The 60,948-nt window shown below is 36.8% G+C and overlaps 1 protein-coding gene across 1 annotated transcript; it reads left to right on the forward strand.

Moving 5' to 3' along the window:
- The first annotated feature begins 27,837 nt into the window (after nucleotides 1-27,837).
- On the forward strand, nucleotides 27,838-54,856 carry LOC140138105 (uncharacterized). Its single transcript, XM_072160000.1, is given in 10 exon segments — nucleotides 27,838-27,980; nucleotides 40,593-40,844; nucleotides 44,694-44,978; nucleotides 46,557-46,777; nucleotides 48,804-48,929; nucleotides 49,939-50,113; nucleotides 50,940-51,102; nucleotides 51,927-52,374; nucleotides 54,276-54,431; nucleotides 54,434-54,856. Coding segments are annotated over 10 exon segments (2,091 nt in total). The 3' UTR covers nucleotides 54,556-54,856.
- Nucleotides 54,857-60,948: the final 6,092 nt, after the last annotated feature.

Here is a 60,948-nt window from a genome sequence, read left to right on the forward strand (position 1 = left end):
ACTCATCTTATACGAACAATAAGATTCAAAGGTGGCGGTTTAAGTCTCATTACAGTACTCTACCAAGTGAGATGTATGAAATGTTCGAGTACTTTTCCATAGATAACAAAGATATGGAAAGATTAACTCGCTGCAAATCATGCTGCATTTTATTATGAAGAAGATAGAAGGAGAAAAAGAATAGGAAAATAATAAGATAGGATTCACTCGTATGTATTGTTTTAGATAATATGAGAAAAAAAGAAGACGATGATGAAGACGACGTCGAAATACAGCAAGGAGAAAGTCGAAACGAGTAGAGTAATCCAATTCACCCAACAGTAACCAGTCAAAACCCTTACTGCTGATGCAGAAACCAGCTAAACTAGTTACTGTTTTAGAATTACTATATTGGCGCCCTCTGTTGGTCAACCTTACATTAAGGTTACGCATGGTTTTAACATTCAAATACCAATTCCGTTAGAAACAGCCCTGCGGTGCTATTATATATTGGAACTCCATTAGTTGCAAGTACTCAATATTGAAGTCTCCGGAAACACCATTGCCGGGCTTAATAAAGTCGAAACGAGCCCCGCAGGATAAAAATAGCCCCGCAGGATAAAAAAAAAAGTCAGCTGAATGCGCAGGGATGCAAATTGTGTGGGAAGAAAAAGGAAAATGAGGGAGAGAGAAGAAAAGAAAAGAGGTGAGGAAGGGGGAAAAGAGGAAAGAAAAGAAGAGGTGTGAGGTACAAGATAATTATAGGGAGGGCTGTGAGGCAGTGAAGCTACTGAATGGACACTTTCAAGACACTGGTTGTGCAAAATTTGGAGGAATCCACATTATTGTTCAAAAAATAAAAACAAAAAAGAGGAAGGTGTTGGTGTTAAAATATGGAAATGGGATATGAGGCTTTTTTGGACTTAACTTATAGAGTCGCTCTAAAATTACACGCTATGTTAATATTCTCATCTTTTGAATTGCAGAATAAAGCTATTTTATGCATGGTACGATTGAGGAAATCTTGAGCCTAAAAAACTTGCTCCTGAGGAAGAAATCACAATTTGCACCCCTGTGAATGCGTAACCTTAACGGAATTCCATTTCCTTATTGACAGCCCTTCAGTCATTGTATACTTTTATTTTTACCCTTAATTGCCGTCATTAATCAAGCCCTGCCCTCTATCTGGGGCTAAAGAAGAAGTGAAGTGAAGTGAAGAGAAGAAGAAGAAGACGAAGATGAAAAGAAGAAGAAGAAGAAGAAGAAGAAGAAGAAGAAGAAGAAGAAGAAGAAGAAGAAGAAGAAGAAGAAGAAGAAGAAGAAGAAGAAGAAGAAGAAGAAGAAGAAGAAGAAGAAGAAGAAGAAGAAGAAGAAGAAGAAGAAGAAGAAGAAGAAGAAGAAGAAGAAGAAGAAGAAGAAGAAGAAGAAGAAGAAGAAGAAGAAGAAGAAGAAGAAGAAGAAGAAGAAGAAGAAGAAGAAGAAGAAGAAGAAGAAGAAATAAACGGAGCAAGTAAGCAAGTATGTGAAATGTTTATTATACAACTGTTCATTTTAAAAGCATTTAGTAACGGGCAAATATGGCTTTTAAGCACTCGTATAAAAGATCAAGTAGAATGTCACTTATTTACATTTTTATTGTTCCATTTTGTAAAAGCAGGGTTTAGTTAAGATATCTAGCAGAAATAGGATACCCGTATCAGAGTGAGCGGAATAGTTTGCGGGCATTTTTCAATGTCACGTATACATCGATGTAAGATGGGAATCCCGAGGCATCAAGGAGTAAAAAACCAGTCAGTAATACTCTACGGTTTCCATGTTAATGATGAAAATTATGTAACATGTAAGTGGCTTTTTAGGTGATATATTACTAGCTTCAGGTCACGTATAAACTAGCTATTGGGTATAGTAAACCATGGATATGCTCAACTTTATGTCGGTATGGGATACGTGATCAGATCATTCTAAAACAGGGAGTTTTTGAGAGCTGGGATTTCCAAGCTTTTACAGATGGAAGTATGAAATTACGATGCTATAGAAAACAATAGAGAAATAAAGAATAGAGTCTTCTGTTAAAATTATTCCCTATAATTTATGTTCATTTTGGTTGTCTATAAACACTCCTGTATTAGAAACTCGCACAGGGAAACGGAAAAGAAATACTGTTGTGTCATTATGGTATTGTTCATTAACTTTTAGTGGGAATTATAAAAGTCCAATAATGCTGATTGATTTTGAAAGACTATGCGTTGATAACAATAAAACATATTAAATATTTTTATCAACTTTTATTTATTATTATTATTATTATTATTATTATTATTATTATTATTATTCTAAACTTTTAGGGAGTTTATATTGCGGATTTTATACAAAAAAATATGATAAATCGACTGAGGCGTATTCAATGCAATGAAACTATCTGAAATTATCCGGCGACTTCCAAACGGACCAACATCAATAGAACTTGTGTACTTATGACTACGCATGGTTTGGAAAATAGCTTGATTAAATATTTTGTCTGCTTTCTGAAGCGCTTTTAGAACTGCAAAGTTGTTTTAAATCGGACTTCAAGTTGATCAATATTTGCTATTGCACTCACGGAATAGCCTCTACTCATTTGAGATGCGTCTCTACTTGTTTAGAATGAAGTTAGGCCTATCCGTTGCATAGCAATAAACTATAAATGGTGGTGTTTTTTGTTTTCAAGTTGGTGTTATTGGTCAACATCCTTCAATTACAAGATGCCTTTACGCATTCAAAGATTTCACAAAAGATTACTTTAAAATGCCAAACATTATCTCTTCAAGTATCAATTCATTTTCTGTTCTACAACTACAGAGACGGGGTAGAAACTTTTGATTATTTTTACACAATAGTGAGGGGTATGGTAAACGGCGTGATTAAAATTGACAGATAGTGGTATGAAGGAATTATTATGGCTGTTGTAAAATATATATATGTAGTTTTATTGCTGATATCCAGAAAGAAATTAACTTAAGGGTTGTGGTATGAACGTTTGGACAGTATTTATTGTGAGACATTATAGCACATCAGACATATTAAATTGCATTCTGAATACGAAGAATGACATTCCGATATCAAATAATTTTGATTTTTTGAAATTCGCAATGTAATACACATTTTATGGCAAATCATTAAAATTGATATTTTGATATTTAACAGTACTCGAAGTTAACTTTATAAATCTGATGATTGATACTTAAAGTGTATGTAGGTGGGATGAAAAGCCGACGATCAATTGAAAATTTTGACATTTCGTATTGAAGATATGGATTTTTTTTCCCAAAACAAAAAAAAAAATTAGGTCTTTTTAGTAAAAAAATCCATATCTACAATTTGAAAGGTCACAATTTTCAATTGATCATCGGCTTTTCCTCCCAGCTACATACACTTTAAGAATATATCATTAGATTTATAAAATTTACTTCGATGACTGTTATATATCAAAAATATCAAATTTTAATAATTTGTCATAAAATTTGTATTATATCGTGAATTTCAAAAATGAAAATTATTTGATATCAGAAAGACATTCTTCGTATTCAGAATGCAATTCGATAGGTCTGATGTGCTCTCATGTCCCACAAAAAATACTGTCGAAACGCTCAAAACGCTCAATCCAGATCCCTTAACCTGTTCGATCGTCTTGTAAAGTTGTGTGGTAATACAATGATTAACTGCAATTTAAGTTGGTAGATCCTTGTTTGTTTTGAATTTCTTGTTGAAAGGAATTGAATCCCCGGGATTGAATCATGTTACACAGTGGCTCACCCGCAATTTAACAACTCTGCCTACGACGCATCCGCGTTTTTTGACACCACTCCGGCAATATGATATATCGAAGCTAATTGTTTGTGTATTTGGAGGAAAATGTAGCCAAAAGGCTCTAGAAACTTCAAATGGGGTCTCCGGAACGGTCAATCTTGCTTCTGGAATCCAAATGCCTGGAGCAATTTTACTAAAAAACTGTGATTATAATTATTGGAGATGGGCCTCAACGAATGGTAGAAAACCATGCATGTCTTGCAGTCAGCCCATCCACTTTTAATGAAAGTGAGATCTTTCAATAAAACCTGTAATAAGCAAGAACAACAAACAAAAAACAACAACAAATAATACTTTCATACTTTCCTGCCTCTTGCCGCTATGCCGCTCAGGCGGTGATTTTTCTTCACTGCGCAGTCGCACCAGAAACGCTAGCGGTGATCAACGGCAAGCTGATATATCGATCACTCCACCGCTTTGTCCATGCGACAGCATCGCTACGAGTTGAATTCAAGTCAACACGGAGCGATGCCACTCTCACGTATGGGAACAAAATACGATTTTGGAGCGGTGCAGAGTGGCAACATTGGCTTTCAGAGTCATACCGCTGCCGCTCGGCGGTGTGCCGCTCCGCTTGCAGAAAAATACAAGCGGAATGATGAAGCGTCACGCCGCTCAGCAAGCAGCATAAATGTGAACACTGGTGGCGCTATATTGATCTTTAACCTTTAAAGCTACAAGCAAATAATTCTGAGAAATATTTAGACATGTTTCGCTGAAGGGCACCGGACCAAATTTTTAGTTCCGGAGACCCCATTGTATGTTCTCAAACTACGGTCCGGAGCCCCATTCTTGAAATTTGGAAAGCATTTTAAAACTACTTAAGAATTTGTTCACTTTAGTTTTTTTAAATCTGCATTTTGACAAGTCAAACAGCGGGATGGGACTGTAAATCGGGCCATGCACCTTTGAAAGAACGCAATAAAAATACTGGAATAGAGGGCCAAGTGTAAAGTGCGTATCTATTTCAATACCAGGATAACATTCACTCTTTAGTAAGACGCCATATTGTAATGACATAAATGTAATAATACCGTAAACGTTCGCCTAATGGCGCTATTGGATTCTCAGCAAAGTGAGAGCGCCCTCCTTGTAAAATCTCAACAGCATTAAGGATACGTGTATATTTTGGTAAATCTTTATATAACATTGTAATTTCTTCATATTTTTTTTTAAATATTCTTCAATTCAAAATTACACCCTTCTGCTGTCTGACCCGTTAGCTCAGTCGGCAGAGGCTGCGCCTTGAATGACGAAGGGAACTGGTTCGATTCTTGCTTACTGCCCACACTTTTATGTGAAGAAGGGTCAAGAAATGTTTTTGGATTTTGTCCCCATTTTACGAACGAATATTGTGATTTTTTTTTTAAATTAATTTAAATTTTCTAATTTTTTAAAGATAAATAGGCACTGCGAACAAACCGCAACAAAAACGGCAACAAAATTTGCTCCACCTGCTACCTATCAAAGCGTGATATATTCCACTACATTTAACAGTTAAATGACCTTTGAAAAATAGTTTAAAATTGTGTAACTAAATTACTAGGATCGAACCCAAGAAGATCAGACCCATGGAGCTATTAAGAATGGAGAGGCAATAGATTATGTAACGCATTGTACACTTGTGCCGATTTGAAATCTGACAAGCTATTCATCGAAAGGTACCTTTTGTTTGGGACAAAGGGCTTCCACCATTAAATCGGTAAGCTGACCCGACAGTGTATTAACGCTTTACCTAGCAGACTACTGTCAATAAGTGATCAAACGAAAGTCGCGTGAAAGCGCTTACTATAACGAAAAGTACCTTTTGTTGTCATACCACTCAAGGGTGTAATTGAGTAGCCGTAAGCTCAAAAGGTACACATTAGCCGCTGATGCAGTTCGTTGTGACCCCACTGACTGTAGGTGCTTCATTTAAATAAATTGAATGCGCTTGCTGAATGATTCAGATCAAGGCTGCCGTGTCTGCATGTCTATTACTGTATAATGGTAATAGCTACGTATACATGTAACATATAATAAGTATAGCCGGTATAGGCCTATATAAAAGTTGTTTCACAAATTGACATTTTATTTTATTTTAAGAAGGAGAATGTCATAAACAGTGGCGTACTGAAGGGGGGGGCAGCTCTTTTGTGAGAGGTCTTGGGAGGGGATGAGGGAGGAAGAGGTGGAGGAGGGGACATGAAGAATGAGAGGGGGCTGGAGGAAGAGAGAAAGAGGGACAAAAAGTATGAGGGGATGGAGAAGGGAAGGGAGATAAGAAGAGGGAGTGATACTTTAGCAAGGAAAGAATAAGTACAGAGAAAGGAAAAGAAACTGACAAATAAATGTAGGCCTTATAATAATTATTATAGAAACTAAACACAGCCCCCCCCCCACACAGACACATAGGCCTAACACTAACAGCACTATAGGCAGCCATTCGATGATGTCAATGCCTTTATGCGTTACGTATTTAAAACGCCCAGTCAGATGTATTTTACACCTGCCAAGCACAAGTCACCCAATTCCGAAAATTGGACGTTGAATGTACACTCTCATGAATATTGATTGGCAACATTTTCCAATATGTCAGCGCTCAAATCGGACACAATAGAACAATAGACCATTCAGTGCGCTGATCAGACCATTGATCATATAACAATCAGACCACGAAGTAGTTACGTAACTCCGTGGTATCGGAACCAATCACTGTTTGTATGGCGATCATTACGATCACGCTATTTTGGTATGCCTTTTTTGTGTACTGATTGTTTCGATCGTGGTTCATTACTTAAGCGCGTGATCCCGTTGACATAGTAACATTACGTAACTTCGATACTGAATAGTTGTTGAGTGCACATAATATGGAAAGCCATTGGGGTATTGTGTGCCTTCCAAAGGCACTGCGAACAAACCGCAACAAAAACGGCAACAAAATTTGCTCCACCTGCTACCTATCAATGCGTGATATATTCCACTACATTTAACAGTTAAATGACCTTTGAAAAATAGAACGGCCTCAATGTTTAAAATTGTGTAACTAAATTACTAGGATCGAACCCAAGAAGATCAGACCATTGATCATATAACAATCAGACCACGAAGTAGTTACGTAACTCCGTGGTATCGGAACCAAGCACTGTTTGTATGGCGATCATTACGATCACGCTATTGGGGTATTGTGTGCCTTCCAAAGCGCCTTATATCATGTTCTCATTGTGTTGTGGAATCCTAGCCAGTATTCAATGATTGTCAGTCATTTATCCCCGGGCATTTATCTATAGTGGCCTTGCATGCGTTTATCGATTGGCTCCAAACAAAGGATTTGAACCGGTTTCTTCCCCGTAATCATGGCGCAGTGCAGTCCATTCAATCAAATGTTGTCATCAACCTATTTGATCGTAGTACATTTTGTTATGTGTGTGAGACGAAATGTCGCGGTAGATGAAATCATGCTTTTGTTGAATGCATTTGAGTAGTCCGCCATATTTACGGGATGATACGTCATATGCACAACCACTATTGGTCGCTGTATGATTTTGTTCGTTCACTCATTCAAATTTTATTTATATCATTTGAAGACTGAGCCTATTATGATACATCCTCCGTGGAACAGTTTCTAACAAATATAGCTAGGGAGAATTGGGGCAGAGGTTATCTTTTGAATCCTCTTCGGGGGCTATCATTTTTTTTTCGGAAGTGGGGTCCCAAATTTAGAAAAAGTCTGCGTCAATAACATTGCGCACCCCCTATTTCGGCAACAAAAATTTTATGATCCCCAACCCCAAAATTGTATTGAAATCAGTCTTTTTTGAATAAAATAAACACACTTTCTGTAGTCGTCGTGTGACTCCTACATTTTGGTCATGAAACATTTTTTGACACCTCCTATTTTTCTTTCCAAGAATTTATGACTCCTGTATATTTGGGACCCCCCCCTTCGAATAAAATAATACACCTCTTATGACACCTTTTTTTTTTGCACTGGGGTGACACTAAATTCACGGTTATTCTATTAAGCACCCAAACCTATGACAAATCCCGCTGGTTTGCTTGGTAGAAAATGAGTCCAGTTATCGATCGGTTATGAATATTTGTGTTCGTCCCCTTGATCATGTTAATTACGGTTGACAAATAAAGCCGTCATTCAGTTTTGCGAACTTTGTCTGTTCAATGCGAGTACCAAGCTTGAAAGTGCGCCCGCTTTAAGAACTGAGACCACTGACCTCCACTGACCTCGTTTGTTTTTGTTTCCTCGTGTGATGATAAATATCATTCAATCTATAGTTATCGGACGTACACGTTGTATTACCGCCCTAAGCAGTTTGTTTTTAAAAACATGTAAATAATCATTACTCGCCGTTCTATTTGATCTTGTGCATTTCCCAAATCACGTAATAAATTGAAACGCCCTCAATTGAGCTGAGGCCACTGATTATATAATCACCCGAGTGTTTTGAATTTGGATTTATACACTACAGCGTGTGAGCCGGTTAGTAATATTAATGAAGTGACACACTGATGCACGGCGTTTATAGCACTTGTACATTGTACTGATATGTCACTTGCTGAATTACGTGTAGGCCTACTCATAGTATTTAAAATCTATGGCCTACTAGAAGAGGTTAAGTCTATCAAAAGAATGATTGAATTATTTTGGAGATTATCCCGTAGATTATCAAGGGCTGTGTAATAATTCTGAGCCGGGGGGAGGGAGGGGTTTTTTTTTGCACAGGCCCTATTCATGGTAGGCCTACGCCTATTAAATAAAACGCTCTAAAAAGGCTTAGGATAACAGTACGCGTCCGGAAACGCATAAATATGCAAATTGCCTATCCACCAATCTGATGAATCTATTTAATTTAAGGTTTGCGGGATCGGATCCCAATAATTTGGATGTGCAACGAGGGGTAGGGGTGTCACAATTTTACTTGCAGATAAGCGGTTTTTGGCAGGCCGGTGGGGGGGCATTTTTTGACACGCCGTTTGGACGAACGGCCCGCCAAAAATCGCTCCCCCTCTCAGCCTGCCAAAAATCGCTTGCACCCCCTCTCGGTGCGCCAAAATTCTTAGCCCCCCCTTGCACATGCCAACTTTTTGGGATCCCAATTTGCGGGTATCATGCGGTATGGCTTATTATGTTGCGAGCGCAGCGAGCAGGAAAATTTGCATATTAAAGCGTTTCCGTACTGTTTTCCGAAGCCTTTTTAGAGCGTTTTATTTAAAACGCACCCCATGGATGTGTGCCAAAAATCGCTTCCCACCCCCTCTCGGCTGGCCAAAATTGCTTGTCCCCCCCTTGCGGCTCGCCAAAAAATTCTTGCCCCCCCAATTTTACCCTCCCCCAGGGCTCATAATTATTGCACAGCCCCTAATGATTTCAAAAGAGAAATAGGCCTACAACAATTTTATGAAAACAAAACAAATATACAGATAGAATCAGCCCTAAACGAAATGGGACATCTATTGCATTGATTTATCTTGCGCAACTTTTATTTATTTATCTAATAATTAATTAGTTAATTAATGAATGAATGTATGAATTAATTACTTAACTATTTTTTTTTTTTTTTTTATTTATTTATTTATTTATTTATTTATTTATTTTTTTATTTTTTTTTTTTTTTATTTATTTATTTATTTATTTATTTATTTGCTTGTTTATTTATTTATTTAATTTAGGCCTATTGAAATAACTCAGCTCTTAAACATTTCACGTACTCACTTGAAACTGCTCAACGAATTAATCAATAAATCAATTCTTCAAGTTATCAATCAATCAAACAATAACAATATTAATAATTATATAATAGTCAATTTCGATCAATAGACTTATCAAACCATCAAACAATGAAACAATGAACTGATCGACCAATCAAGTTGTCGATCAATTTTAATTTTATGACTTGTGATGACGTGAGACTAAGGGTCGGTTCATCGAATATTCGGCTTCGAATACTTTTTGTGACGTCAAAATATATACGGCAACGAATAAAATATGAGTTGGATCGGATTAAATATCGCTCAACTGATAGCGAGATACTATTGATTTATATGAAAGGCTCGAGGTCACCTGAATATCGTTCGATCATGGAAGAAAGAGATGAGAAGGAACCACAACGACTTCGATCGGCCAAGTTTTAATCCGCTTATCTATTGACGCATGAAAAGAAAAGCTATCAATGGTACTTACTTTCATGTATGATCCATTTACCGCGATCGATGCTTGGCAAAATCATTACTGGAAAAAATTTATAACAAACCCATCCACGAACAAACAAACGCTACCCAGAAGTAAGATTATGGAATTTCACTGATGCTCTGAACATGTATAGTAGCTTTGTTTTGGGATCTACAGTCAAACTGTTTTCTTGATCGTGTTGTGTAGAAAATGTCCTATAAAATACCGAAAAGGTAATCAAAATCGGCCGTTTTTTTGCTGAGTTTCATCTTTAGCAAATAAGGTAAGATTTTGGTGACTTTTTCGATGAAAAATAGATGTAAAATGTTCTTAAATAATGCACAATGTTCCGGTTGAGTCCGGTACATAAAACCTGTTTAATTTAATAGTTTATATGTGTATAATCGTAACTAGCTAACTCGTTTCAGTGCCAAAGACTGCCAACTCTGAGAAAAAAGTCATCAAAGTTCGGAAAAATTGGGCAAAATGGAAGAAAAAGATGTAGGCCATCAATGACCGATGATCACGTCACCAAAGAAAATCCTATAGTGTGCTTGCACGGAAGGTCATTAGTTCAAATCATCCTTCACACACGCTCCAGAAGACATGCAAATACATGGAATACAATACCAATCACCTATTTAACACGGGGTATTGATCAAAGTAAATCCTCATGAATAACAATGTCAACTAAATGTCGGTAAAGGGAGTGTACAAAGTGAATGCGTTCGTTGTGGTTCCTTCTTATCTCTTTCTTCCATGGTTCGATGAACGATGATTTCAAAAATCCCCAATGATTTTGACATGCTCTCAAGACTGCAAACCCGATTCTGCCATTTTTTAATTCGCGGACCTATTTTCTCAAAAATTATAAAAATGCGACTTTTTTTTGTAAAAATGCGACGAATTTATGTATAGGCTTTCCACTTTTATTTAAGCTATAATTCGCCACTCATTCTGATTAATAAGTCTAAAGACCAGCCCAAAATACCTCAAATAGTTTCTGTATTTTACCGGAACTCATTAGGGTTACACAAATGGCGCATTGATTTAGTGGTGTGCCCCTTATTAGTGCGGTACAAGCGTACCCATTTTATATGATATGAAAGTAAGACGTCCAGGAAAATGCCTGGCAGGCAATAGCATTCCAATGCTGTAGTGATGGTATAAAGTAATGTTTTATGCAAAATTATGATATTTAGGCTTACAAACATAACCTAAATGTACAAGTGAATGTTTCCATATATAACGTAGCTCTATTTCAATCGACTGATGCAGGAAAAAAGTCTAACTCCAAATTCAGATTTATGCCTCCACCCCGGTTCAGAGGATGATTTAAGCACTTCCCACCGCGCCACTGTGTTGACTTGCGGTTAGCACAGCTGTGTGAGTGAACATGCTCGCACATTGCATTGACGGGCATGGTTAAATTTGAATTTGGACTGATATATTTACAATAAAAACGCATTCAAAATGCTAGCCGATTTCACATTTTATGTTACCTACAGAAGGTGTGAATTATCCTTTATGCATACATCACTTTTGTTCTGAAATCGACCAAGTAATAATGACACACGCACAATATTCTTAAACAACATCTTTTGCACAGAATTCAATGGGATTTGAAAAGTAAAGTGGCAGTTGAAACTCTAGTGATAACACGTTTGCAGTGCATGATGGGGCTTCCTTAAATCATCCTCTGACCCCGGTTTTACATACATAAATAATGTTTGGCCCCAGTTCTAGGTCCCCATATGCATCTGCCCCTAGCAGAGGATGTGTGAGGGTCTGGGGGTGGTAAATCATTGGTTATTGATATAAAAATGCGTTTGCCACGGAGGTTCACCCATTTTTGTCATCTTTTCCGCACTAGCGGAATTCTTGACGTTTTTGGGCACCTATAAACGATGTTATTTTGGGCGGAATAAAGATGTAATGCGTTCAGTCAAATTCATAATTATAATTAATAATTAAGAGGGCAAAATAAGTAACATGTAGGAATGGATATATAGCGCTTTGCAATGAATATCTTCATAAACTATGCAGAACAACCAAAACCACTAGCGTTGGTACCCTATCATTGCGTGTTCTTTAAAAAAAATCTTGTTTATTTCTATAATTTGTGAATCAGGCATTAAAACACACTTAGGCCCTAGATATGTAGGCCTACACAAGTTCGGAACGAGACTTTTTATCTTTTGACGCGTATTTCGGTCGAATGCCAAAATTGATTGCTCAATGAATCCTGAAATGAGAGCAATACTACTTTGATGATACCGATCTCAAGTGGATATCAGCCAATGAAAAAAGTATTTACCGGAAATATATTTGTGGGAGTTGAATTTTGTTGAACTCGACAGATATATAAATGGTGGGTCACCGTTGGTGGTCTCATATATAACACTTGTGAGGGCTGTCATATTTGTCGTCACTTCAATCATATCTTGTGATATTTATATTTATTTATTTATTTATTTATTTATTTATTTATTTATTTATTTATTTATTTAATTATTTATGTATTTATTGACTTATTTATTTATTTATTATTTATTTATTTATCTATTGCCTCATTCATTTCTTGATTTGCTTTGCAGTTGACACCTGCAAGAAGGTATGGGTCAACCTCCGCGCCGGTTACAGGCAGGTCGTAAATGCCCCGAAAAGCAAATATTTTTGACTCTCAGGGGCGTAACCAGACCTGACCTTCCGGGGGGGGGCAAGATTGAAAAATGTCCCAATTTCTGATCAAAAGTTTTAGTATTTATGTTCGAGAGAAAGCTCGCTTGCCGCGAAGCGTTAAACGGGTGGAGTCGGTGGGGTCCAGGGGCAAAGCCCAGGCGGGGTCAAGGGGGCTGAGCGCCATGAAGCTCCTGGTTTTTGGCATATTAGAAAATATCAGTGTTTCAGAGTACAAATTTCACAATGAAAGTAGTAGGCCTATAGATCTTCTTCTCTCTTTCTTTCCCTTTTCTCTTCTCCCTTGAGTCCCTTCCCCTTTTCTCTTCTCCCTTCCCCCTTTTCTTCCCTCTTTTTTCTTTTCTTCTTTCCCCTTTCTCTTCCCTCTTTCTTTCCCTTTTTTCTCTTCTCCCTTCCCCTTTTTTCTCTTCTTTCCCCTTTCTCTTCCCTCTTTTTTCTTCCATCTTTTTTTCTCTTTCCCCCTTCCCAATTTTTGACTCTTCTTCCAGGTTTTTTGTGTCCGGGGCAGCTTGCACCCCCTGGCCCCCACTGGTTACGCCACTGCTCCTATTTAGACTCATTTATACAGACATTAAATCATGACAATAGTTAAATGGAGTTTACCTATTATGATTTTATTAACTTCGTTAAAGAAATTCTCTAAATTTTGCTTACCCTGGTCAACGGGCAATACTTGTTAACAGTCGGGCAACGCTGTGAATTGTAGAAATATATCTTTCTCCGGTTCATAGTTTTATATTCGAAGCCGCATATATTTTGACGCCCAAAACGTATTCGAAGCCGAATATTCGCCTTCGAATATTCACTTTGAACCGGCCTTAAATGACTGACAGATTGACTGATTGATATGTTGATGTATGGATTGATTGATTGATGAATTGATTGATTGATTGAATGTTAGTGATTAAATAATTAATCAATTAATAAATAAATAAATAAATAAATAAATAAATAAATAAATTAATTAATTAATTAATTAATTAATTAATTAATTAATTAATAATTAATAAATAATAAATAATAAATAAATTATAAATTATAGTATAGACAAGTTATTGTAATATATTGTTTTCCAATAGAGGCGTAACATTCTGTTTCAAAATATTTATTTAAATTTATTTGATTATTTTCTAACTTAAATATTTTCTTTAGAGCAAAGACAAATATTTTCCCTTTTCTCTAGTAGAGCTTTCTCCAATTTGAGCCCTAAATAAAACTCTGCTTCTTTTATTATTGATTTAATTTCACAATTTATTCCATTGAGCAATATCAAGGATTAAAATCACACGTCTCACAGCAGATAGTTACTTGGCTTAGTGGTCGTGCGCTGTGCCTTTCAACCGAGTGGTACCGAGATCGATTCCCGCCTCCGCCTACTATTTTGTTCAAGACTGGAAAGAATGAAGCTTATTTGACTTTACAACACTAAATTATTCATGGCTTACCCTACGTGGTGGTGTAAAGTGCTACCGGTAAACATGAATATGAATTTATAACAAAATGGCTAATTTAAATAAGAATGCGGCCTCATGCTAATTAGGGAGTGCCTCTTCCTATCAATTATTCCATGGCATAGGCAAGGACACTCGCGCGAATCAAAAGACTTGTCGCTCGCGACAGTTCGTCTCACACACATAACAAATGCACTACGATCAAATATGTTCGTGACAACATTTAATTGAATGGATTGAGTTACTATATACAACGAAAAAGAAACAATAAAAGAATCATGAAAAAAGACATATAACAGATAAAATAATAAAAATATATAAATAATGTTAAAGATAAAATCAAGAAAATAGAGAATAAAATTTCCTCAAATCAGAAAAAACATTGACAGAAATTACTGCAGGAGATTCGAACCATCAATCTTCTCCACACGTTCTCTTTACCCTCGCACTATAGTCTAATGCTCTGCTCACTGGGCCACAACGTATCAGGTGAACGATTACCGCATTATCATGAACAAGTTTGTTTGATCTTGTTCATAATTGTATGTGTCGATAGGTTTCACCCTTTAACTACACGTATCCTTAATGATCAGTGATAATAGTTGGCTTTTACAGGGATGGCGCTCTCTCATTTCCATGAACTCCATAGCGCCATTAGGCACACGTTTACGGTATATAATAACAACTAAAATATGATGGCGCTATTTGCATCAATTGTCTGGTCGTTTTAATGAATATTTTCTTCCAACAACTATATACCAAAGATTTAAAATAATGTATTATTATGAATTGTGCCATCTTTTCGTCGACCTGTTTATTGTTTTTGCTAGACTATAAGGTATCATTAAAGAATTCTGTCTGATCAAAAAGTAGGTTAAGTTGGATTCATCATCTCTCACAACTTCTTACTTTTTCATTATCCAACTTAATACATGATTTGATTGGAGGGGTTCTGTTGAACCAATTCAAGTTTATTTGAATTTTTCTTTTGAACACTCCATAAATAACAGTTTGTACCATAAAAGGGTGACGCGCGGGGTCGAGACACTGGATGCATAGGTACAGAAGGTTTTTCTGCCTCCGCAGGAGGTAGTTTGCTTTGAAATTGACACCTAAAATGCCGCACATTGCGCGGCATGTAGGCCGATTGTACACATTTATATCCTGACAAGTACTCTAATTTCCGCCCAATATTGATAGCCCAATATATATCCCCCACCTCTCTGCGCCATACATAAATTCGCCTATCGCCATTTCCGAATGTTCAAAAAGGTAATCACGCTTCCTCAGCATGTGCAATAAATTAGCATTAAAATTAATCTTATTCTATAGGGATTCTAGAAACACCTAGTAGTCAAGCAGCAAACTAAATTCCGTGGCCTTTTTTTGAAGACAATGTGCCACCTATCCTAACATGTTGTTTGGGTCCCAAGTAACATATTTATACATGTTTACAAAAATCCAGATGCAGCAGATGGCGGCCATCTTGTTTTTCAAAATGGCGGCCATTTTTTCCAATATATTTCAAACTGACCTTTCCCATTGTGAATTTATTGATACAATAGCAATTGTTTTAGGCCTAGGATATTATTTATGACATGTATGCACTAATATTGACGATTTTGATATTCAAAATGGCCGCCAAAATTCAAAATGGCCGCCAAATTTAACTTATTTCCTCTATACATACAATGAGCATTATAAAATATAAGTTTAAGCAAGTAAGATGTTAATTAATATACCAACAGATACACAAACTCCACACTACACTGCAAATACACACCACACCACCCCACATACCCACCCCCACACACCCACCCCACATTCCAATGCTTACCTATAATTCACTCTCTATGATAACATTTTATTTTAAAATAGTTCCTGAATTTAAAATCTGTAACTTCCACCTTAAATGTCTTCATGCCTGCTCATCTGGATATGATAATAATACTTATGTTCCCGCTAAGTTTGATGTACCGGGACCAGCCCATACTCATACCCGAACCCGTATCGTAATCCTTATCTTTACCCCGATCACCCCTAACTTGGTACCTAACTCATAACCCTGTATAGGCCTACCCTGCTAAACGTACATCGTACTCTGATATCTATACCCAATAACATGTATATATATATCCCGTACAAGTACCCGAATGTCCTACCCTTATACCCTCCTCGGTTCACATAACCCTGTATTCTTGGTACCCCTAACCCCATCTCTGGCCAGTAGCACTACCCATCCCTAGGGCCCCTAGACCCATCCAAGGGACCCCTTAACACAACACCGGAACCCATAATCCACTGCCCAGTGGCCATAACCCGATATGTTCTGGTTAAATTTGATGTACTCGGACCAGCCCATAACACACCCTTGGCACCCTAACCATATCCTTAGTACCATAAGTCTCTTACTCCAGTACCCTTACACAGTCCTCGGTACCCCTAACACCATCCCTGGGACTCCTAACGCCATCCCTGGGACTCCTAATGCCAAACCTGGAAACCCGGAACTCCATCCCCAGTACCCCTAACCCTATTCCCGGGACACCCAACACCAACTATGGGACCTTTAACTCCATTCCTAGAACCTCTAGTCTAATCCCATCTTTGGTACCGGTAACCCCACATCCGGTACCCCTTACCTAATGCCCGGTACCCTTAACCCCTTTCCTGGTACCCATTACCGCAACGCGGGGATCCCTAACTCCATCTCCATTACCCCTTACCTTATTCCCTGGGACCACTAACACCAACTTTGGTACTTTTAAACTCCGTTCCTGGAACCTGGAACTCTCGCAAGACCCATACAGACCTGCCAACTGTCCCTCATTTTGAGGGACTGCCCCTCATTTGGGGTTTTCCAAAGTGAAAAAGAGGGACAGTCCTGCTTTTTGAAAATTTCAGTGATGGCAAATTTAAATGTAAGAACAGCAGAAAATGATGCAAATTTCACTTTAAAATTTTGCTATAGCATTCTCTTTAGTCTATTGTGATAAATTTAGACCTGCAAAACCTTCTCTGAATTCTGAAAGTATTGCACGCCTCAAGTCTTTGAATTTGTCGGTACCTGGTTTGTGTACATGTACAAAGTTTTGGCCTCAATGTCTCTCTTTCTTACTGCGCTAGGTTGGCAGGTCTGCCCATAACCCGTCCCTGGGATCCTAATCCCACCTTTTGGTACATGCAACCCAACAACCTGTTTACCCTTAACCACCAATGCCCGGCACCCCTAACTCTGTTCTTGGTACCCATTTAATGGGCTACCCCAACCCTGTGACCCCTAATTCTATCACTATTACCCCTTACCCTATTCAATGGAACCTCTAACACCAACTATGGGACTTTTAACTCTATTCCTGGAACCCGTAACTCCGTCCCCGAGACCCATGACCCATGCCTGGGACCCTAATCCCATCTTTGGCTCCTGTAACCCCACATTTGGTTCCCCATGATATTCAATGCCTTACACCCCTTACCCTGTTCCTGGTACTCATATCCCTAACCCTTGGCCTCCATCCCCATTACCCTATTCCCGGGGACCTCTAACACAAACTATGTGACCTTTAACTCAATTCATGGAACACCAAACTCCGTCCCTGAGACCCGGCCATGAAACATCCCTGGGACCCTAATACCATCTTCGGAACCTGTTAGCCCACATCTGGTTCACTATACCCAATGCCCAGTACCCCTTACTCAGTTCCTGGTACCCATTTCTCCAACCCTGGTACCCCGAACTCAATCCCCAGTCACCCATATCCTATCCCTTGGACCTCAAACACGCGTCACGATCATGCGACCTCTATCCCCATTCCTGGACCCATGACCGGTCATTTCTGAAACCCCTAGCCTCTTCACCGGGACCCATAACCCCTTACCCTGTCCTCAGTACCCTTAGCCCTTCCTCAGTCAGTGCACCTAACGCTGTCCCCGGTACCCATTATCCAAACCCTGGGACCCTTTACTCCATCTCAGTACCCCTCACCCTATCCAATATTTTTCAAATTGATCCTTCCCATTGTGAATTTATTGGTACAGTAGGCATTGTTTTAGGTGCCCTAACACCGACCATGGGACTCTCCCCATTCCTGGAACCCCTAACCTCATCCCCGAACCCCTAACCCTGCCCTTGGTTCCCCAAACCCCATTGCTGACACCCCTAATGTCACCCTGGAACCTAGCACCTTCACCTGGATCCATAAACTGTTGTCCCTGGGAACTTCGGTACCCTTTACTAGTACTCTTTTATACCCCATCGCTGTTATCCCTAACTCCATCCCTAGAAACCATTAAAAATTCCATCCCCCGGGACCCATAAACCATTTCTGGGACCACTCGGTACCTTTTACCCTGTTCTCAATACCCCTCAATACCTCTCAATGTCTGGCCATTGCCATGTCCTGGGGGTCTTCCTGTTTGAAGGTGTACAGGAAGGTGCCACGGTTTTGGGGTACCTTTTTCAGCGATTTTGGTATATCGATGGGTGGCTTTTCAGTGGAGAGCAGTGCAACCAACTGGGCACATTTGGGCAAAATTGTCCTTAAATGGTTCAAATTTTTTTTTGAAGAATCACGTACCCTCTGTTGCCCACGGTTGTTTGATGTGATCATTTATTAGTTTTTCAAACAAAACATCATGTACAACCCAATTTTAGGCTAAAACAGCTAAAACGATATCATGCTAATATAATACAGATGCTTTTCAGTCATTTTTCAACTTTAATTTCCCCTCTTTTACAAATTTATTCACTTTTACAGCATTTTTAAAGCTTTTTCGGATATAAAATGTATCTATTTCAGGCAAAATTGGTGGCGCTATTTATTTACTGGAAATTACTCTTTCAAGCCTTTAATACCAATAATTCCTTTTATTTTTTGATGAAATATGTTTATAAAATTTCCCTGTTGCTTGTTTCACCTATTCTATCTATTAATGGCAGTAATGATCACCTACACCTTGCAAATTAAGAAATATGATTCAGGATAAATAGCGCCACCTATAGTTTGCATTTACTTAATAATTAAGCCAATTCTATATACATCAAACAACCGTGTGCCATGTGCTTATGGATGTAGTAATACAGCCTGTAGCCCAAACTAGCACCACCAACTGTTCTTGTATAAAGGATACCCGTATGAGCCAAGAAATCGGTTTTGATACATTTTCTGTGGCACTTTAAAATAATATACGAAATATACGGGGGAGTGGGGGGGGTGTGAGGGTGTGGGGGGGTGTGCATTAAGTATGGGATTTGTGTGTGTTATTATTTTAATATTGATGTCACGTGTCCAATCGCATATGTTACCAGATTGATGTAGGCTTATTGTATGTTTGAAGGAAATAAATTGATTTCGGTGGCCATTTTGAATTTGTAAATCATTAATATTGGTGCTACTGCATGCCAACATGACAAAACTACTATAACAAGCCTAAAACAATCACTACTGTGCCAATAAAATCACATTGGGAAGGGACAGTTTGACAAATATTGGAAATATTTTGCCAAAATGGGCGCCATTTTGACAAACAAGATGGCCGCCTTCTGCTGCATCTGGATATTTGTAAACATGTATAAATATGTTATTTGGGACCCAAACAACATGCTAGGATAGGTGGCACATTGTCTTCATCAAAAGGCCACGGACCTTAAAAAACTGGGTAGTTTGCTGCCCGACTATAGCACGTGGCGCCAATGGCGTGGGTCTATCAAGTTAATGAATTATGCATTAGAATATCTTCAAACTCATATGTTGTATAATTGAAGACCGATTTAAAAAAGACTAGCTTGCGTATGCCGTCCTGTAAACCAGACCAAAAATGCCATACTGCGCAGGTCAGCAACCAATCACGGCGCGCCTTTGTCATGACGTCAGACGCAAACTAGTCTTTTTTAATTCGGTCTTTAATTATAGGTTTTAGCCTCAGCGCTCATCAGCAGCTTTGTCGTAGTTGGAAAACCGTTATGCTGTGGCAATGGGAATACACATCAAACAAGGTTTAATTTCATGATTACATGAAACCTGATTATCAATGCAAAAACTTTGGCTGGAGAAGTTGAAGCTGACGTTCACGGCGACACTTTGGATGTGATAATTTGACATCATGGATTGTTTTGTGCAAAATTGAGGTATTTTTGTGCCGCGGCGAGTCAGCAGACCGACTGGCATGCATGCTAGGCTCGACTAGGCCACACTCATGATCATGATGCATTTGAACTGCAATGTATGGTATGATACGCATAGCCGCGCCTATGGCCGGCTTCATTGCTATTCAAATACATGTACTAAAGTATTGCAATTTTATTGCGTTGATATAATTCGGAATAATTCGGAATAAAGTATTTGCTTCCCCAATTCCCATGCGTGGTTGGTCATGTATCAGTTTTTTTATGTTCTACTGAGTACTGTTGCAATATTTTTGCATGCATACCCATGACCGTTTCAAGACTTTGACTGAGAAGTTTGCTTTTTGTTTGTTAAGATAAAAATAAAAATAAAATGCAAGAATCATCTTTCCCTACACAATACTTCTTACAAACAAGGTGTTGATATTGGCCCTTTCGATGCAAGACAAAGCACAAATGAAGGAAACAAAACAAAACAATAATGTTTTTGATTTTTTATTCAATTACACATACAAAAGAGTAATGGCCTATAAAAAGACTCCCCTAAATATAATAATATTAATATTATTTTAGTCCTGAATACAAAATATAATAAACAAGCATAAAAAAATCTGATACGCAAATTTGTTACTCTGAAACGTTACAATCGTAATTTTCAGTCAAAAAAATCCACGAGAAATGACTCTTGATACAACTTGGGCATAGGCCTATATTTAAAAAAACAGAAACGGCTGCCTGCATCTGGAACTCTTCATATCTGAAAGTTTGAAGGTCTTATGTCATACATCAGAATTATCTGCAAGATTGCAAGATGTCTTTAGGTGACCGTGGCCCTATTGGCTAATGCACAAATTTAGATTTTCTTTCTATTTAAATAATATGTTAAAGCTTTATGCCCTGTAGATTACATTCGGTTCTTGAGATATGGCCTGTCAAAATGGCGCGAAACCAAAATAAAAAATTGGCAACAACTTTATTTTTATCTTAATACTAATTACGGCGTGTCCGTCCGTCCGTCCTCTGTCCGCGCGCTATCGCGTTCGCGTCCGCGCGTTCACGCGGTGCACTATCGCGTGCTCGCGGTGCGCTATTGCGGAGTATCAACGGGAGTGTGCGCGGAGTACAGTGCGAGCATCGGAAAAGCATTACAGTGTGACTAACAGGTGCATCTCATCGGACCAATACTATTTTCAAGACAGGATTAACATAAAATCATCAGTTATGGTATAACCCGTTTGCGTTGAATTTCGGGGTATTTTGGGGTCCTCCAATGTGGTAGCAGGGCAGGGTTTGAAAGAGGTGAACGATGGGTTTTCAGATTATGGGTACCGAAGTAAGCGTCACAGCTACAAAACAGAGTTGATTAATCATTGAGCGACGTATATCGTAGTAGTTTGAAAGGTTAGGACAAGTATTATGGGTAACGGGTGTTGGGTAATTATAGATAGGCCTATCACGAGAACCGCCCAACCCGAGAACCGCGAAATCTAGTTTTCTATATTTTTGACAAGTCCAGTTGCCAGATGATTTTCTAATTACATGCATGAATTTGCAAAGTAAAGATTTCAGATACAATTAAAAGAGCTATAGTACTGAGGCATGGTACATGAGTAGAACACACACTGTACTACAAAATTACGGTTGCGTTTTGGCAAATTTCAATTTGCATAATTAATTAGGGCCACTTATTAGAAAAGTTGATTAGGGCACTAATTAATTATGCAAATGGAAATTTGCATGGAAAAAGGCATCCATGGGTTTTATATCTTATTTTGTAGCCGATCTGAACATTTTACTTTGTACAATTCTTGCATATATAATTAGAAAATAAGGCCTACCTGACAACATTGCATAAAAAAAATAAAAGAAATTTGTTGCCAACTTCTTGGTTTCGCGCCATTTTGACAGGCCATATATTTTGGTAACCGAATATCCGATTAAAATAAAATTTTCAGTCTTGTAATCAGGAGAGAATGGAATCACATATTTCAATCGGACAAAAATCTATATCCAATAGCGTTACCTTAAAGCTAGCATTATAAGTGTCTCCTAATAACAAAAGGTGCCCACTGGTATCTTGGAGGCATTGTCTTTTTTAAAGACATTTCTTGTTACTACTTCTCGTGTGCGGGTAATTGCACATGCGCGGGGAAGTAGTCGAAATACCGTGCGTTATTAACCAATACGATGTCTGGATTACCTAAATAAATGTTTAATAGGGATTCGATAATTGTGCTACTTATACGTATTTGCGTGATTAATGGCACGCGGGAAAATCGTCAAAATAACGCACTCGGGTGCTGTTGCAATTGACCAATGAGATGTTGCAATTACATAATAAATAATTAGGAGTTTTGCAATAATTTGGAGTCTAGGATTTAATATTTGCAAATGGCGTGGCAATAATTGCTTCCCCTCTCGGTCTGTTAAAATTTCCCCTCCCCTCAAGGTCTGCTAATACATCCTCCCCCTTTTGTACATAATAAATTTCCCCAAGTTACAAACCTTACATATAAGAAATAGATGCAAAATAGGATTGTAGAAATTAAACTTGATTAGATTTTATGAGTGACAAATCCAAAAATACTCACTAGTTTTAGAATTTCGCCATCTTGGCTGATGGCTTCTTCAGAATGACAATTGGGATCCACATTTCCCGCGGGATTGACCCCCGGGGGATTGACCACTGCTTTTCGCATCCCTCGGTGGCTTAGTTCTTATTAGTGGATCGTATACGTGGTATAGAGATTAACTCCCGATCTCCCTGTTGGATTAGAAAGCGGGGAGACAAAACAGTCAACAGGAACATCGGGAGTTACTCTCTAAAAGGTGTCACATATATGTGTGCAAAAACTTCTTCCCCCCCCCCCCCCCACATCCCCCGCCTTAATTTTACATTCCTCAGGGCTCATAGTTATTGCGCAGCCATTTTTTACTCATAATGATAGTGGCGGTGGCGTATTTGTTGGAAGCCCTGGCCCAAACCTAGACCTAAACCGAACCCTGAACAGTTCCGGCAAATACGGTCACCTCTCTACTGTAATATCAGGATAACATTCACTCTCTAGAATGGCGCCCTAATGTGATGAAGTGCGGTATATTGTCAACCAAATTTACGATGGCGCTATTTGCATTCTCTGGACGATTTAATTGTATTTTCATGTATTCCATTTTATTCATTATATATATTACACAAATGGCAGTCAAAAGTTGAATTATATAGTGATTTCCAATCAACACACAAAAGTCAATGAAGATGTATATTTATTCAGAATTTTACATAAGTAAAATTCTTAAAAACCACACACATATCAAAAACATGCCCCCATTACCACCCCACTCTACCCTTTATCGGCTGGACCAGGGATTGTGATTCATAACAATTAAACAAAAATAGAAGTTGTCCTTATTAAAGAGATCAGTCATTATTGAGACACGGGTTGATATAAATCTCCGAGATTTGCATTTGTACGGTAAAGAGTCATACAATTCTTCCAATTCTTGAAACAACTGCACTCGAAAATTTGTATTTAAACTAAAAGAGTGGCAAAATGGGAGGAGAGATCTACCAATCACCCAACAACTGTTAATATTCCTGTTGGCCAAGAACTACCACCTATAGTGCAGATGCAAGTTGCGTTGAATGGAAATACCGCAATAGGTTAAGGTTAGCCTCGGTTCGAGGCTTCTGGGCTCTGGGATGGTGTTGTTTTTTGTTGTTGTCTATTTATTCTTTTTTTGTTTTTTTGTTTTTGCTTCTCGATTTATTTTTTTAGTCCCTTGTCTTCATATCCTGTTCACCCACCTCTGATCTGTACATGATAATACCAGATTACTACCTCTCTTTGTTGTCATGGTTTTGAGAAAATAACCAGAGAAAATTGCTGATTCCAACCTTTTTTTATGCCTTACTCACAACACTGTAAAGTTCTCAGTGTATTGTAGGCTCCTTCTAATTATTTCTTCAATATATAATTAGAAAATATGATGAATTTCTGATTTACACAACTCAATTTTAAATTGGTATTTCTTCAAACCCCACTATGGAATACAGCCTACGATGTAACCTGCGATTGTAAAGCAGAACCACAAACAATGGAACAACTTCTGTGTATGGCAAACATGCACAACTGCTGAGTTAGCAGTTTACAATTAGAATGCTGAAAATGTGTGCAGCACTGGCTGAACTCATATTGTGCCGTAGACACTCTAAGAAGAAGACAGGAAGAAATATGTTCAGTTAAACTTGATATTTTTGAAAGTTCACAAATGATTTTGAAAGTTCTCAAATTCAGTTATTTCAGTTCTACTGTATATTTGCATTGAAGTATTTATCCATTGAACGCTTCACATAGGCTTATTATTTCCAATCCCGTGCAGTGCGAAATACACTTGTCATGACATGTATTTTATGGCAAATTTCTAATAATCAAAATTAATTGATACCATAAGGGCATTTGGAGTGTCTGAGGTGCTCTCAGCTCCCACAAAAAATACTGTTCAAACGTTGATATCCGATTCCTTAATGTCGCGTGTAAATAGTCTCGCGGAGCATATTTTTAGTTTTCATCGATCGCTCATTTTTAAACTCGCGTGACTCTAATATTTGACGCAAACATAATGTGTTCGTTTACATTGTACCGTAACCATGGCGATTTCTTTTTTTAAGTAGGTTATTGTAAAAACGTCAATTCATATTACTAGTTAGATCTACAAGATTACGTTAGAGGACCTCCCCAATGACAAAACCAACACTCCCTAGATAATGTTTAAATGGGTTATAATTATATAATACTTGTGAAAACATTCTAACATATTACATGTAAATATTTATTATTATTGTGATGTGCCCTCAGTAATTTAATTTAATTATTTAACTTTGTTTACCAGCTAAGTATGTCATGAGAAATAAAAGATAAGGGGAAACCCTTGGAAGTAATCATGCAAGAGTTTGTGTATTACAACATGTTTTAGGGGAAAGCCCATTGGTTACAGTAATCAGAGTTATTAATGTCATAGCTGATTCCTATTTTGCTCAATCTTATTACATTGCTTAGTGTTAACTGGGGAATGCCCAAGAGTATAAAGTAGATGACATCATGGCGAATCACCCACAGGAAGTGTTGTAATGTGACAGAATGGTATATTAATAGATTTTGGGTTTTCTGGGGTATAAAAAGGTGGAGGCTTGAGTTTGTTCTTTGCAGAATGTCATGAGAGGTTGTAAACCAATCAATGTGTTGGTCTGCGTGCTTCAAAAAATAACTATATACATTTAAACCAGTTTGCATAACCAACAATAATGCTATTTTAAATACATCAACGAAGGAGATTTTGAGAACACAAATGTGGTCCTCCTCACCAAAGGATTAAAGTTCTTCTGTCGAATTACTGGAGTCTGGTGTATAAAACAACACATCTGTCAAATACAATGGAGCAGTGCAGAAAGAAGCCTGTTTCCTGGAGAAATAATGATTGGTGAAAGAAGCACCATTTTTGGAGAAATCATCACAAGGTGATAACTGTTTGGAGAAAGCAGCGCAAGGATATAAATGTTTGGAGAAAGCAGCCCCATTTTTGTGTGACGATTTTATACGCAAGGATATATCAATGCAAGTGTACAATCATTAGACTTCGCGGATTTTCGTAGGACAAGTGGATAAGGATATATATACATCAGCCATCCAGAACATTGCAAGAACTCTATGAATACCTAGAAGAAGGCTGCTGGTTAAGTACTGAGTAGTAGTAGCTTAATCAAACAGTGTATTTGTGTTGTGCATTTGTGTGCATTTGGGAAATAGATGATTTTGGCCTGGAGTCAGTAGGACTCGTAACAAAATTAGGGGCTCGTCCGGGAAATACACTGTAAAAAGAAAAGTTCACATTAATTTACTGAGTCTTAAAAGTGAAGGTACAGTATGTCAGACAAGATCTGCTCCTGTTTTAAATCCCTTGGTTTTTGGTTTCTGAACAGAAGAGAAACTAAAACTCAGAACTTGAAACGAGAAAATGTAATACTAATATACAAGACCAGTTTATATTGTCGGGTCAACTGTAGACTTTAGGAAAATTGAAAATTGAACATACACATCCTTGTAGAACTGGTGGCACACTTTCACTCTTCTTTTCACTTTTTTGCGTATGGCACTGATGACCAACGGAATGCAGCATCTATTAATTTATTGTGTCCGATTTTAGCGCTGACATTGAAAAATGATGTCAATCAAAATCCATGAGAGTGTGCATTTAGACTTCAATCGGACTTGACCCGTTGACCTTAAAAAATATAAACTGGGTCTTCCTCATATCAACCTGCACAGACAGATTCCGGTGAATTATAGTAAGATTTTTTTTTTCAATTTTTGATATTTTTAACAATAATAATTGAAATTGCATAAGTGACCTTTTATATAGACAAATCATTAAAAAGCACGCGAAAGAAAGAAAGAAAGAAAGAAAGAAAGAAAGAAAGAAAGTAAGAAAGAAAGAAAGAAAGAAAGAAAGAAAGAAGAAAATATTTTAAAACGTTCTGTGTGAAAATACACTACAACAATATTTTCAAAATATTTTCAAAATGTTATTGTAAAATATTTTTCAACACTTAACAACAACAACAACAACAAAACTGCATTTATATAGCGCCTTACGAAACACCTCAAGGCGCTTTGACAACTTGAAATTATGCAGCTATATTACAAGACGCGATTTAAAATACTAGATAAAAGACAAAATGTATGTACAAAAAATAGTTTACCCTTAAAAGAGATGAATATACACATGAAAAATACATTAAAGAAACCAGATAAATAACCATGCAGGAATTCGATGTCGCTCAGTCAGGAAGGAGGAAAATCTGGAGGCAAACACGATATTGAGAGCGCGCAAAAACAGTGATATACCGTGACTGAAAGCGAAAAGCACAATGTTAGAATATTTGCAGTAGGTTATTAACAAATGAATACATTTTATACCCTTTATATGCCCTTTATATAGCGCGCGTTTTGACGTTTTCTGGCAACCTTTTCTAACCTTTTGAGAATAATGTCCAAAACGTTTTGTGTTTGCAGTGGGTGTGCACTTTGGACCTGTTATTGTTTTGAAACGGCAAACTCTACGCGTGTTGAACGTGGTATTATTTTCATTCCACATGATAGCGATATTGCTGTAATGTCAAGTTCTATAAAATTGTCTCATTTTTGGATATCAACCTCATTTGCTTGTGCTGAGCCGCATAATTTTAAACAATTATCAGCACCACTTGTATCAGCACATCATAATCAGTTACATTGAAGTACTTCCTTTTCATTATGATGGGCACTGATGTGTTGATTCTATGTGGAATGTATGTGAGAAGTATATCCGCGCAGATTACTATCACAAATTGTATATACATGTACTCGTAATGGAATAGACACAACTGACCGAACGTTTCAAATATCTACATTTACAACATATGTTAGAAACAAGGGCAGCCAGTGAGGATGATTTCACGCAGGACAATTTTTATTTTTCTTCTCGGTACATCATTTGGAATTACACTATTTGTATTAAGTGGAGCAGGTACCAATATGTTGGTTGCAGATAAAAGACTCTCAGCAGATTATTCAGATTCATATGTACGAATTAATGAAAGAAATGGACATGTGCAATTAAAAACTGGAAACGAACAACAATTACAGCGATCGAAAGAACAACATGGACAACCCAATAGGTAAATATTGCATACATGTGATGTATTTTATGTGGATGCTATTATTGATTTATCAAGAGTATAAACTGGACTTTGCTCAGTTATAATAAGTGCCTCGTGGACTTTGCCAAGTGTCTCACTTGTACATACAAATTTATTTCACTATTGACCAGGCGTCTTTGCTATATTTTCTTATTGAAGTATTTCGTTTTTCTAGTATACTCTTTCAGTGGAATTTTTCAGTTTAAATCAAGGAAAACCCTTATTACTAAAATATCAGTTGATTCTGCTTTTGCGTTGGCGAGTAAATATACATGATTCAATAGGCCTATCATAGACGTGTTATTTCGTTATAACAAAACATATATTTAACGATATTTTTGCTAAGTGAATGAATTTGCAAGAAATATTTTCCACGCAAACATTATGCAGCTGGAGGTTTCCGGTGGTTTAAAAATCACATTTTTTTTGGTGGAAAAAAGTATTAGGAGGGGGTAAGGTGAGGCCTTGGATCACGAAGTTCGCCTCTAAACTATGATATGATGTCTTGAAAAAATCGAGTGAATGAATGAGGTAAAGGATTTATCAAGAATGAAAGTGGTCATTATATTGTTACTGAATAAATGATGCTAGCTTCGTTAATCAGTGATGCATCCATATATATTATATTTCACTTCCCCGTCGACTTATAAGTAAACACAACTCCGACTGCTGTAATTAAAGGAAGGTGACCTGATATATTTGAAAATGGAATTCTTTAAAATTGACGTATAACATAAAATGTCGTCCCTTTTAATATTATTATGCATGCGCAAAGAACACGTAAATGTTTCCTGGAAATGGAACTAATTCCTTATGGATTTACTGACATTTATACAGCGTGATAATCATGATAATAAAATGTACAGTGTTTGTATTTTATGATATTCATGTAATAAATTGATATCAAGTGAGAGATCCTATTTTTTTCATTAACATATTGAAGTTAGGAGTTCCAAATCGGTGTATCTCCGAAGATATAAACTTTTGAATTAGTCTCAAACTTGGTATACCACAACTAAGACTTATTCAACAGTTTTTGATGTTTTTTCAGAAATTGGAACGCCTAATTTCAATTATGTTAATGAGAAAAATATGAGCTGATACCAAAATCTGCATTTTGATGGGGGTAAAGTATGCTGTCAATCAGGTTACCCACCTTTAATCATTTAGACTAGCAACTCAGTTCAATATTAAAAGCAAAGTATAATGATTCAGCAATCCATAGCTATATACCTCATGGTTTACTGGCGTATTTTTCTTTTACATGCTTTACTGGGAGGAGCTGTATATCAAGTTACCAACCTCTATAAATTTATAATTATACCACCCTTTCCCCATCCTAATAATTTTTTCGTTGATACTTATGTAAAGCTATGTGTGTAATAAGTACAAACATTCTCAACATGACGTCATAAATGTAAGCACGACCTTTACAAATTGCGAACTGCCAAATTCTACAAAATCACTATTCTATAAGTGAAGTTTGAATACAATATTACTTTTTTAAGTAGTTTTGTCAGGATACCAAGAGATGGACTTACGCGCACAGGATGAACTTCAGATTAGCTCAAGTCTAGCGCTTGATATTTGAGGGTTTTAATGCGCCAATAAAAACATCTTTTTGGGGGTTAATAGGACGATGGTTAATGCAACGTAATATTCACAGGAAAGCAATTACACGACCGTCAATCAATGACCAATTTATCCAAGCGCAAAATTCTTATTGCAATCGATTGAGACTCATCAAAACTCATCCATCTAATCTAAAATATATTTCAAAATAAATTCCATTCGATGATGTCTTTTATTGTGTGTTTGGGTAACAACACACCAACAGATGCCCCATGTGTTTCTTGTATACAAAAGAGCAGACAAACGAAGTATTTTTGGTCAGTGACACTTTCAGGATATGTAAAGTGTGTGCTAATGATGACACCTATTGTATTTGAATCGTACCAGAGATGTAGAAACAGAAATTAATTAAAAACCAAAACACCCAAAAAAACAGCAAAGGCATTGAACAGCTTTCCGGTCACCCAATACTGGTTGCTAATTATGTACATCGGCAACTCTTTTATCCCTACCTATCCTACACTAAAAGGCGTTGCAGTGGGTGGGTATTTAACATATGGGTGTATGTTTGGGCTTTTGTCTAACACACGCGTCGCGTCACGTCACGTCACGTCACGTTGATATCTTCTTAAAAGTTACAAACAAGTCATACGGATTCAGTTCACGATTTCGTTTAGTTTTTCCCGGGGTGTTTCCGCATCGAACCCGTCATTATCCCAGGCCCACAGTGAAATGGTTATCGGCGTGGCGATTGCTGACGGCCGCACACCACCAAATAAGCCCCATCGAAATGCACGTAAAAGGGCAAACAGATTCGCGATTTTACCTTCCATGAATTTCCAGACACGATCATTTATTTAAAAAATGACTTTTTTCTATGGCAAAATATTTACTTGGCCTATACAAATGTAGGTCCTACCAGCTTTAAACCACGATGAGTAGGTTAAAGGTCAAATTAGGGTCATGGTCACACAACATTAATGGGGGTGGTCAGTGATTATTGTGACCAAGCCTGGTCAAAATCCGATGTAGTATACGGGTGCTAGACTCATTTTGAAATGTTGCCAGAAAGAAGAAAAATGACCTTTGACCCCTTATTTGTGTACATCCTATATGAAGCATGAGTAGGGGATTCTTCTAAAATATTTTGGTGGAAATCGGCTTAATCGTCTAGAAGCCTTAGTATTTTTGTGTGAAAAAATCACATTTTCAACTATATAATCAAGGTCAAAGGTCAAATTGGGGTACAAACCATAAATGGAGTGGTCAGTGGTCATTCTGACCAAGTTTGGTTAAAATCCAACTTAGTATGTGGATGTTATAGCGATTTGAAATGTTGCCAGAAGAAAGAAATGCGGGTGAAAGAAAGCATTTGGCAACATTTGTAGAAAAAAGAAAAAAGGAAGAAAAAGACAACCGAGACGAGAGCAAATATCCCCTACTGCGAATTATATGACCAGCTATTTACACCGCCATCAAAGAAGACCAAATAATACCGCATCATATACCTCACAGATTCTGCAAAAAGGGCTAACGTGTTTTATAAGTCTGAAACACGCGAATGAGGTAGCTTATTTTGTTTTGATAGGCCATTTTCACGTGTGTTTCAGTGGGAGCATTATTTAGTGGTGTGCGCACTGTACGTAGCCTCCGTCGCAGGCTACTCGTGTTTTTGTCACACTCATAGTTTGAGAAAAGCGAAAACGCACCGCCTGCAAAAGAGGCTACACTAAACTAGGATACGGGCTGTGGTTTAAAAGTAGTTCCAGCAATCCCGATTATTTTATTCATTGAAGCTTTGCTGTGCTTTGCGGCATTGATGAAAAGCTGGAATTCCATGGACTATTTCACGGACTATTTATCACGTAGGGAGATAAGGGTAATTGTGGAGTTAATAATTTATTATGAACTTTTGATAACATTTCAACGTGACGCGACGTGACGTGACGTGACGCGACGTGACGCGACGTGACGTGACGTGACGCGACGCGTGTGTTAGATAAAAGCCTATGTTTGCCGTACTCATGATGTTTTGAGCTCTGATATGGGCGCTAGAGCCAAGATAAATCTGGCTAGATCTGTCATTTTGTCTACATACCCGGTAACATTGAGACTAGGTCACTAGATTATACGGAGGTCAGACTAGCATTGAACCAATCAATGTTGATCAATTCCAAAGTATAAAAGTGTCGCTGGATTTCATTGGCTCGCTCTAGAGTCGCTTGGGTTTTATACTAATTTATTGTGCATATCTCCACGCCGCCGACAGACTTGATAATTGGTAAACACATCTGACGGCACAATTCTGACCAGTCAATAGCCTGTTGCATAGCGAAAGTTTGACCAATTAGCGGCGTGTCCACCTTCACAAGCTGCATGACGTAAGTTTACATTACAGCCTATTAGCATAGTGACATGCACCCTCTCATGTCCCGAACATGTATCTGATTTTGTAATGGTAAACTTTTTCGTTCCAGGCATCGTTCTCTGCTTGCAATGTTTTGAATTATGTTATAGGACATTATTCAAGTTTGGTAAAGAATATTAACTAGGATTGCCCATCACTGAGACGAAAACTTCGAAACAAGGATATATTTTAAGTCTTTCAAGTTAAGGTATGAACATTTTCGCTGTGCAAATTTCACGTTTTATTTTAATAAATGTTCATAATTGTCTAACAATAGGCCTTTTCTTCTCTGATTTATTGTGACTTGTCGGCCCGCTTGTCGGCAAATTTTAGTTATATGTTTGATAATAAAATCGCCCGGTAAAATCGCTAAATTGTAATCTTCTTTTTTTACTATGAAGCTCATCCAGATTTCAAAATCAGTACAGAAACGTAATAATTAACTTTTTTTATCAAGTATTAGCAAACGAATTTTTGTTTCATCTCTGGATCACCCCCGTAAGTTAACTAACTTTTCATTCATATGTTAATTAGAAGTAAACAAAATAGTAAATAAATTAAGAGAACCCCGGGCGAGAACCATTTAATACTAGTAAAAATATAAAACATGCATTTATAGACTCAAATTTGAAGTTGATGATTCGCGTAGAAGAAAGAAGAATAAAACAAAAATAATAAAGAGAAATGCAAGAAACATAAAAGAAAGAAAAGAAAAGAATAGACAGAAAGAAACCAAGAGAAAAGAAATAAAACATTTACATTCAAACGAACCATCAATTGCTCACACGTACACCGGGAGATCACCCATCGATTTACACGAGTACGGGAAATCCCCTCGATCGCGTATCGTAGGCCATTTAAACCCAACGTGGTTGTTTGTTATGTATCGAGCACGCTGATTGGCTTAGCCAATATTTTAGGCCGTCGCATTCATTGATTGGCTTATGATTTAGTAAAATCGTCTGTGCAACCAATCACAAAACGGGTTATGGAGCACGTCGGTATAACAATTTTGCTGATGCCAGTGACAGCGTGTGTGTTTATTTGGGAGCAATACATGAATATCGGGAGATTTATCCGCACCAAAAAGAATTATAAATGAACTCGTACGGGGAATTAATGGCTGCAGGACTCAAACAGGGGATATAGCACGATTAGTTTGTAAGCTTTTGCCAGTACTTGTTGCCTGTCATCATTTATAAATAACTGTAAACGTATAACTTGGTTCATGAGTTGTTAACCGGTTGTTATTATAAGCTTAAATTTATTAATTTTCATGATTTGATTTTGTAAAAGCCTGTAGTTTTATCATGTCATATTCACTGATTCTGTCATGGCAGGAAAAAGTGGGTAATACGGGAAGCTCATTGCAGGGAAATTTTTGGTTTTTGACCAACAAATTAAAGAAATACATACCGGTATGGGAAATATATGTCATACTGGAGGGAAATTTGGTAAAACTGGAGGGAAATTCTGGATTGCTTGCATGGAAATAAACATTCTGTGTCTGGAACCGATTCATGAATTCGGCTCCAGATGCGTCGTCTACTAGGTCTGTTTCAAAGGCAACTCTTTTGAAATGGAAACAAGAGTTGATCGATACGTACAATTGGCAATACGACTCTGACGGGATTAAGGCAGTTAAACCAAAGCTACCTGTAAAGTTTGCAACAAGTATTGGCAAAAAATAAAAACTCATTACCCATTACGCAATTTTCGTCTCAGATAGTCATATTTAGTACAAGGAACTTATACGATGTCCTCATTCACAAACTGATACTAGATCTGTCCATCGTATAAGCCTCTTACTGTACGAATGTGGTGAAGGAATATTACACAGTCAAGAATAGGCTCCATCATCTTTTGGTTCTGATCCCTCCCAGTCTCCCAAAACATCAAAATCATTGTACATTTACTTACTTAAGACTGTCCTTTTTCATATAGCGCAGACAAAGTAGGGCCAACTTGCCTAGAAATGGTCAAATTTTGGCAAGAAATATCTCTGTGTAATCCTATGTAAGTCCCATATCACATCGTTATCGGCGATCATGTTTTTTTTTCTGAAGTTTGGCTGGTACCTACCAGCGCGGCGTCATGCACATGACGTGACACAGCTAAAATAATCGACCGGGAATCAAGGATCATTAAAACATCAACAAATTTCAAAACATAGAAATCAGTAAACTTAATGGCGAGCGGTCCGAATTTTGAGCCATACAAGTTTACGTGGTGAACTAAGTAATATTGCCATTTTGAAACAAAAATTTACTGAGACACATTTTCACAATGAAGATTTTGAACATTTCTGGATATATTTCTTGAAATATTGGTCATAAATTTTGTGAAACGGAGGCTCCAAATAAGGACCCAGATTGCACCAGAGAGCATCTAGAACCCCAGAGCTGGACCCCGGCCGTAAGGCCGTATAAAATTAATGTTTTGATTCTCGTCCAGAGGATTTTCATGAATTGATGAGGAGGGAGGTGTTTTGTTTTTTTTTCAATGTAAAATTAGCATTGTCAGTAGTTTTCGGTCTTCTCCAACAGTGCTTGAGGAAACGACGAGGCCTTTTTTTTTTCAAATGTGAGATTCTGAGGATAAACCCCTAGAGTACCACAAAAAGACTTGGAAGTGATGCTTGTTCTCTAATAAACTTATTTGTATGTATGAACATTTCATAAATCATTCCAAAGTCTAAAAAAATTGAAAAATATAAAAAATATAAAAAATCTGACAAATCCCAGAAATTGAGGAGGGAGGAGACGAGAACCAAAACATTAATTTTACACGGCCTAAGGACTTCGCGCTATGCGCTCATGATGTGGGGGGGGCAAGCGATTTTTGGCCAGCCGTTCGGAAATTTTACCCCGGGGGGGGCTCATAATTGGCTCAATTGGTGCATCAAACTTATCTATTTAGACATAATCAGAGCACTTTGATTTATTTTTGGATCCCCATAGAGACAAAAACGTGACATTTGACCTTTTGGTTATGACTCAAGAATGGTACGTCCTAGATAGGTCAAACTATACAATTTCTGAATGCTTGAGGGAGTCTAGAGGAATACATTGGAATGGTATTTAACACAATTTGAGCAAGTTTGAAATTTCACCCTGGGGTGCAATTTTAGGTGCTCAAAAGTTGAGCTCCTGAATAATTCCAGGAGAACAAATAATTGAGCTCCTCATATTTCTATTAAAGGACTGAGGAACACATATATATGACGGCAATCACTGACATTTTTGTATTGTCAAATGTTCAATTCATCATTTTGTCACCAACAATATTAACACAGGCAATCATTACGGTACAGATAAACTTTAACTCAAATATTCCACTATCGTCCATGATGATTTTGAAGAACCATTAAAAACATACACCATGCTGTTGTTTTAATGTATGATGAAATATTTCTATATTATTTCTCCTAACATGCCCAACTGAAGACTAGCCAAGTATCAAAATAGTTGTCAAAATTTCAAAATTCCATTCATATTTCTATTTTTTCATGATTTCAAAGTGTAAAAAACCTATGACAATTCCACATAGTAATAGAATTTTTGAGACATGCACTGCATTGGGGTAATTAAAAAAGTTTACACTTATTTTCATATATTCTTTAACCATGTTAACAGTCCATGCTCATATGTTGTATTACTTCCTGAAAGGCCTGTTCAGTTATCAACATAATCCGAAAAGCGTAAAACACCTTAAAATTATGTTTTTCTTCCTAGGTCTACTGTATCAGTTCTGTTTTTACACCTTGTAATAAAACCATAGCATAAGTCAATATCAATAATTGCCGAAACTCGAAAAACAATCTACAATTATATTATGTTATTGTTGTATCCATTTTAATATTTAACTCTTCTTTAAATGTTTTTGTAAACACTTTCATAGCAATTTCCAACTATGTCATCTCTCCATGTTTAAAACCAAACAGTCTAATTTCCCAATATTACCAAATGCCCGACCCATCGACTCGTCCAAACACACAAGGTTCTGAACAGAAACAGTATACAACCAGCTACAACCACACACGTTTTCCAAACACTACCACTCTCCATCTAACACCAACATCAGCTAATAACCGCCAAACCCGAGAACCGTGAAAGCCGAGAACCGCTCTAGTTACTAATTACAGTTTAAATGTGTCAACTTTTACATTTGTTATCCATTTTTACTCCAATCATAATCACCTTTCTTACACTTTTTTTTTTGTCAAATCTCTTGCCAAAAACCTCTAGTTTCAAATTCGTGTTCGCACCCCCGTTACCTCAGAGTCGAGTTTTACCAGAATCTTACTGAAAAGAAAGTGGTTTCAGAACATTAATACTATTCTCGGCGACATCTTAATTCAATACAGGCATAACAATATATATTCTATTACCTCCACGACCCATTATTCAAAATCGCGCACTGTGATTTGTTGAAACGCGTCACGTGAGAGCCCATTATTCTGCAATAATGGGTCAAGCGCGGTAACACATTCTACGCACAGCATTACGCTTGGTTACGCGTGCAATATTTCCGCGATACTCGGTGTCACTTACGCGTACTCGCTCCACCTTGAAGTAAACAACTTAAAATATTTGTGCCAAAAAATGATATGTTCTCTTTAAATCGCACTATTTTCTGGTAATAGAATAGAAATAAAGGGTGCAGCATTATCCTTTACACGCAAATAATGTGTCCTCGGCAGTAAAAACGTTTAAATAATGGGTTCGGCTGCGCCTCACTCATTATTTACGTTTTTACTGCCTCGGACACATTATTTGGGTGTAAAGGATAAAGCATTACCCTATATTTCTTAATTCTATTACCTCCACGACCCATTATTCAAAATCACGCTCTGTGATTTGTTAAAACACGTCATGTGAGAGCCCATTATTCTGCAATAATGGGTCAAGTGCCTTAAAACATTCTACGCACAGCATAATTACGCTTGGTTACGCGTGCAATATTTCCGCAATACGCGCTGTCACTTACGCGTACGCGCTCCACCTTGAAGTAAACAACTTAAAATAATTGTGCCAAAAAATTATATTTTCTCTTTAAATCGCGCTATTTTCTGGTAATAGAATAGAAATAAAGGGTGCAGCATTATCCTTTACACGCAAATAATGTTTCCTCGGTAGTAAAAACGTTTAAATAATACGTTCGGCTGCGCCTCACCCATTATTTACGTTTTTACTGCCTCGGACACATTATTTGCGTGCAAAGGATAATGAATTACCCTTTATTTCTTAAATAATGAGTATGTGACCATGACACTTTACATATACTAAAATTATAACATGTCGTTCCAGCCCTTATTCAATTTAGTTGAGAAAATGTATATAAACATCTCAAAAAAAGTAACTAACCCCCTTAAATAATGACCATTATTAAAAAACGTGCTATTGTATTACAAATCTGTAAAATACGTTGGAAGCAGAATTTATTTTTGCACATTTTGACACCTGATTTGTAGCAATTGACTAAATATTGACGTCACAGCGTACATTTAAATCAATGTAGCCCAAGATTTGAAAGTTGCAGTAAATTCTATTGATTTTGCATTCAGTGTGATGGAAGTAAATCTGTGTAATGATATCTGAGTGTTTTGTATTGTAAAAATTTGTATGTAAGTGCAACATTCAAATCTGGACCTCACTACATTAAATTGACCGGTGTTTTATTGTTTTCTGGGCGGTCGTATCAAATGAGGTGTCAAAATGCGCAGAAATAAATTCTACTTCCAACGCATTTTACAGATTTGTAATACAATAGCCCCTGTTTGAATAATGACCATTATTTAATGGGGGTTAGTTACTTTTTTTGAGATGTTTATATAGCTTCGTGATAAACTCTTCCAAGGTTTTATGCTTCCTCCTACGTGTTCTACTTTTTTCTTGTCTGGCGCGGAAGTTTCACTCTGATATTGTAGTATGGCGTTTTAAAAATATCGAATATGTGATGCGATCAAGCAAATTCAGTCGGAACTCGGAAATATCAGTTTATAGGATAGTAAGAAAACATTTACAAAGCTACATTTTGCAGAAAACCCCATTGAAATTGAACAACCAGTTTCAAAGATATGAGAAACTAAAGAGTTTCCGAAACAGCAGGAAACAAAGGGAAATAATATTTTGTAAAATGAACTGTACCCAACTTCACTCAACTTTTTTTATATATTTGCGGAGATTGTACATATCAAAAGACTATCATAGAAAGCAGTGATAAGTGTTCTGTAGTAGAAATTTTGAATTTTGATAATAAGTGGTTTTAGTCAGAAGATATTGCATTTTTAAGTTATCGTCCCATTTTTAGACCAACACACGGAAGTTCATCCGTGTTCTCTACCACAGTAACAAAATGCAACCACCATGACTACGTACATGTACAGCAAAACCAAGACAAATTAATGTTATTTCGCATTATTAAATCAATAATATTGATATTCAATTTATGTCAGGTTTGCAAATATCACATGTTAAATAATACATGTAGAACAAAGGACCCGTTGACTTGAAATTATATTGTAGAGGGAAATTTGAATTCAAATAGAAATGGTGCTGGTGCAACATTGAGACCTGATTTTTTCACCAATAATAGGAAACATAGCCTACTACCCTATTACAGCTTACAGCTTATTACAGCAATATAAAGTTATTTTAATGTCGGTAAGTATTTAATTTTAATTGTATTTATTTATCAATTCATCTTATTTTCATTTTAAAATAAACACGCGCAATTTATGTTGAACTGAAAGTGTTTGAGGGCAATTGAGTGAGCAAAATGCTGTGGAATAGATAGTTTGAATAAAATACTCATCCGTTTGCAACATCGTTTTTGGTGGGTTTTCTATGAATGTACTTTTCTTCAAAACCATTAGAGGTAAAGACACGATTTTTTCATCAGCAACATGAAACATACCATCCTGTTACCACTTACAAACACCAGTTATTTAAATGTCGGTAAGTATTTAATTTTAATTTTTGAAGTTGGGTACAGTTCATTTTAAATCACCCTGTATATCCAAGTTCCGACTGATTTTGCTTGATCGCATCATATATGTTATGGGTCGGACAGTATTTCTTGTGGAATATGAGAGCACATCACGCACATCAAATTGCATTCTGAATACGAGGAATGTCCTTTTCATTGCCCATTAAAATATAAGTGTGCTCTTCCATTTATTGACACAAAATTTGAAAAATATTGTAAGGAGCATTTGAGGTTTTGACTTTTAAAACCGACATTTTGGTCAAAAATTGTGCTGACCGTAAAAACTCGATAGTTAGAATATGTGCTTACTATTGAGCGCTTTTGAAAACATGAAATTGCACCAAAGTCCGGCGTTTTACTAACTGAGCTAATGGGGTTTGAGACACACATTTACAGGTTTTACTTGTTTGTATATAACTATGTATATCGATGATTTGCTCAAACCCCTTCACACTTTTGTGGATGAGGTTCTTCATGTTTGCTACAAAAATCTGATTGGATGAAGGGAACATCTGAGGTTTTGACAAAAAACAATCACAGATTTCTATTTTCCACTAGATCTCACACATCTGTTATTATGCTATGCACTCAACCGTGTAGTAAAACACAGTCTGTGTAGAGTCTAGACTCGCTGTGCTTGGAAATTTTGTGTGCTCGGGTGTATCGAGGTGGAAATTGTTCGTAGATGCATTTATAAGAGAATCGATTTTGTAGTCAATCCTTTTCATATGAATGCTTGCAAATAGTACAGTTTTACTGGGCATCGTGTCTTTTGCACAACAAAACCGATAAATGGTCAGAATAGCCTTCATATTGACCCTTCTCTCATAGGGTGTTGACTTGTTGGTTCAAGTTGTATTAACTGGTTCATAAGTTACAATCAAGTAAAGTCGTACACAGGTTTTGTATTTTGTAAGTATATACACAAGGTTATTAACATATTGTTCATCTTATAAAATAAGAACGTAATACGAATTACCCTTAAACATTGTTTTGACAAAATTTCACAAACATTTGTGTGTCTGTTGAACCCTGCGATATTTTCTTTTATGTAAAACATGTTTTATTTTGTTTTGAAGTCTCAAGACATGCCAGGGAGCTCAAATAGGAACAAAGTATTTATCCTGAGTAAGCAGTTGGACAACCACATCTTAAAAACGTTTTTATGGAGATTATCCAAAGCTACAATATCATGCTTACTAAACTTTCGTTTTTAACCGTTTCTGATGTACCAAATCTGTATTTGCTTTAGCTAACATATCATAGAAAATTTGAAATGACCCAAAAATTACCAAAATGTGTAAATATTTTACAAATTGGGAAAATACCAAAACAAAATAACTGAAATTATTATAATGAAGACGGCCTATATGCTTCACCCTATAGCAGGGCGTAAGACAATGCGAGACACAAATTAATTATGCAAGGATTGGAAATAAACAATGCAAGCCCGAGACATTATTATTTAAATGACGTGTTTGGTGCTCGGGCAAACTGACATATGAAAATATTGAGAGAGAAAAATCAGGACTCAGTGGGGATTGAACCCCGGTCGCTGGATTACCGGTCCAGAATCTTACCACTGAAATTAATTATCATAACACTATTTTCTATTCGTGTAGCAATACAGCTGCTTTGGACAAGGGACTACATGAAACACAAAGAGTCGGGTCAAGACTACCATTGTCTAAAGATGATGACGGATATATGGAACCACAAGTTACACGCGACCCAAGTCCTAAGCTTGTAACAAGAACTAGTTTAAAAAGAAGATTGGAAGAGCTTCGCGTTGAGGAAACAGAACTAAGAGAAAAACAACCACAGAATTTTGAAACTGTTGATGATATAAATTACGAAGAAGGAATCGACGAATAGTGAGTCTTGTTGTCACTGCAACAACATCATCAAACCAACCATTTTCATCATATCCATCTTCGAAAATCATATGCCTACAACCGTCATTAGTATTGTTAGTAAAGTGTATCCATTCACAATAATTCGTCGGCCGTATCACATACTCACGTATTCGACATTTTTAACATTTTTGAGAAAATTAGTTTTTATGTTCTACTCTATATAACTATACCGTAAACGTTCGCCTAATGGCGCTATGGAGTTCATGGAAATGAGAGAGCGCCATCCCTGTAAAAGCCGACTATTATCACTGATCGTTAAGGGTACGTGTAGTTAAAGGGTGAAACCTATCGACAAATACAATTATGAACAAGATCGAACAAACTTGTTCATGATAATGCGGTAATCATTCACCTGATACGTTGTGGCCCAGTGAGCAGAGCATTAGACTATAGTGCGAGGATAAAGAGAACTTGTGGAGAAGATTGATGGTTCGAATCTCATGCAGTAATTTCTGACAGATTATGATGTCTGTCAATGTGTTTTTTTCTGATTTGAGGAAATTTTATTCTCTATTTTCTTGATTTTATCTTTAACATTGTTTATATAATTTTATAATTTTATCTTGTATGTGTCTTTTTTCATGATTCTTTGTTTTTATCGTTTCATGCATTTTAGAGTAACTCAATCCATTCAATCAAATGTTGTAATGAACCTATTTGATTGTATAGGCATTTGTTATGTGTGTGAGACGAACTGTCGCGTGCGACAAGTCTTTTAATTCGCGCTGATTGCCTATGCATCAGTGGTTATAAGAGGTATATCATTTTATTCGAAAGGGGGGGGGGTCCCAAATATACGGGGGTCATAAAGTCTTGGAAAGAATAATAGGAGGGGGTCATAAAATGATTTATGACCAAAATGTAGGGAGTCACACGATGACCACAGAAAGTGCGTTATTTTATTCAAAAAGACTGATTTCAATACAATTTTGGGGTTTGGGATCATAAAATTTTTGTTGCCAAAATAGGGGGTGCGCAATTTTATTGACGCAGACTTTTTGTAAATTTGGGACCCCCCCCCTTCCGAAAAAAATGATAGCCCTCTAAGAGGATTCAAAAGATAACCTCTGCCCCAACAATCCCTAGCTATATTTGTTTGAAACTGTTCCACGGAGGATGTATCATAATAGGCTCAGTCTTCAAATGATATAAATAAAATTTGAATGAGTGAATGAACAAAATCATACAACGACCAACTGAATAGAGGCTGTGCATATGACGTATCATCCCGTAAATATGGCGGACTACTCAAATGCATTCAACAAAAGCACGATTGCATCTACCGCGACAGTTCGTCTCACACACATAACAAAATGCACTACGATCAAATAGGTTGATGACAACATTTGATTGAATGGACTGCACTGCGCCATGATTACGGGTAAGAAACCAGTTCAAATCCTTTGTTTGGAGCCAATCGATAAACGCAAGGCCTCTATAGCTATCATTGAATACTGGCTAGGATTCCACAACACAATGAGAACATGTTATAAGGCGCTTTGGAAGGCACACAATACCCCAATGGCTTTCCATATTATGTGCACTCAACAACTTTTCAGTATCGAAGCCCGGTATCGAAGTCACGTAATGTTACTATGTCAACGGGATCACGCGCTTAAGTAATGAACCACGATCAAAACATTATCATCACGATTATAGAGGATTATGTATTCAAAACCAAGGTGGTTTTGAATACATAATCCTCTATAATCCTCTAGACGTTAAAGTTAAAGTTAAAGTAACGTCATTTCGCAAGCTCTCTAATATGTCCAGGACTCCAGGTTGCTCAATTTAACATACACGTATCCTTAATGCTGTTGAGATTTTACAAGGATGGCGCTCTCACATTTCTAAGAATCCAAAAGCGCCATTAGGCGAACGTTTACGGTAATTATATTCACAACACCCATGCCTCATAGTAGCTTAATTAGTAAGTTATTAATTAATTTAATTATGTCGTATTTGTAAAACCTTGACATGTCTGTATCACCACTCTGGTACCACATAACGACGTATATATTTGCCGATCACCTATATACTGCTCAAGCCCACTGCGCCAGCCCAATATGTCGTATCTGCAATTTGAAGAATTTACCGTTTCACATAGTGACGTATTTGAGCGACGTATTTGCGCGGCTTTGTCATTGCACGGTAAAATTGCTGTTTTGTCCTTTTCACATAGTGACGTATTTGTGCAACTGTTTCACATAGTGACGTATTTGCACGACGTATTTGTCATTTGAACGGCGAAACTGCCATTAGTCCTTTTCACATATTGACGTATTTTATTTAATATTGAGTTTTTGCAGGATAAGTTATGCACTAATAGTGATAAGTGAATTACAATGAAAATATAGTTTATTTGCATTATTTTTATCCAGGTTTTAATCGACAATAATGTTTTAATCAAGATTATGCAGCATTTGAAAATCGATAAATTTTCAAATTCGATTTTCTCGAAATGCGTATTTTGCAAATACATCAGTATAGGCCTATGTGATACCATCGAGCTATACGGCCGACGAATTGTTATAATTCGAATGAACGAATGACTCCAAATAATAATAATCGTTTGACATAGATGTTGTTCTGTGGAGAGTTAGTCCATAGTTTCGGTATAGCCTCGCGCTTCTCGGGTGAATACCACATACATAGTGTGTTACTATCGATACTTCCTTTGGAAACTGAAAGAAACCAAACAACAGCAGAATTTTGAAAGATGTTGATTATATGAAATACGGAAATAATGATTCGAGGAAAAGTGAGTCTTATTTTCCTAATTGGCTGCAACAGATGTTACCAAGCATCACATATCGTAATTGTGCCTCAGCATTGTGCCAAGTGTTCAATCTTCAATATCATCATGATATACTTGTCATCATATTCCTATTCAAAAATGATATTATCCCTAGAGTGTCATTATTTGTCATACATAGGTCTACTTCATATATATATATTTATTTATATTTATATATAAATTGCATTCAATTATCTTAAGGCGTCGGTCACAAAAAATCAAAATTATTTGATATCAGAAGGACATTCCTCGTATTCAGAATGCAATTCGATAGGTCTGGTGTACTCTCAAGTCCCACAAAAAAATACGTGAAAACGTCGCTAAACGTTAATATCCCATTCCTTAAGACTTAAGTTAAGTGTGTGTAGCTGGGATGAGAAGCCGGCGATCAATTGAAAATGTTGACTTTTCATATTGAAGATATAGATGTTCCCCAAAAACCTGAAAAATTGTACGTCTTTTTGTGAAAAAATGGGTATCAAGGTCAAAATTTTTGAATAATCGTCGGCTTTTCAAAATTACATGATATAAAAAGAACATTCCTCGTATTCAAAATGCAATTCGATATGTCTGATGTGCACTCATGTCCCACCAAAAAATAATGTTCATATGTTGCAATTTGATTCCTTAATATGCTTGTTCATGTTATTGTTATTCTAATAGCCGACCACTTGTTCCGTGAACAGTATATGTACTGCATAGTTGTGGTATAGCCTCTTGGATCTCAAGCTCAAATAGCAAATATACAATGTTTTATTGATGTTATTGATGTTGATTTTAAATGTAAATTAATTATTTTGCATATACGGTATCACCATCATAATTACGTGGTTGTTTAAATGTCAAGACAAATTAATGCATAGCTATGCATTAAGCTGACGGGTTGGCGCTTAAATAGCTGTTGACCTTTTTGAAACTGACCCGTTTCATAGTTCCTGGAGTATGAGGCGGGAGTGCATTCCACGTGCGGGCTGTAAATATCTTTATTCTTCAAATTTATATACATACAGCATTGACAAGACAGCCGCGGGCCAAAAGCTACCTGAAGTGCAAAGAGGCAAAGGTTACGAAGAACCAAATGTGACCCACAAAACAAATTCAAAATTGGTTACAAGAACTAATTTAGATTACGGAGAGCCGACACCGACACGCAAGCCAAGTCCAAAATTGGTGACACGGACTAATTTAAAGAAGCGCTGGGAAGAATTGCACAAAAAGGAAAAAGAAGATGACAAAATGGAACACAATGATGACATTGATGGTGGTATGAGTAACGAAGAAGAAATCGATGAATAGTGAGTTTTATTGATATTGTATGCATCATTCTCCAAATCATTTCACCGCATAGCGACCAATAGAAATGCATCACTCGCACATCCTATACCATCCATTCAGCAGCATAGTACCGGACCGACAGTCTTTGAACATTTTGTGTTATGTACGAGTATCATGTCTAGTTTGTACTTAACATTACGGCAGTACCACGCTATTGTAAAACAGTAAATGTTTATTCTATGAAGTAGTACTGCATAAATCTTTCATAACTTTAAACACCTGGCCCAAAATTGGTGTATGTACTTCATAAAGAAAGAACCGCATAAGCAAGATAGAAAGGGTATTCACTTCACTCATGGTGCTTGTTCGTATTCTAATAGTTATATGCATTAACCCAGATGTTCTTTGGCGGTCGGTTTTTTTTTTCACGGCAGTGAAATAATGCCATTTTCCCCCACATCTCATGCACAGTTTATCCCTTACATATCCATCCTATGTCTTGAATAGCTATTGTAGCCCACCAACCCTAATTCCTAATATCTCATACCCTAGTTTGTATGCTTTTATCTAATCCTGCCCCACATGACAATGACTATAGCCCTTAAATCCGGCAATGAGACTGTTCAGTGTAGGAATTGTTTAGCCTTTTTTTTATAAACATGTTTGCAATTTGCTTATAGCCATCTCATGCTGACAAGACACATAACTGATTGGTTAATCAAAACTAGGCAGTTCATGGTCAGTAGACTGAATATTTATTTTGTAATTAGGCATGTCATCTGTATAGAAAACTATGCAGCAGGCAATTAACTTCGGATAAAGTTTAATATTACTACATTGCACAACACTAAGTCCATTATCTATAGTTAATTGAATGTTTATTGACTCCTGTAATAACCCACCAATGTGTGTATAAACCTGTGTAATATAATATTATTAAATAATAATTGGTGTTCATAAAAGCAGGGCTATGAGACAAATATCCCTGACAAACGCTAGGAGACCATAATGGCTGTGTAATTTGTTTACTTTAGTGATAAGGCATCTTGCATACAATTTTCTTCGTAGTTATAGCCAAATTTGTTTCCTGTAGGTGGCTTAAAATCCTATATCATCCAATCAGCAGCAATCATTTAGTATGCGACTGAGAACCGGTTGTTTTCATGAACATCATAGCATATACAATTTAGAAATATAGCGCCATCCGTTGTTATCACATGTTTATTTCACATAAATGTATACACCCTGCACACAAGTATTGCAACATTGCTGAAAAAAACCGAGAAGAATTCCGCAAAAGTCGTAATTAATGACGACTTATTCGAATTCACTTGAAATGAATGATGATACAAGTCATCATTGGAATTACGACTTTTGAATTACGATTAATTACGACTGTACCTGTTTACACGTATGATACGAATTAAGTCGATTACGACTTTAGTGAATTCGATTACGACTTTCGCACAATGTAAACGGGGTAATAGATAATGAAGCCATTGAGACGGGTCGTTGTCGAATCATAATCTGCTGTTCTTTTCCCGCCTGAAGTTTTAATGCATTCTATTATAATTCTTAAGTTAATTATGTTTATTAAGTTTCAGCAAATTTCCCCTTAATTCTGGAGACGGACAACGGAAAATCTTACTGGATTGTGGAGGCAATATAGCATCAACGGTGGAGTTATTCCGAGAAACATACCCAGGTGGCAGAGATTTTATTATTCATTCTTTCGAAATAGATTCTCGCTTGGCGCCCTATTTTAATCCGTTCCCAAATCACCATCTGCATTGTCCGGTCGGTGTGGCTGCAAAAGACGGTAAGAAAATTCATAAACCATACCCGACTTCAACAAAGTCTAATAATGTCGAAGGGATATCACAACATTACAAGACTTTGTTAGTTTATAATTAATGAAGTCGTCCAAGTCTAAGCTATCAACCAATCAGAAACGCTGTTAGATGACTAGTAGTGTCCAGGGGGTTAAACAATATTGTGCTCAATAATATGCAAAAAAAAGAGCAAGAACCTATAAGAAAAACTCACGGTATGGGACCGGCCTAGAAATTTTAGAAACTTACTTCCATCGCACCCCTTTTTTAATGTTGTGAAATCTTGTGAGGCCAATTTCGATTTTCTTTAGAACTTGTTAAAATCGACTGATCAGTGCAAGAAGTGGGTCAATAGCTGCCATGTGTAGCTACCATGTGTAGATGAGTACAATATACTACGTGTAAAATGCCAAATATTCACAAACAGCTATTGCACTTATCCACAGTACCCACTCCTGTCACTGAGCAGTCGAAATAAAAAGCGTTACACATTGGATTTGATGCCTATGTTGTCATTGATAGATTAGATATGGACTCACTCCGTGGAAAGGCTTGCTTGAAAATGAGGGAGTTTCATAAAATTCTTTTATTTCAAAAACGGAGCGGTCAATTGTCAAAATTAACAAAATATGTGATAGCTGATAATGTTCCTCAACATCATCAGTTATTATGTTATGTTTGGTTTATGCGTTAAAGTACCCAGAAAAATCAGTTCCCGACTATACAGTTCTTTTAGGGACACCCTGTATGTGTTTTTTTTCTCGACGATTTCTGCTTTATTATTATTTGCAGCATAGACACCAAGCAAAACATTGCCGTATTTAATATTTTGTAGGGTAGCTGCAGGTAATATGGGACAGCAGGTAATATGGGACACCTGTTTTCATATTACCAAAAAGTAGCTTAGAGAAGGTAAACACTTTAAGTTGATTTGTTAAGTGTTTAGAGACATCAATTGTGCTTCTAGAAATGCAGTTTTGGAGTCTGTGTATCAAACTCTTGGAAATCAATGCCAAAAAGAGTGAAATTGCCCAAAAAATTATGTCGTTTTTTTGGCCTGATATAAAATCAATGACGTCACATTTTATGATTCAAAAACTCTGGTACTGAGGGGGCATTTGTCATTTTTTATGATCTTTAGGTGATGGGTTAAGCTTATCAGCAGGTAAAATTCCACTGACAAGTGGCACTTTCCTTTTATAAATGATTATTTTCTCTGATTTTCAACTGAATGGGTGCAGGTAATATGGGACACATAGGAAATTGTGGGCATTGTCAATGCGAAAAGCAAAACTATTTAGAAAATTGAATTTTCTTGTAGAAATTTGCATTTAACATTCAAAATCATGTAACAAAAATGTTTTTAGAACAAAAGAGTGATTTTCTGAACTTTTGATTTTCACCATAGAGATACATAGTGTCCCATATTACCTGCACATGCAGGTAATATGGGACACTTGACGATGACGTCATTTTGACGTCATAGCGTCCAAACAAACATAAAAACAAGGTAACATTGCCTGTTTTATTAATCTTAAAGGACAGGTTGTTCATCATAACAATCTCTTGTGGGCATATCTTCTTTAGTTTTCATGCAAATAAGCTAAACGTCTTTAATGGTCCCATATTCCCTGCAGGTACCCCTATTGGACAGTTGCAATAACATATCTCACTAACGTCATCATTATACTATGAAATAAGACGTTTTGCAAAGCTGAATAATGTTTGGCTATACCCTGATCATGCTGATGTTAATAACAAATACGGTACTAAAACTTAGACAGCCATTTTTGATTGCAACAATTTTTGGAACAGACTGTAGGAGACATTTTTCTGTGAAAAATCTGTGTTGTATTATACATTTTTCACGGAATGTTTTTGTCTGTGTTGTATTATACATTTTTCACGGATTTTTTCACGGAATTAATTTCAACCGATCACAGATTTTTGTCTCCTGCTGTGTATGACACTAAATGTATGTGATAATACTACAATGCGTTGTTATTTTATCAGGTAGTATGACGGCTTTCACGGAAGCAGCGTGGTCGCCAACCCGTGCCAAAAATAACGGGAAAGATATGCAGTGGGGAGGCGGAACCCTGTTTGTATCACAAGATGAAGCTCAAAACACTGACACAGGTTTGTTCGCGGCAATACACCATGTAATCTCGTCAGAAAATTTAATTTTTGAGTACTGAATTTAATGCCATACCGAAACTGAACGGACTATGGTATGTTATTGCGTGATAGCTACTACCCAATAATTTTTCAATTTTGAAAATATTTACCCTTCTGTTCTGGAATTATAATTTAAAAAGCACAATTCATCTTAATCCAGTCCACGAGTCATAAATAATGCATTAGGTTCCACTGCCTGAGCAGAATTGAGCATGTTTCACTTCATTTTTCAACCAAATCGGCGGTAATAAATCTCGTAGCGAAGTATCAACCTTTAACCATGTTAACCACAACTCATGCAATACTCACTTCATAGAAATTTAGGAGGTGAATTGTTGAACCCATGAATAATGTACTTGACGCCTTCGAATAAGGAATTCATGGAGAGAAAATTTGACATTGACCACGATTCATGCCATCGGAGTTATCCATGAATATGGAATTTATGGGCATGGAAGTAGCTGGAAGTAGAGGAGAATTTTGACATTGACCGCAATTCATGCCCATGAGTTGCCCATGAACATGCCCTGAACATGTCAAGGCCCTGACTAAACGCATGACACAAAAAGCGTGCAAAGACATGAATATTCATGTGTGAGCGTGAACAACCCATCAAACAGGCCTGCCATCAAAAACTCCCAAATTCACGACAATTCAAGCCCATTGCTAGCAAAAATATGGCACATTCTTGACATGTTCTTGGGAAGATCTTGGCATGTATATCATATCAGGGGCATGGCTCATTATGCCTAAATTTTGAATGACGAGTTTGGTCCGGATACCAAACGGCCATCTCGTCAGGTTGCCTTGTTCCTGTGTTTTTACTTTGGCATTTTACTTCCCTATGACCAATCAAAAGTAATAATATTTTACTTCCCTATGACCAACCAATAATAATAAAACACAAGGTACTACTAGTTGCAAATAATATGATATACCAATGAAAAAAATGAACATCTTCTTTTATCAGGTGGTAAACGTCTACTGAACGTAAGACCGACAATACCAGTTGTAGATCTGTCTTTGTGGATACAGAATCACACAACCAAAGAAGATTACGTCATTTTAAAATTAGATGTCGAGGGCGCAGAATATGACATATTGAAGAAGATGCTTGCAGACGGAACATTTGGGTGGATCGATAAGTAAGATTCGTTACTCAAAAAATAACAGCAGAGAAGGTACATCTTCTCTGTTCAGAATATTCTAAACCCACAAATCCTCTTAAAAGCTAATATTCAATATATTTTATAGCTGGGTTTGTTCGCAAATATTTTAGTAGTCTCCTCATAAATAGACTTTGAGGGTGGTGTTGGTATACAAATATTGAATGGGTTCAATGGTAAGAATATTTCCATGAGGTGAAATATGGACTGTCAGTTCCAATCAACGAGGCTTTTACAATAATAATGTCAAATTTTAGAAGCTATAAGAAACCGGAGCTCCCAGAGAAAACCTATTATAGCGAGTACTGAATTTGATCATGAAAACCAGATGGACATATCAGGATCGGCCGGGTGGGGACATAATCGTTAACACGGTCGGTCGACCGGTCGTGGGCGATATACCATTATTATGGAGTTTTATAATAATTTTCAGACATTAGTTATACAACACGGAAATGACTTCCAAACTAGTCTTGGTCATGGTGATGATGTGTGGAATTTGTTAATAATGATCGCCAATTATATATGGGCATTTATAGATTGTTTGTATATATTTGTTTGCAAATTTAGCATTAGGTGTAAATCACGTAATCTTGCTGCGAAATTTCCCAGATCTTCGTCAACCACACAAGATAATTTCTTCTCCCCTTTTCGATGGAATCACTGGAATGCCCTTCCTGATAAGCATTGTATCTCTAACCAGGATATGCAGATTTTCGTGTGAATGGTACTTTACCATCTTGATACCAATCACCGTTATCTAGTACCGTATAGCTACGTAACTGCTGTCTTAATTTATCTGCAGATATTACGGTGAATTCCATCATGCCCAACCTGTGGAAGGATGGACAGTAGAAGAAAAACATCAACTTGCCAATGTTCAACTTAAAGAGCACGGCCAGAATATGCTGGATTGGCAAGGAGAGAGTCGCAATTACGCCGATTTTGTTCAGATGCACCCAGTTAGGGTAAGACGATACGGAACTTATTTTATTAAAAGCATGTAAAAATCATTATGCGGACAGTGCCTTAAAAAACTGTAGCAGAATGACCACCGATAAAAATCAAAATCGCAGGTCATATATATTCGTCATTCAAATCTTTCATCTGCTTTAACCAACCAATAGGGCTTGATACTATTGACTGGTTAAAACAGGTGAAAGATTAGACGGTACACATGGACATGTTCACGGCGGCATGTGACTTATTGAATATTTACGACATTTCACTAAATATACTCATACTTAACATATACAGAAAAAACTCGCACTCTTCCATTACTGATAATGATGTTCAAAATACTAATATGAATGTGCCATCTTGGGCCGCCAGCCATATAACATGCCTAACAGTTATGATATGGTTTGACGTTTTGTGAGGGTACTTTTTCCATATCGGCAATGCCGATTTCTTCTGTTGAAAAGAACGAGAAAAAGAGCAAAGCCTCGAGAACAGCTAACCCCTTTGAACGAAAAAAAAAAACCATATATCAATTCAATGGGGCTAGGGTAGGCTTATTCACTGCCCTGCCTCTTTTTGATTAAGCCTCAACTGTTCACACACTTTTATAATAGTACTGGCTCTCACAGCATGTTTCGATTCTAGCGATGATTCTACACAGTATTAGCAATAGGCCTAGATACCAATTTAACAGATACCAAGTTAACAAAGGATAGAGCAATCGAAAGCAACTTGAAACAACATGTGATCAACTTCAAAACTAAAATCATAAACTTGAAAATGCCCATTGATATACAATGCTAAATCACGCATTATGTTATCTTTTCTACAGGTGCCATTGAAATCTCCAGGAATTCCAGGCGGCGTGTACGACAACTGTGGAAAAACCACCAAAATCGCCCTTGCTTTTGCTGTTGGCATGAACGCCAAAAGAGCCCGAAAAGTCGTCAACACAATATCGGCGTATCGACAGCATCTCCCTGTGACGCTATTCATTTATGGTGACTACGCTGAACTGTTTCCAGAAGACGTAAAACAATGGAAAACCAAATTTAATATCGGAATACGTGAGGATGGGTCATATCCGAACGACCATTTTTCAAAACTTCCTGCTAATTGGGTACGGGAATCGTTAGTCAGTGCAGAAGTACGGCTTCAGGAGCTAGGAATACAACCTGAGTATTATTTGCCAGTTCAATTGACTAAGACTGTTATTAATGAAGCACAGAAGAGAGGATTCCGATTGGTTAGCCCGACTTATGAGTTCCCGCCTAAAACAGGTGAGTTTAAAATAATTTTCACGCTTTTTAGACAACAGAATTAAGCAATATCCGTAAATAAATTCATCAGGATTGTCCATAATACATTATTTACAAAAGTTCTGGTGTACAAATCCAAAATTATTTCGGTATAAAAGATGTTATAAACATACCTCAATGACGTTTCGTACTACATCGTAGTACTTTCTCAAATTGACTGATCAATTCTCCCACTCCTAGTCTGTTTCCTGCTGGAACTCGACATTGGTGGCGTTCTGGAGTGGAGTAATTGGTCGTAAATGTGGGGTAGGAATTGGTTGCCCTTGAACTGTGAAAAATCTTATGTAGGGGAAACCGCGAGAGTATTCGGAACACGTCTGAAAGAGCACAAGACCGAAGCTGACAAAGCCTCAAATAAGGCTTTCACAAGATCACAGAGAAAAGCCTCGGTCACAGGAGAGGTAAATAAATCGGCCATAACAGACCACGTAGCGGAGGAAAACCATGTCATAGGATGGGATGATGCAAAAATCCGAGACAGAGAGCAAAACAGAAAACGAAGACACATTAAGGAAGCCATCTTGATCCGGAAAAAGGGGGCCAACACATTCAACCGAGACGAGGGCAACCACTTCCTACCCCACAATTACGACCAATTACTCCACTCCAAAACGCCACCAACGTCGAGTTCCAGCAGGAAAGAGACTAGGAGTGGGAGAATTGATCAGTCAATTTGATGTAGTACGAAACGTCATTGAGGTATGTTTATAACATCTTTTATACCGAAATACTTTTGGATTTGTACACCAGAACTTTTGTAAATAAAGAATTAAGCAATATTGCGGAATCTTTTTAAGATTGAAAATTCCGAGTAAATAATGAAATTCGAAATCATTATACCAGATAATACTGCTCATGTCATTATTTTTTAAATGCACACAAATATGTGACCATCCATCTCAAATCGCTCGTCGTAAAGTTGACAAATTGTATTTCGAGTTACAGTGCAAAATGTGCACAAAGGTTGTAGGCCTATTCATATTTATCTAATGTTTGCCCTACACGTATATACATGTTTCTCATTTTAGTGTCAGTCAAACGCCAATCTTTAATCCTATTGTTGAAGAGAATAATAAGCTTTAAATATTTATGTATAGAGTTAGTAAATAGTCTTTGTTTGCTTTGGCCAAATCTTGTTCAAGTGGTGGGTTAACTAGCAATCAACAATGAGAGGACATTCCTGAACCTCGTTGATTTGGGGATGATTTGAGGTGACCGCCAATTATGACAATTTGATATGTAATACCAGCGATGTGGAAAAAGAGAAATAACGTATAGCACCAAAATAATGTACTTTTTACTGAAGGAGCAAAGTTTAACAAGCCATAATTCCGCTTCTGGATATTGTTTGAAGTCAAATGATATATCATTATAAAGCTTATGATATATATTTTCTAAACACGGAAGAAAACAAAATTGACCAGGGGCCGACTTTACGAGCGTTTCGACGTGGACGGTCACATATAAATAATATATAGATGGAATACCGAAGAAATCCATCCACAAGTAATATAAGTATGCCCGTAAATGATTTTTTTGTCATAAGAGACGAAAGGCAGACACAATCCACACAAGCATTAGGCAGTAGGCCTACTGATACAGGTGGCTATACAAGCATGTATTATTGAAAGACCGATCTATTATAATGTGGTTTTTTTTATTGTTGTTGTTGTTGTTGTTTTTGGAGGGTGTCTGCATCTCGTCTAATTCGACAAAAACGCTAATAATACTTTATCATACCGTGACGGAATATACGATTGGAGACGGAATTCTACGGTATTGCATTGTGCTATAAAATCAAAATATAGGCTAATATAATAGAAAATTATTGATAACATTTTGTTGGTTCTCTTTCCCCCCAGGAATGACCCTAGAAGACGGTAACTACTACAAATACCGTGATGTAGAGAGAATACCAAAAGCTCTACGAATTATCTACGAATCTTTAATTACCCAATCCCATGGAGGATTCCTAATATTTGACACAGATATACCTGACACAAGGATGAATATTGTGTTTTACTTGATTATTTAGTTGAAAATTCCGGCTATAAATTGGTATCTATTGCTAACTGTGTAGAATCATCGCTAGAATCGAAACATGCTGTGGAAGAAAAGGCGCCAGAGCCAGTACTATTATAAACGTGTGTGAACAGTTGCGGCTTAAATAAAATGAGGCAGGGCAGTAAGTAAGCCTCCCTATGTAGCCTCATCGCAGTCCGCTAATTCAATTTATGTAATGTGCCTTCTTGAAGAATAAAGCGGTGAACTGTTAAGGCTGGTTCAGGCCGGCTGGTTGGAGCAGGTTTTTTTTTTCGTTCAAATGGTTTGGCTGTGTTTTCTCGTCCTTTTCAAAACGTCAAACCATACCATAACTGTTAGGCATGTTGGATTGCTGGCGGCCAGGATGACACGTTCTTAATAGTTCTTTAATTCTTTGAACATCATTGGGCTATTCCAGATAAAACATGCACCCCCCCTATAGAGGGCAACGGAAATCCAGATTTTTTGGTGGTCTTTGGGGCTCGGAATTCCAGCCTATTCTACTTATGCTGTTCCAAATTCCAGCCTATTTTGCCTATGCTTGGCACAAAATTTCCAGATTTTTCCACCGTTTTGTTAGTCTGAAGGCATAGAGGGTTTTGGAATTCCAGGTTTATTGTGTTTATCCTTGGTTGGATTTCCAGACTTTTTTGCCTCTGGTCAACAAAATTTCCAGATTTTTCCACCGTTTTGTTAGTCTGAAGGCATAGAGGGTTTTGGAATTCCAGGTTTATTGTGTTTATCCTTGGTTGGATTTCCAGACTTTTTTGCCTCTGGTCAACAAAATAATCCACATTTTTGTCCATTGAGGTGCTGGAATTCCAGATCGTTTTATTAACAATTTGTCGGGATTTCCAGCCTTTTGTGCAATCAGGAATTCCATTCTCTTCCAGTTCAATGCAATTTGTCATTATGTATACGCATATGTATGTTGGGGGGGTTCTCCCATCCCCCACAAGTTGGTGGTGGGTACTAGTTATAATCAACATGATTGACAGCCCAAGTGATGACCATGACAACCAACTTTCTTGTTGAGTATAAAGCCCTAATTATTAATAGGAAAGAAAAAGAGCAAGGTACATCAACTTGACGGGAAACAAGTCGCAGGGTGGCGAATCAGACTCCTCCCCTGCTCAGTTGACAGATATGTTGTGACAAAATTTACAATTTGCATCTCCCTTTTGGTCTATTTTAGACCAAAATTAACCCTAGTTTGGCCCATTTAGTATTAAAATGCCAAATTGCCGCGCTTTGCGCGCAACTCGATAAAGCCATTCAGTGGCGTGGGCAGGGGGGACAGCTGCCCCCCCTCTGAAAAGTCTTACCCCCCACCTGTGGGATGGGGTAGCCGCCCTGACATTTAAGACTTTTTGTGTTTCTGACCAAATTGACATTATATTTTGCCATTTTAACCTAAAAAGTGCCAATTTTTGCGCGCTTCGCGTGAATTTATTCCATTTTTGTACCATATTTCACCAGTTTAGCTTCAATATGCCAAAAGTTTTCGCACGCTTCACGCGCATTTGTAACAATAACTGATTTTGTCGCCAAAAGGTGCCCCCTTAAAATTTGTCTTGCCCCCCCCTCCCACTGAAAAAGTGCTGGCTACGCCACTGAAGCCATTCGAGTGACAATCATGTTGCCTTGCCCACAGGACCATCTAAAGGTAAATCCGGCCATATACCAGGTCATGATATGATAATTCGCATTTTAGGCTATTCCAGTTGAAAGACATACACCCTGTATGAAATACATTACTTTAGTCTCTCACACAGGGGGTGTAGATTTCAAATGAAGTCAACCCCAAAATGGTTGCCCTGAAAATAAGCTGTTTCTTTACTCAATGAAAGTTTAAACAGCTTAAAGCAAGTGCACTACATGTACCTTAATGAAAACAAGTTCACAGAAAGCAAGCGCACTTCGCGAGGGTTTTATTTTCGCTGATTTCGGAAATGGAGTTCCATCCACGAAATTAACACCTCGCGAATATATATAATAATGTATTGCAAGTATAGGGCAAGACATAGCATCGCAAAAATAACAATTGCAAAAATGTCTCTGTAACTCCAAATCGCGAAAATATCTGTACGCGAAAATTACCACTTATAAACAGTAATTACCAGGAGCAGAGAAACTCTCTGGTTGGAGTGATGAGGTTCAACAAAAGTCAATACTATTACGTAATTGTTTGTTCATGGTACATTGCACACATAGGCCTGGATAGTGCACACACACACGGATTGGTCATAAACCTTGCTTCCATCCATGCAGTACAAAATGTTCAAATTTACTCTGTGCTTTTAGAATATTTTAGGATAGCAGATTTGGGTGCTACCGTAGCTGAGGGAAAATATTATTCTGTGTATTAAAGACAAATCAACCCATCGTTGCTTGGGGTTTTAATAACAGGTTTAATTTCAGGGATTGATTGATTTTCAATGATGGATACAAATTTTAAGTTTAGCATCAGTTTTTGTTAATATTTAGTTAAGTTTTATAAAATGTTGCAAAATTAATAAATTAATAAAATAACTAATAGTATCAAAGGCTACGAAAAAACCCTTCTCTATGGGCCCAACCGACCCGGAATTTGTGTTTTTAAAAAAAAAAAAAAAACCGTTTATTTTGCTTAAATCATAGAAAATATGTTTGTGAAAAATTCACCAGTGATATTTTAGTGTAATTTCAAGATAGCCTCTCTCTGGAAAAACAAGTACAAAAAACACCCAACCCTACTTGAAGTTGAAAGGCCCGCCCGTATAATAGGGTGGGTTTTTAGTCTTTTTTGTCGCCAAAATACTTTTAGATTAATAAATAACATGACACCAAAAACAGAAATTTTGACAATAATAGTTTTTTTCTGATCATGTAAATTTTGACCAAAGTATCAGCAAGTTAATATGATATAGCGAGATTACACATAAAATTTGAAAGAGGGACTCTAAATATACATTTAAAAATCCAAAAGCATAAATCAAGAAGTGCATATTATTATTATTATTAAAAATAATTTATATTTAAATGATGTTCCTCGCCTAAAAAATCCGGACATTGAGTTTTTTTTACATGTTTTGCATTTGGAAAATGTTCCATTACAAACCAAATGTCAGACGAATTCATCTCTATGGATTGTCTGACTGTGAGTTGATAACATAGCTAATTCTTTGAATGGAACAAAATGCAATCAAAATACATGTGAAGATGAGCTCATCTTCTCTGATGTTATGTAAAATAGGCTTGTCCGGATTTTTAGGTGGGCAATGTATATGAAATAAATAAATATCACATCATTCATCTGTTTCCCAATTTCAAAACAAGTTATATTTTAGAAGGAAAACAAAACATACATAGGCCTACAAGAAAAAACAAATCACATTTTGACCAAAAATCACCTTTTTGACCAAAACCCTTTCCATACCAAACATCACATTCTTGACCAAAATCAAATTATTGACCAAAAATCACATTTTAGACCAAAACTAAGTTTTTGACCCAAATCACGTTTTTGAAAATCAAAATCACATTTTAAGCCAAAATAGCACAATGTAAACCAAAAATCACAGCAAAGGGGAAATGATTTTGTAAAATTTTGCACAATACCGGAGTAAACGTGTTACTCAATCAAATTGAGTAAAATTGATCATGCTAGAAGGGTTGTGCCCTAGCTTTTTACCATCCAAAAGAGATTTTACTCAAGGTTGAGTATTTTTAAGAGTGTACAATTGTGTTAATTTATTTTAATCGTTTTCTTTTTATAATAAATGATGAATGATGAGTGATTTTTACTTTCAAGTGATGCAAATAAGACTAGGCCTACTCAACTGGTTTAAATTCTATATATTTGTCATGTCACTATAAATGATAATTGATATAGGTCCCAAATTATTTTAGTTAATTAACACTAAGATTGCATATGTACACAGGCTTACTATGCACAATGCACATAATCAATTCACTGAATTTAGTCACAATAATTTGCTGGTTTGAGAAATTGGTTATTTTTGCTGACAAGGTTGCTTAATTCTACACCCTTGGTATTTGAATTATGATAAATTATGGGATATTTTATATGCCGGTACTTGTGAAAAATATTATGGAGACTGGAACATATACACAAAATAATATTTATAGAACTAAATATAAATTATTGATCAAGTTTCAGCTTGTATGGATTTTGGTGATTTTGTCCTTAAAATTTCAGAATTCTGACCCATGACTGCAGAAATAAAAATTCCTCAAAACTTTTTGTTCATTTTACTATTTGACGCATATTAAACCCAATAACATTTAAACTCTTGGGTGTGAAAAAAAAATCACCTGGACTGTTGATCTTGTGCCATGTCGGCCATGATTTTTGCCAAATTCTAAAAGCATGATTTCAGTGCCTCTATAAAAAGGTAACTATGTACTTGTGTTAATTTTGCTCCTAAATTGGTAATTTTGGACTTTGTTATTTTATTCAGTTCCAATGACCGTCAGAATGGGACACTTTGAAAATTCATAATTCGAAAAGTTTTTGTCCGATTTTCATACTTCTGTTGATGAGTTCTATCCAGAAAACAATATGAAATTTTGATGGTCGTCCTATAGTAATACCTGTGGGTTGCATTGTAGTAATGTAGGCCTATGCTACAAGTCACTCACATCTTCTATTTCAGATATTTCAAAACATGTACTAGCAGTGGCGTAGGGGTTGCTACAATTTGTGACCCTACTATTTAATATTTTTTAATTAAAATTACCTACTGAATTCGTTGCGAATATTTCACAAAACTTAAAAAATAAGTTGGTTCAGGTGGGGTATGAAAAATCGGGTATGAGAAGTAGGGTCACAAATTGTACCGACCCTGATTAATTAGCATATTATAAATTTGATGAGGAATTTAAATATTTATATGCCATTGGGTTTTGTGTAGGGGATGGAGGAAACAAACTTTGATTGATAATGTCATTAAAATATTAAGATACCTTGCATCTCGTTTCTACTAGGCTTTATTTAATTTAACTCATTAAAATTATCATTAAAGTTTTGCTTTTGTAAAGCCTACAATGTTCTTTATAGCACATCTAAAATTCTCCTGCATGCTGAGTGAACATAAAAGGTTGAATAACACATGGAGATTAAAAAACGTAAGTAAACAAAATCAAACTAAACTGGTAATTTGCACAACTTTAACCACAGAGCAGTACAACGTGTAACAGAACAAGATCTTGTTCATGGTTGTTTGTTTAACCATGGATAAAGATAATTATGCTCTTCAAACACATTAAAGGTTCCATGACTTGGCAAACAAAGTTATACACACTTGAGTTTATAATACATGCAGTCTTCACAGTCACTCCAGGCTGTTTTGGATCGGGGGTCTGCTTGATCAGCAGAAGAGATATTTCTCCCATCTTCTGGTATTACAGTAAAGCTATCATTTGCTGCATATTTTGCTCAAATTTGCACTTCTTACATGATTGTTACCCGGGGTTTGTAATTGCCCAATGCTATCTGAAATACCATGTAAAGGACTAAGCCTCCAAAGTAAAATTTAGAGTTTTTATAATAAAACTGGGATCCCCCAAAGCTCCACAGTTAAGCGGCTAAGTCGGTTTTTTACTTTTTACCACATTATTTTCGCTTAGTTAAAACTGAGACTATTGGTTTACTAGTCTCAGGTTAAAATGATCAGAAGACCCCTTGACAGATAAAGTGTTACTAGTATAGTAGTAATATTATGTAATCATAGTAATTTTTGACAAAAAAGAAGAACAAAATTAAAATTTTACCAAAATCATACATTATGTCTTTTATCATCAATCTCCAAAATAGGAAAGATAAGTGGTCTATCGTAAAACCAAATTTATCGAACGTAATCAAAACAATAAAATAATTATTTGGCCAAAACAACAACAACAAACAAACACTTGATTGTCCCTGCCCTTTGAGGATTCTGATTTTCGCCAGCTAAGAGCTGGCTATCTAATTCAGAGATCGTCTTTGTTTGCTAAAGAGATTACGGGGTACTAGCATTGGTTTGAATTACTTAGCGGAACTTTTTATGGTGAAAATATAATGTAAGACCTGTTATTCGATTTGTAAGAAAAAGAAAGTATGTTTTGCCGTTTCAACGAATGAAAACGAGTGAGAATTTCAAAAGTTATGGTTTGAAGGAAATAATAGTTATATGCCAGGCCTATAATAGTTTCCACAGCATATCAACGAAAGAAAATGATAGTATCCTTGTTATCATGCGTTCTTAGATTTACATTTGCAGACCTCCTGGAGATCAGCACAGCATGAGATGTGAGTGTATTGATAACATGATTAAAACCTTTATGGACGTAAAAGTCAAAGTAAAACTATCCTATATCCTGTATCGTTTTATGGATAAAAATGACTTAAAATGTCATTTTGAAATAATTGATATCTTAAACATCAGTTTTGTCTTTTCAACAGGAAAAATTCGATGTAATTTCAGGGCCTATTTTTGATATGGGTACAAT

This window comes from Amphiura filiformis, chromosome 2 (assembly GCF_039555335.1).
Source record: "Amphiura filiformis chromosome 2, Afil_fr2py, whole genome shotgun sequence".
NCBI classification, from domain to species: domain Eukaryota; kingdom Metazoa; phylum Echinodermata; class Ophiuroidea; order Amphilepidida; family Amphiuridae; genus Amphiura; species Amphiura filiformis.